The following is a 72089-nucleotide window of genomic DNA, read 5'->3' as shown; positions in this document are numbered from 1 at the left end:
AAAAGATCGTCGCTGCTGTGGGCTGAAAAAAATATTTATTTTACTTCCTTCGTGCTCACCACTTGCGACACCGGCGCTGACATCGATTTCGTGCAGAAAGTTGGGTCCCCTGACATCAGTACACTGCGGGAGAGCAAATATAGCTGGAATCGGCAGTGTATAAAACTGTTTATGCCTTCGTGTCATTGTTCAGAGGACTGACCCCTGTTATCTAGTGCGAATGATATCGGAGCCTTTCATATAGCTGCTTACATTGATGGTCTCAGCGCAGTGCACGAGTCAAGGTTGCTCTCGTCTTGAAATGAGCGATAAGGGGCCAGGGGCATTGTGCCAGCACTAACCTGGCAGAAAATGTTAGTCGACCTCCTCAACTCATTTTGTTACCATTCACACCATTTTTATTTGCGATTCTCGCATTTTGCAAGATCACGCGCATCCAAAACTCGGGCTAATCCGGAATATATGGTGCTTGCTGTTGCGGAGAAAATATATTGTTCTTTTTCTTTCTTCTCAGCAGATCATCGAATCACAGGCTAACGAGGCACTCTATGGGGTACTATCGTACATATAGAAACGTACACGCTATACCACTGAAACATGATTACTTCAAACGTTCCTTTAAGAAAATGTAGGTGAAGGAAAAAGGAAAAAACAAACAAACAAACATGGGGTAGGTCATACCTTGCACGAAGGACATCACAGCGTCGTGCCTTAGGCGTGCGCATCCTACCAGCAAGTCTGTGACATACCTCAGACGCTTCGCGCGCTGCTGTCATTTCTCTGACACTGTAGTGCTGTAAATGGCAGTAATGTACTTGATGCTTGGAAACTCATGAGGGTGTTCTTGGGTCACAGGCTGGCAAACAACGTGTTCCAGTGTTCGCTAATGCACGGCAATTTGGAAATTTTCCTCTGTGCGACCGTATGACACATGGTTGGGTATTTTAGCTGACACAAAATGCGAAGGATGCCGAACCTGTCTCTCCGTACTGCCTCGTTTGTATCTTTCAAATGAGAAAGAACGTAAATCCATCGTCTTCGAGCAGACCCAGTTAATTAATATTTAGTCCTGATTGCACTTGAACCGTAAGTCAGGGAACCCATGACTTTTCCGCACGCCCCGCCATGCGGTCGAGCGGAGTCACCCCGTGGAACCATGGTTAGCGTTGATTGCTCGTCGTGGCACCTGTTAATATCCAATGCGCATCCTTGTACACCACCGAGTATAATACCCAAGAGTGCTGACTAGCCTAATAAGGCCGTCTGTCTAATATCCTGCCAATTCCATCTTTTTGGAGCAACACATAGCGGGAGGTTGAAATGTAGCGCTCTCACTAGCAACCAGACGCAGCGCGCGGCCTCCAGTGCCCTCTCAGAAGCGAACTCACAACCATGGCAAATGGGTCTGTCACGCCTTTTTTCCATTTGCTGATATCAGGTGAAGAACGCATTTCGATGACACGCCTTCCACCTGAATGCCATCACATTTCGCTCTGATCGCATGGCCCGATGGCATCGTTCCTTCTCGCACGCCGGTTGTTATAACTTGTGGTCCTGTCCGCATGGCGGCGTGCACGTCTTAGCGATAATGAAGAAGGTAAGGTAGCACGTTATAAAGGTGCGAGTAAGAAAGCAGACGGGCAGTGGAACAGAACCGTAGTAATTTAAGGTAGTTAGGCAGGACGCTCCGTTGATACATTAGTTGAGGCTATGAGCCGTGCCCCATCCAACAAGACAGAAGAAAGCAGTGCCGATTTTTTTCTTTTGAAAACGTAATAATTATTAGCAGGCTGCACCAAATGCATCGCAAAATAGGTGATTCGGCGGCCTTGTCTTTCTTCCTCAGTGGTGCGCACGTGAGTGTAGGGCATGCATGTCATCTAAAGATATTCGTCCTGGATGTAGCGAACTCGCAATAACAGACGTATTTTCTCTTTTAACGCATGTATTTTGTCATGCTTGAGCGGCAATAATAGATTATGGAGTGTTCATGTCGAGCGCACACTATGTAACTGTCGTACTGCCCGCTGGCCGCAACCATTTTATTAGCCCTCAGTGCCTCAAACACAGTATACGTACGGAGTTTGACGTCTTATTGAACAAACAAATGTATTGCTGCGCTGCGTGAACGCAGCGCTGTAGTGACTCCTTGTCTCAGTGTGCCGCTTGCGCCGCAATCTTTAGATTTCTGTATAACGCGAATGAGGGAGGCTGAAGACCGGTCGTCGTCAGAAAGAAGCAGTCTTAAACGCCCGTGTCCTATTGCGTGATGCATGTGGTCATAAGCTTATAATTATTTACTACGGCTTATAGCAACCGGCTTTAGCTGTGCCCGCCCTTTAGCTCACTCTGGGGAATAAGATTCTGATTCCGTGACAGTTATAGCTTCATTTTGTGTTGGAAGAGTGACGATAGAGAACGTCTGTGTTTTCGGCTGTTCCACTTTTCTGTAGCTTTTTAATATTTTCTGTATACACAGTGATCGCGCCATCCTTCGGCATGGCGGGCACACGTCCCGTGCAGCTTCCCGTCGACGCAGTTGACCCAGCTGCTGCTCGGCCGGTTGATGCCTTCTGTGCTACGGCTGTCACCGACGTGGAGCTTCCAGATTCGGCAGATGACTCCACGGTGACTGAGATGGATTCCGACAGTAGCAGCTTCACGCCTGTGGAATCGCGCCGCCTGAAAAGGCGGCGCGCAAAGTTTCGCCGGACATCAACAGCTGGTGAGTCGACTACAAAGACTGTTGACAAACTTGGCCCGTTACGCCGGACATCAGCAGCGAGGGAGTTGCCTACAGAGAGCCACAACGGAGGCGACTAATTTGAATGCCATCAACAGACAGCGGCTGTCCCAATTTTTCGACCAGCTGATTCCGGGACAAGTCCAAGAGCTAGTCAGAATCAATGCTTGGAAGAATTTCCTTACGGTAGATGTGAAATCTCGGGCGTCCGTGGACAAACTGGAAGAAATTGGAGGGTTAGGCGGTATGCCTGTCCGCCCCTATCTCTCTCACGGAAAACGGACTTCCGCTGGAGTCATTACAGATGTAGACCCTGAAATAACGGACAGCGACCTGCGGACACTCATCAATTCTACGGCCAGGATAGACGACATTCATCGTTTCGGCCGATCACAGTGTGTTAAAGTAGTTTTTGAAGCCGACTCTATCCCATCGCACGTCAAGGTGGGCAATGTACGGCATCCTGTCCGTCTGTATGTTCCCAAGCCTGTTCAATGCCACAAATGCAACAGAATTGGCCATGTGAGTGCTGTTTGCAGAAACGAAATATCCTGCTGTCGATGCGGTGGCTCATACCAGCATGACACTTGCAAGACGGAGACATTCAAGTGCACTAACTGCTTCGGCGTTCATGAGGCGACGGCTAAAGACTGTCCTAGGAGGAAGAACGACAGGCTCATCCTGAAGCAGATGGTAAAAGACAACCTAAGTCACCAAGGAGAGGCCGCGTCTATTCGTCGTCGCAAACGTCGTTCCCGACGCCGACGCCCAGAGTCACACGTCACTAGTCTGTCTCAGCCGCCGTCACAGCAACTCTCAGGTCCAATGCCTCAACCTCTTGAGCCGCAGAATGATAAGACGCCGCCTGCTGCAGCGCCCCATGTTACCACGGTGGTTCAGAAAGATGCGGGTACATTATCCACCCCCTCTGATGTGGAATGGCCTGCTCTGTCATCCAAAGTCGTCGAAGTAACGCGTCCATCATTCCGTGCCGTTCCAGCAGACAATAAGGACAAGCCGGAAGGCCAGCAGGTGAACGTTCTTCTGAAACAACTTTTACATTCCATGCGCACGCTGCTTTCAGGCCTCAATACGCCAACAGCAAGGGTTGTTGTTCAGTTTTTGGACGCAATGGAGCCGCTCTTGGTGGCACTGCAGTAATTCACTATGGCGCTACCACACAACCCCTCCTCTGTGTCGATGCACATACGTCGCAGTGTAGTGATGCAGTGGAATGCCCGAGGCCTGCGTGGTCGCCTAAGTGACTTCCGACAGTGCGTCCAGAAATACCGCTTCCCCGTGATTGTTATATGTGAGCCCAACATGCCTTCTGCTTTCCGCCTTTCTGGATATGTATTGCTGTGGTCTCGAGAAGCTGATGAAACCAGCAAGGTATTAGTGTGCATACGCCGAGATATTCCACACTACCTCCATGTCCTCCAGCCCCATAACACGAACCACTACATTTGCTTGACGTTAACGCTTAAAGGACGGGTCTTCTCGATACTCGGCGGCTACATTCCACCCAGAGATCACATTGATTTCTCGTACGTATCCTCAGCAATCCAGAGTTGCACAGCTCCTCATATTATTGTGGGCGACTTCAATGCTCATCGCCCCCAGTGGGGAAGTACAGTAATGAATAACCGAGGCAAAGCCTTGTCCGACTTTATGCACTCACAGGATTTCGTCAATATTAACGATGGCTCTCCTACGTTTCTGCGTGGCACGTTCTATAGTAGCTGCTTGGACCTGACGTTTGTTTCCTCACGACTACAGTCTTCTATTAGTTGGTTCAGTGATGTGGAAACACATGGCAGTGATCACATACCAATGTATATCTGCGCAAAGTGGTTCGCACCTACCACTTCGTCTCATGTGCGGTGCACGGACTCTCCCACTTTTAAGACATCCGTGGGCAATTCTTGTGCGAATATCGAGTCACCAACCCAAATAGAAGACTTGATCATGTCCGCCCTCTGTGAGGCCACGCGGAGCATATGTGCACCTACACCGGGGTCTCCTATCTACGTGGAATTCGAGAGGTTGCGCGCATTCCGACGGCGCGCTGAAAGGAAATATAGAAGGACGAAATCCACGTACGATCTCGCCCTTTGTCGCCGAGCTCAACGACAAATAAAGCGCCATCTCGAGAAATTAGGAAGGAAGCGCTGGAGAAAGTTCTGCTCATTACTGGATCCTCGCAAGCCGCTGTCACGTATTTGGCATGTAGTCAGGAGCCTACGTTTTCCTCCACAAGAAAGGTACCCTTTCAGTGCTCTGGCCTTTCACCAACGCCGCAATGATGTAGAGGTAGCGGACGACTTCTGCAATATGATTGTGGGCACAACTCAACCAGCCTCAATCCAATTCGAAGTTTTTGCGCCACCTTCCTCAAGTGACCACTCCGACTTGCTCTTTACGATGCCCGAATTAGAGGCTGTTCTTGCGTCGTGTCGGCATTCATCTGCTCCTGGCCCTGACGGGATCTCGTACTCGTCTCTCTCTCACCTTGGCAGGGCTGGTCGCACTGCGCTGCTCAATTATTACAACGACACATGTGTCTCCGGTATTGTTCCGCAGCAGTGGAAGATCAGCCGCCTGGTTGCTCTCTTGAAGCCTGGAAAGACTCCTTATGAGCTTACCTCATACCGGCGAGTTGCATTAGCCAGCTGTGTTGGAAAAGTTATGGAACGAATGCTCCTGGCGAGGCTCGAATGGTTTCTGGAGAGAAATGATCTTTATCCGAACATGATGACCGGTTTTCGGCGGGGTCGTTCTTCAATTGACAGCGTCATTGACCTCGTTACGACAGAAAACGTCAACGCCGACTCGTCGCCGCTCTTTTCTTAGATATCAAAGGGGCCTACAACAACATCCTTCATGAAGCCATTCTCGATGCCCTAGATGACTTGGGTATTCGCGGCCGGCTCTACCTGTGGATTGTGAGCTACCTCAGCGGCCGTTTCGTTTACATGTCCACGCCTGACGGAGAGACTAACCGTAATCAGGTATGCCGTGGAGTTCCTCAGGAAGGAGTTCTCAGCCCAACATAATTTAATGTGGCATTGATTTGCCTGGTGAGCGAACTTCCACCTCACATCCACATCAGTGCATATGCAGATGACATCTGCATCTGGGCTTCTGGTACAACACGCCCACAACTACGTGCGAAATTACAACGGGCTGTGTCATCTACTTCACGATACATACGGCCTCAGGGTTTGCTCTTAGCTGCCGAAAAATGTGCTGTGGTTGCATTCACGCGCAAATCCGTCTGCCGCTACCGGATGTCCAATAACGGTGTCATAATACCTAATGTCTCCCACCACAGATTCTTGGGCATTATCATCGACCGCGGTTTGTCATGGTCGAGGCATGTTAATATGTTGAAGCAAAAACTTAAGCTGTTTTGCCATGTTCTTCGCTTCGCAGCAGGCATGAAATGGGGCCCCACGGAAGGCTTATCACTAAGACTTTATCAGTCTCTTTTCGTAGGCTACATTCGATACAGCCTTCGACTACTCGCACCTGAGCATTGAGCATTTCCTGCTTACGGACATTAGAGAGCGTTCAAGCGCAGTCACTCAAAATATGCGTCGGGTTGCCACGGCGTGCCTCCAACAAAGGCACAATTGAGGAAGCCCGCGTATGCCCGTTATCGATATACCTGTCCCACGAACCACTTCGTGTATATTTACGCTTACTGACACGACACTATTGCCATCCATTGATGTCGGTTCTACATGAGCGGCCGGACAGCAGTTTCACAAGTGCACTCCGCTGCCATCTACCCCGAATAACATCAAGCTATGCCCTTCCATATCACCCCGTCAAACCACCGTGGGTGATGGTTCAACCTTCCGTATGCGTACATGTCCCCGGCATATTAAAGAAATCATTGGTTCTCGTCAGTGGACTGCAACAACTTGCTCTCGCGTACATCTGGTCAGAATACCAGATATATGCTCATGTTTACACAGACGGCTCCGCGTCACCAAAGGCATCAACAGCAGCTGTGGTGATACCAGCCCAACAGATGACTCGAGGTTTCATACTAGACCATAATTCTACATCAACCGCTGCAGAGCTTGTGGCTATTCGGGAAGCGATTCGCCACATCTGCGGGGAAAGACCTCAAGAGTGGTGCATTTTCACGGACTCAAAACCCGCGCTGCAAATTTTGCGATGCTTCCTGCGCCACACCGCATATCAGGTTCTGACACTGCAGATCACCGAGCTACTTTCATGCGCTCAAGAAAAAAATGGCTGTGGCTTGGGTAAGGTTAAGCCCAGGATGCGAAGCATACTAGCCTTTATTTTAGTTGTTTAACCACTGTTTAGCCTGGTGAACTGCTGTTGCTTGGCTATATTTGGTTCGGCTAGACGAAGAAACAACTCATGCATTACTGCTTCGCCTTCAAGAGTGGAACGCGACAGCGTTCCCGTCGACCCGCCAAGGGGTGTAATACAATGGGCTACAGGGCAGCGACTACGCGCCCCGCATTGGACGCGGTGAGCGTCGAGCAAAGCAGCGTTCGGCGCGGCAACGAAATGTGCGCCTGAGCAAGAGACGCACGCCTTAGAAACAGCTCGTTTCTAAGGCAACACCGCATTCACTAGAGGCGCTTTTGTACCGCTTTGAAGCATCGTACTCGTGGCTCAGTGGTAGCGTCTCCGTCCCACACTCCGGAGACCCTGGTTCGATTCCCACCCAGCCCGTCTTGCAAGAGTTGAGCCAAAGCCACTTCTCCTCTGTCGTGACGTCACGGTGTCACGTGGTTTCAAGGCGACACCGCCGCGCCTGAGGAGCTGGGTTGAGCTCTCGTAATATGCTTCGCATAAAACACCACCGCATAGTGTTCCAATGGATCCCAGGACACTGTGGGCTCAAAGGTAATGGGATGGCCGATGCTGCAGCAAGGCGCGCCCTCAGCAATGGCCTGCGAACTGTAGTGCCATTCTCCAGACCGGACATCACATACCTCCTGTCGGAATTAATGAGGAGTGCGAAGAGAAGATACTGGGCCCAGCCAGACGCTCGTCACGTCCGCCTTGAAAGGCTGGATCCCGAAATGAAATTTCCTATTCTGCGTGGAATTCCTCGCCCTCATACATGCCTGATATACAGACTGCGATATAGGCGTCGCCTTCACGCGCAAATATTTGCACATTATTGGACGGACAGACTCCCCGGACTGTTCAGTGTGTGGCGCTGTAGAGACTATAGAACATGTGCTCGTGGTGTGCCCTGAGTATGCGCGCGAAAGACTGACAATGGCAGATACCTTGAGATATTTACACAATGGACCACTGTCGGAGGACCTCTCGCTAGGCGCATGGCCACAGAGTTGGCAGACGACAGAGACAATGCGTGCTCTTTTACGTTTCCTAGGTGACACGGGCCTGGACTCATGCCTGTGATACCAGTTGTGTAATGTGTCCTTCACCTCGTTCCTCCTATTATCATCCCCCATTGTGACACTTTTTCTTCCCCTCTTCCCCTTCCCTTACGTAGAGTAGCAGGCCAGATGCTCCATTATCCGGCCGACCTCTCTACATTTTCCAGTCATTAAAATACTTCTTCTTCTTGTGTTGGAAATTGTAAAACATGATAGCACTTAGCGAGCGTTCTACAAGAACGATGGGTACAAAGCTAAAGGCTAGGTTGTTCTAGGCACTACCTTAAGGAATGTTACGGCGTGTGTAGCGTTGAGAGGTAGAACTGTGTTGAGAGTGCACAAAGAAAGACCTCGTATTAAGCAGGGATCCAGCGATACACTTTATTACCAAAGCCAACCGATTTATGAATATCAAAGCAACCATGAGGTAAACTGGAATACATGTCAGTGGTCATACCTCTTATTATGATGCTTAATGCGCAGCTGGCTCTAAAAATTGGTTTCTAGCTCGTTTATATCACAGTGCGTATCAACATGAAGTGGGAGTTGTTGCAAAACACCAGTTTTATTTCAAAACACAGCCATAACAGCTAGCGCAGAGCGCAGAAACGTCTACAGAGGTGTCGAAGCGCACCTTTGGCCAGGGGTAAGTGATTCTGATAACACAGAGTTCAGATTCTTTATGAGGTAAGCGACTTTGCTTGTTTGAAGCGTTCGATTAAGCTAAAGCGGGTGTCCATACGAAAAAGGCATATCTGTTATCAGCGCAAGTTAACTGCACAATACCCCATACTTCGCTGCCTTTAGAAGCTGGACTTGTAGCCCTCTTAGCTAGGCTAATTGATCATTAATTACAATGTTGTAAGTTTGTACCATATTCATTTGTTAATTTCGTCCGTATAGTCCTCTTTCATGCTTATCTCCTGTATTTTCCTTGCTTGTTTTCTGTAAACATCGGGTCTCATTATTTTTTTACAACTTACCATTGACCGGTTAATTATTTGCCCTTGCTGACGAATAAATGCAAAATATTAGCTCTTTCAGGCCCAAGTAGCAGGTAACACTCGGAAGGTGGTTGCTTCGGATATTTTTACCATCTTGATGACGAAGCCAGTGCCTAAGCTTCTGGCTTTGCGACGCTGGGTGCCTAACGCCGAGGGCGCATTGCTGTTGCTAACATGTTGTTGACACGTACGTTGAGGTAGCCAGTCTTGTAGCCTAAGGCTCATGCTGTACTTCTGCAGCTATTTCACCGATGACGCTGTAGAATGAACACAGCACGCACACAAGTGAGTAGGCCATTGTGCACAAGGATGCATGAAATATTTGGGAAGAAAAGTTTGGCCCAAGACATGTAAAGCGCTTAGCGATTCAAGCGCGATAATTCGACCTGATGATAGCCGAGGCTTCTTGCGCCCCGATGATAGCTGAGCGGCCAAATGCAGTCAGAATGCTTCACAAAGGCTCTCGCTGTCACCGTATACCACAATATATTAGCTCTGTGTCTCCCGCCCCCACTGGTGGCGAAAAAAAAAAACAACCGTCGGCTGCTTTGTGTTCTGATTATTGCATTTTAATCATTTTTAATCGCTGAGCACTGCATACGCTATGCGGCAAATCTCAGGTGCTTCGAGTCACTGCGTAAATTGTAAAGGCGCATTTCTACCGAAGCATGATGTACCTGCCGACGCACGAGCTGCGTATTCATCGCATAGACATCGTATTCCCAGTGCGATGCCTAATGACAACAATATGATTCAATCTATGGGCGAAATGAACAACTAGACTGGAAATTCTAAGCATCTTTACTCCTATTAGGCTGGAACTCACGCAATTTGGTCAGAAGGAAATTAGAAAACAACTAATGCACCGAAATGCCAGGCTGAAAGGCCTACTCAAGCGAGCTCTAATATGCACATTTATTTGCTTTCCCTGTACACATCTGGACAGGGTAGCGAACGCAGCATCCATATAAGCCAGAACACTAATCGCGGAAGGAGGTTGCGTGCAGCGTAGTGGCATGGTTGTTGAGGGCACATGGCAGGGAAGACTAATATTGTCACGTAGTAGCGGCGGTGCGCAAGAAGGTAAAAATTATGTGTCGCAGAGCAATGAACTGATGCAGCTTATTGGGCGAGCTTGTGCCTGCAAAGACAGCAAAAAAAAAAAAAAAACTCGGCGCTGGTAGAAGCAGTCAGCTTGAACGACGGGCGTCGAATTGAGACCGTGCGCTCACTTGTTCGTTACTTACAGCTTGCCCCAAGGACCTCGGAGCATGCACATCGAGCTCATCTGACGAACCTGTCTTCTGAAAGTTTCAGGACGCATCAATAGTCTGATATCGGTGGCGCATCGTTGCGCTACAACATGAAACGCTATAACAAAGCTGCGCCGCACGTGGGCGGTAAAAAAAAAAAAAATTAGGAGAACACGTGACAATATGGTGTCTGGGTGAGCGGACGATGCATTTTACTGATATCAGCCAGTGTAAATTCAAATTCCGTCAGAGCTATAGAGCACAGCCAATACAGCCGCAGTGCCATGCTGCAATGTCTTATAGGCATCTTCCTGAGATGAAAAAAAATTTGTTCTGCAATAGATTGCGTTGTCCTTTCGGACCGTTACGATTGCCGCTTAACATCGTTATACCCTGCATCCCTTTTCGACAATTAATGCTTCACCAGCGAGTGTGGAGCTATGAAAGGCCCTTCACACTGCATCGTAGCTATCTGAGGACCAGGGAGCTGGCGACTAAATCAGCGTAACCAAAGCTAGCAGGCGAGACGAGCGCCCGCCTGAACTAAACAGGACCCGACATAGACCGTGTCATGCAAAAAAAAGGAGCGCACCTGAGGCGACAACTGCCGCCGCCCTTCGTGGAAGTAACAAGTGCCGTGAATACCACTCTAGCGGAACCTGACCATGACAGGCGGGCCGTCACGAATGACCCACTAACTGATAAAAGGGGCCAACGTCGAGGACTTCCGTGGTAGTGACTTCAGCATCAAGTTCCCAGCTGCCACATCATTGCCTCGTATACGGTGGCGTTCGCGCAAAATTGGAGGCGGAGCCGAGAGAGATAGAGATTCTTGGTTTAGGAAGGAAAAAAATGGGGTAAAGTGCAGCGCAGTAACTGTCTCTCAGATGAGGACACCTCAACCACGCTGCACAAGAGGGAGAGGGAATTGAAAGAAGGGTGAAAAAGACGCGGCGGCGGCGGCCAAAACGGCGTGCGCGGGCAAGTTGGTGGCCTTCGCTTATGTGGCGCGGCTATGCGCCTAGTCGGGACGAAGCAGCGCTTCTTGCGCGGCGAGAGCCGCGTCACACATTTGACGAATGTTGCCGTCGATGGCTATGGTTGGGCACTGGACGAGCAGGGCACGGAGTGCAGCAGCGAGAGCGGCTATTAGTGCTCTCTCTGGAGTCGCTGTTTGCAGCGGTTGGAGGGCCGCGTGACGGCTCAGCTGCGGCTGTCTGGGTGCTGCAACCGCGCAGGGCGTCACTGTAAGATCGGCCCTGCGGGGAGCGAGCAGACGTGGACGGAGCGGCTGTACGCGGCTCGGCTGGTGCGGCACCGGCTAGCTCAAGCGCTTTTTTGCGCGAAAGGGGCCGCTGAGACGATGACAGCAACACGGCCGCCTTTCTGTCGCGCTGCCACTCGGGGCAGCTCGGTTCGGTCGATGGGTGACGGCCGCCGCAATTAATGCAGCGGGGCTTCTTTGTGGGGCAGCCTTCTGTGGCATGCGACTCACCACAGCGGAGGCAGCGGGCGTCACGGAAGCAGGTGGCGCCGGCGTGGCCGAAGACGCCGCAGCAGTCGCATTGAAGTGGTCGGGGCAGACGAGCACGCACGGCGCGCAGCTGTTTGAAGAGCCGCACGTTTGTCGGCACGACGCTCCCGACGAAGGTGACGGTGACGCTCGCGCCACTTCGTGAACATGACAGCACCGCGACGGGTGCCTCAAGGTTTTCTCGAATCGTGCGGGCGTCGAAAGAAGTGTCGACCCCATGGATGACACCCACACAGGAGTTGTGTAGTGCCTTGGGGCGCACCGCCACGCCGTCGAGGTCGCACACTTCGAGGAGGGGCGCCAAGTCGGCGCCGCGCATCACGTCAGCAGCTACCACATTCCGGTGGAAGTTCACGCGAACGCGTCTCACGCCTGGCACAGAGGAGAGCTGGGCAGCGACACCGTCCCGTGAGAGTGCGAGGAAAGTCGCTTTGCGCCCGATGGGACGGTAGAGGACCGTGACGGCAGTATCGCGAGCGACGCCGTCGTCAACGGGTGGGGTGTGCGGCTCGAAAGTCGACGAGCCGTCGGTAACGGCGTCTCCTTCTTGCGGCTTGTTTTGGCTGCACCGCTGCCGGCTGGCAGGCTTGGGCGTCCTCGGCGGCCGCGAGCAGCAGCGGAGAGTTTCTCTGTATGAGCTCCCCTGTTCCCTCAGCAGCTGGGGCAGGGGTGGGCGCTCTCGGCCGGCTCTCGTTGTACGTGGGGCCGTCAGCTGGTTTGTCGTCGTCGACGGGAGCAGCCACCGCTGCCGAGCGTGAGCCCTTGCCCGCCGCAGGGGAGTGGGCTCGATGTTGGTGAGCGGGGGCGACGAGCAGGCCGCCGGCGAAACGACGACAGTGATGGGGAGACCGGCCGGACAGGACTTGCCTCGGGCGAGGTGATCGCGTCCGTGCGGGAGGACGTAGTGTCGGCACCAGTCATGCTTGCGGTTGCCAAGAAGAAGGTGCCGTCACTCTCGTCGGTGTCGCCGGTCGGCGGGCAGCTGGCACCGTCCTCGGTGGAGGCAGCCGAAGTGGGGGCCTCTCAGGTGGTATCCGTTGAAGCGGACGGTGCGGCGTGGTGGCCGCTGGGAGCGGTCTTCGGCGCATCAAAGGGAAAAGCGCGGAAGGAAGTATCCAGGGCAACTGGGGCGCGCGCGGATGGCGTCGCACTCACTTGCGGAGGCGGGCATGACGGTGTGGAGCTCGTCGAGTCAGCCGACAGTGCACGTAGCGAACGTGCCTGCAGCCCGCGCTTCCATCGCAAGGCAGGAGTCGATCTGCCGGTGCGTGGTTGCCGTCCACGTGGTTGGTGCTACAGGGCTCGTCGGTACTCCGAGTCATCGGTGAAGTCAGCAACTGACTTCTTCGGCCTCTTCCGATGCTGTTTCTTCGGAGGGTCACCCATGAGATGGGGTCTCCGTGCGGTAGCGTGGCTCAGGATATCGTGCAAGCTGCCTTGCAAGCCCTGAAAAGGGCTGCGCTCATGAGCGCGCGCGAGAGGTGGCGGGCGAGCCGTAGTCGTCGGAGCGAGGGGCGATGCGACCGCTCGCTTCGAGTGTCCGGGAACCAGAGGGGAGCCGAGTGGAACGATGCGACGTTATTGGCGGGATTTTGCGAGCGGTTCAACGATTGGGGTTTGCCGAGAAGAAGCATTGTGGATTTCCCCGACGAGAGAAAGGGGAAAAATTCCATAGAAAATGGATCTTGAGTGGCTTGCGAAGCGCGGCACCGCGGATAAGGCTGCACTAATCGCGGCCGTCGCACCACCTTGCGACGCCCCAGGCACTTCCAGTGGTGATGCAAGCCAGTTGGACTCTCCCACCCTGTCCCTCTCGCAAGTCTTGTCCACCTCGTCCCCCCAGCCAGTGCGGCCTGCTGCTCCCGCTGAGTTTGCCTCCTTGGAGTTCCCCGTGAGCGCAGATGAGGAAGACATGGACTTGTCCACTTCACGGTAGCGCTACCGTCAGAGCGACGATGAGGGCGAGGTGCCAGAGCAGCAGATTGGTCCTAGTGCTCTCCCTGAGTGCAAGAAAAAGTCCGCGATGGTCCCTTCTTGCCCCACGCCTGTGGACCAAGCACCAGCACCTACCACAGCAACGACCAGTGCCACAGGGACTGAACCTGCCATCTCTGATGCAGTCTGCATCCCTAGAGCTGCTGTGATTGGCCGAACATCGACTGCACCTGAAGCCAGTCCTTCTGAGACCACTACAGGGGCCCGTACAATCCCGGAGGCTCTCATCGAGCTCACAGTACAGGCAGTTCCCGGAAAAACTCCTGCGGCGAAGGTGGCATGCGGCAAGCCACAACTAGGCGCTGCTTTCTTCCTGAAGGACGCCCCCCCCCCTTCAAAAAGCCTCGCTTCAAAGAAGAAGAAAGGCAAGGGACAGCATAGAGCTCCAACAGGTACTGCACAGCCCTCGTCTCAGCCCAGCGAGCATTTCCTCGGCCCCTGCAGCAGCACCTCAGCAGCAGGCCCCTCCTGTCAACACCACTCCCAGAGCCATGCTCATGGTAGCTGCGCCATCTGGGAGCAGTGGAGCTACCATCGACGGATTCATGGTGGTCTGCTCTAAGAACGCCCGCCGGCGTGCTAGGGCTCTTGAGCAAACTGCGGCCATCCCCACCGTTCCCGGAATCGTTGGTATGGCCCTGTTCCGGCCAGCTTTTCCTGATGGCACCTATCAGTGAGGGACACGCCTGGTGCTCGCCTCAGCACTCTCCACTCTGCCTGGTGTTTCTGCGGTGCGGGTCAACACCAGGTGGAACATCATGGCAGCGGATGCATCATCGCAAGCTTGCCTAGAGCAGCTCCTTTCAATCACCGAGCTGCGAGGCATTCCAGTCACTGCCCGTGTACCTGCCACTCGCGGGCAGTGCACTGGAATCCTCCATGGCATGGATGGCGAGCCCACAGACGAGGAGCTGCTCAGGGAAATCAGGTCTCTGTGCTGTCTGCATCCCGCTCGGACAACATGGTGACGCCTCGCTTCGCTGGCGCGGCTCCCCTTGAGCACGTAACCCTCCACAAGCTGCAGTTCCGTGTGGGGCCTGCGAGACCACGTACCCTGCAGTGTCAGCAATGCGGACGGTAAGAGCACGTGGCCGCCACCTGCATCAGGCCCACCTGGTGGGCCTGCACTGCAGCAGGTCCCACCAGGAGGGGCAGGGCTGTCCCAACACGGCTCACAGCGTGAACTGTGGCGGCAATCACCCTGCGAACACTTCTGCTTGCCCCAAGTGGCATGAGGAACGCAGGGTAGCAATCATCATGGCATCAGCCCCAGTTCCCCTGTCCCGCCATGTTGTCCGGGCTTCCATACGGGAGGAGACCCAGAAGGCAAGGACTACCCAACCAGCACGTGCCTTCTCGTATGCACAAGCTGTGACCGGACAACGGCACGAGTACCAAGCCATGACTCCCCCTGCTGACCAGCCCCTCCTCCCCCACACCAGCTCCAAGGAATCGTTGCCGGCTTCCTGTTGCTGCCACTCCCCCGGGCCCACCACCGACCCAATCATCGCCCGATCCACGAGACGGTATCATCACCAGCCCGCAGCTCACCCTGAAAGCCATCGGAGAGATGCTGCTGGTTGATAGCCCACTGCGAGTTCTCTGCCTACAAGCAGATGGCATGCCTCCTAGCCACCAAATGGCTAGATCCCCGAGAGCAACAGCCGTCACCGCCCGAGACAGACAGACAGACGGAAAAACTTTATTCCTAGCGAGTGAGTTTGGACTCCTCTGGGACCCTGGACTACTGCACGGTGCCACACTACGTCGAGACGGTCATGTTTGTTTTGTTCTTGACGTCGGCAGCCCGAGCCACCGCAGCAAACTGTAATGTCGGGTCCGTAGAAGAGAGCAGGACCTCCCAGCCCTCCCAGCTTCAGATGGCAGGTTGTCCCTGCGTGGGATGATCAGCAGGGCAGCCAGAAAAGATGTGGGAGAGTGTGGCGTGAGGGTCACCACATAGGGAGCATGTAAGGGATGAACCACTGTAGTGGGATAACAGCTGAGGGGATGGGAGAGAGCGGGTCTGGAGGCGTCTCCAGAGGCGTCTCCAGAGGATCTGTTGGGACTGGGTCAGGGAGGTGTGGGGAGGAGCAGTCTTGGAATTGGTAAAGATGTATTCAGCATCCAAAAGTGCTGAGTGCTAAGGGGCTAAGGCGATGGCGGTATCCTCTGCCTCCTCAGGTATAGAGCCCGAGGGAAGATGGTGAGCTAGGGGTCGGGGTAGGTTTGGGCTGTAAGCAACTGCTACAGCTTCATGCGTTGTACATGCGGCGTCTGCCCAAATGGCTTTCTCGGCTTGTCCATAATACGTGTGGAGGGCATTTGCGCGAGCTACGCGGCGAGAGATGTGATACTGGGGATGAACGTTTAGAGGAAGGGGTTTCACTACAAGGGGGTTATGGATGTGTCGACGAATGGCTATAAGAGTTGTCTGATTACGGGTATATGTTGATGCGAAGGGAGGCGAGGATATGGCGGCCAGTGGCGCTCGCGGCATGTCTGAAGTACTGCGTCGGAAGTGTTTTAAGCGTATGGTCATTACGTCCACAATCCTGCAGGTAGATGGCAAAGATGCGCGCAATGGGAGTGAGTGGGATAGGGGATCCTTGTAAAGTGATTTGGATTGGCGAGTTAGCGGCAGATTTTGGTCTAATTAGGAGGAGCGCGGACTTAGAAGGGGAAAACTCGAGTCCGATAGATGATAAGTGAGCGGTGATAAGTGAAGGGGGTGTGCTGAGCTGATCAATGTGCAAGGAGGCAGTGCGGCCAGACAGGAAGGTGCGAACGTTGTTGTAGGTTTTGGGGCCTACCTTTAGTGCCTGCAGTTCCCGTAAGATGGTAGCGTGTCGAATTATATGAAATGCCTTAGTAAGGTCAACTGCCAGGATAGCTTTAGTGATATGGGGTATAGTATCATCAAGCGCATCGTGCGTAATTTCAAGTAGGGCATCCTGCGCAGATAGATGCGCCCGCAAACCCACCATACTGTGGGAGCAAAGGTGATTCTCTTCCTTGTACGTTGTTAGTCGGGCAAGGATAATGTGCTCAAAGGCCTTGCCGAGACAGGATCTAAGAGGAAGGGGGTGGGTGTTCTCGAGGGTGATGGGCTTGGGGGTTTTGGGATAAGTATGATTTTTCCATGCCTTCAAAAGGCAGGAAGGGTACCTGTTTCGCAGCACTCATTAAAGTAGGTGACTAGGTGAGATATGGAGGCATCATCAAGATTTCGGATGGCAGCATTCGCACTTTGATCTTCCCCGGGTGCGGTATTGCGCAATTTCAATAGGGCTGCGCGAGATTCCGATTCTGTAATAGGGGCGTGAAGCTGTGGTTGGTGTGAGCCCGTGTACTCGGGATGTTTGAAAGGAAGACCTGGGGTGGTATAGGTGCATTTCACCTGCGCGATGAAGGCGTCGGTGTCCTGTCGATAGTTATGAGTGAGGCGGCGAATGCTAAGACGCGTCTGAGTTTTAGATTGCGTGGGATCTAGCATGTGGCATAACAGGTGCCAAGCGCGGGTTGTGGAGAGATTGCCTCGGAGGCCGTCACAAACCTGAGCCCAGTTAGCTTTGCAAAGAGTGGCACTATGATGTTATATTTGGGATTGAAGCTGGGTGAGTTTGAGTTTTAGTTTCCTGTTGTGCTTTTGAGTTTTCCACCTTCCTGATGTGTTGTCTTGAGCTTCAAGAAGGTCGGCGAGCTTAGTATCGATAACCGGGATGTTTGGGGTAGTATCTAGCGTTTGGGTATGTTGGCGGATGTCTTTCTGTAGCTGCGCAGTCCAGGTGTCTAGGTCAAAGGGGGCCTGTGCTGGCTGCGCTTGCCTAAATTTACAGAGCTTATCCCAATTAATGTGCCTAGCGGTAAATTTGCGCTGAGGTCGGCGATAGCTTACTGCTATGCGAATTAGGTGGTGGTTGCTGCCTAATGTGGCTTGCGTTCTTTCCCACTGTAGGTGGGCCAAGTTTCTACCAAGCCTGAGGTTTGGGCTAGTACTGGCAGTAACACTGTTACCAACCCGCGTAGGTTGGCTGAAATCATTAAAGATGGTCAGGTGGAGCACTAGCATTTCATTGTACGAAACTGTGCCTCTGTGGTCGGGGCGCCGACAGCCCCAGTCCACGTGAGTGCACTTAAAGTCGCCGGCAACTAGCAGGGGGTTAGATCCGGCCATTTGGGTTTCAGACTTAAGGAGTGGAGGGAGTTGGTGAATAAGTTGTCGTGGGGGGAAGATAGGAGTTAAAAATGAATAGGGGAGATTGCGCAGGGCTGGAGGGTAAAATTTCGATGAAGGTGTGAGCGATAGGGAAGGTTATGTCCTGCTCCGCGTAATGCAAGGCGTTACAGACGTACGTAACCACCTGAGGAATATCAGTGGAGTCAGAGGGGACAATAGAGTATCCTGGCAGTTGCCTGCAAACATTGGCGTCCTGGCTAGCGATAGTTTCTGGTGGGGACAAAGAAGTGACGATAATCTGCTGCAGAGGGTCGCGCTTTCGCCGAAAGCTCCTGCAATTCTATTGAGTCATTTGTAAAGAATCATGGCCCCCCGGAGGAGCCATGTTAAAGGGTGGCGGGGCGAAGAAGGAGTGTGGAAGGTGGGACTGCGGGAGTAGAGGCTGTTGAGAGTCCAGGAATAAGGTGAGCTAAACGCTCCTCTATCTTGGTCATTATGCTAGATATGACCTTATTAATTTTACCGGTAATGATAGCTAGCTTCAATTATAGTCTGGCACTGTGCAGTGACCTGCACAGTAATGCGCCCTGTAAATTTGGCTCCTAGCCTTTGGGCGTGGTCCTGAAATTTGGCTTCCAGGTCTACACCTTGGGCTTGGCTCTCATTAGGCCTGCTCTTTTTCTGAGGAGGTTGGTCGGACAGGGTAGATTAAGAAGATGGGGGTGGTGGAGTGGGGGCAGAGCAGAGGTGGAGGTATAGAGGGCTGCCTTGAGCTGCCTCACCTCATCCCGCAGAGCCTTCACTTCTGAGTCCTGGGAGGTCATGATGTTCGTCTCGGCAGCCTTGGAAGCCCGTGCAGAGGTAGACTGGAGGGTCGTGCTAAGCGGGGGAAAGTCCTTCTTGGTAGGGCACTGTGTTTTCTGGGGAGGTGGGCCGCGTCATTTGGCAGTGGCATTTCTTACCTTGCACGAGCCGGTGCCAGTGAGGGGCTGCCCCCCACGGAGAATGCAGGTCGGGATGCCGGAGGGAAGATATAGCGGCTCATGCTTGCCCCCGCACCGCGGGCAGAGACCATTCTTGGGGTGGGGGCACACTTCGTATCTGTGGCCCGGTCGACGACAGTTTGTGCACGCGTCTCGACTTCCCTTGTACCGCGTGCATCTATACAGTACACTCACGTAGCGCATGGTGTGAGGGACTAGCCCATGAGCAAATGTGATCAATATGGAGAGGGTCCTACCAGTTTGCGGGTTGCGACTCTGGAGGTCCCGCAGCATTTGTTCAGGTGGTTCCGCCCAGTACGCTTGCGACATCACTCCGCGCGCAGCAGCGGGCGGCGGTGCGAAGTAGGCGGCGACAGGGTAACTGGTCTTTTCGAGGACCACTTTCTTGAGTTGGACGAGGTGAAAGGCCGTTGACTCGTAAGGTGTAGCGACCGTGAAGGTGTTATTCGTAGGGTGGATTCGTAGGTGAAACTCTCCTAGGTCCCGGTCAGCGGCGGTGACTTGCAGAGCTTGCATAAGTGGCTGCGCCATGGCTCCATTCAAAGCGAGGCCTCCTCTTGGTCTAAAAACTACCCTTATAGTGCCGGGAGGGAATGAAACAAGTTGGTTACTGCGCAGTGCGACTGCGCGCGTCACGCGCAGCTGTTGCTGTTGAGCACGGCATGTCGGCTTGAAGGTTGCAGGAGCAGCGTCGGGCGGAGCACCGACGGCGGACGCGGTAGACTTAGCTCGAACAGGGGCTGCATGAGGAGGTACAATCAGCGTTTCCGGGCTTGGTTTGCCACCCTCGTACGTGCAGAGTATCATGGTCCACTCCTTGGGTATGAGCGTTGTCGGGTCGAGGTCTTCACCTTGCGATTACACCTCCATGGCTGTTGAGGATGGGTGCGCTGCCGGTGGCTTAGCCTCTAGCGAGGCAAGACCCAGCGCGGCGGCTGGCGAGGAGCTGACTTTCCGACGTCGATACGGTCCGAAAAATAATTCGGATGCAATAATGGCCATAACGGTTTAAAATAGCTTACCTTTAGGAAGCGTTTAACATATGAGGGTCGCACGAAAAGAAGATTTCGCCCGGAACCGAAGCGTGGCACGTCTTGCTTCTCGAACGCGACGCGCGTCCCAACCACCTGAGGGTGCTCCAATGGAACGCAAGCTCGTTGTGGCGGTGGCATGTAGAAGTGTGCGAGCACGTCCTGCAGTGCGATTTCGACATCCTCGCATTGCAGGAGGTGTACACTGTGACCGAAGACCTGCGGCTGCCCGACTACGTAGGCTACTCCAGCGCCACCACCTGTCCAACACGCAGCTGCACAGCGGAACCCTGTTTGGCTGGTGACAAGACCGGCAAGCCAAGGACGGCAGTCTACGTCCGCAGCAGCCAGGCTCATGGAGTTGTCTCGGTTGCCGACATAATGTGTGGCCCCTTGTAGTCTAGCGCCATCACAGTGCGGCTAGGCAGCCAGGACACAATCGTGGTGAGCGTATACGTCCGTCTAGGGAAGCCGAGGTACCCCTCCAGCCTTCTCCAGCTGCCTGCACGTCTCTGCGGCCATGCAGTCCTGTGTGGCAATTTCAACGCCCACCACACAGACTGGAGAAGCCGCAGCTGCACCCGCCGGGGCAAAAGCCTCGATGCCATCACCAGAGCTGAAATGGTGATCTTCAACAGCGGTAGTCCCACCTACGTCCGCCGAGGGGTGAGCACAGTCATTGACCTCTGCCTCACTACAGAGCAGTGCTCCTACTCCTGGGCCACAACTCCGGAAACATGGGCGTCTGATCACTTCCCCATGGGATTATCCCCTATCGTCTGGGAGGGAGCCCAGGACACGAACATACCCCGTCACGGATTGGTCCCTGTTCAGGAAGCGCTGCAGTGAGGTAGTCGGTGGCTGTGACTTCCTGGGTGCCATCCAGGAGTGCGCCCAGGCGGCCGCCGTCCAGTGCTCTGTCAAACCAGATACCCATTCAGGATCTCCACCTGCTCAAGCTTCGTGCCTCCAGGCGCCGCACGGAGCGCAGAGCAATCCGGACAGGCAAGGCAGAGGACTGGACTGAGCACAGACGAGCTGATGCCTGCTGCAGACGACAGGCCCAGCGCAGGAGGAGCCGGGTGCCACAGGCTGTGATGGCACCACACCGCTTGCCACGCGGACAAGCGGGTATCCCTGGGCCGACCACCACGGCAACTCCCACAGCGTGGCCTCCAGCGCTGGGAAACCTCGCTCTTGCTACGTCTGAGGGTCAGCTGCTACTGGACGGCGGCTCACCGCCACTGCCTTATGGTCATCACCTCCCCAGCATGCGCCTCCTGTGGGGACCCAGAGATGATGGAGCACCTCCTGCTGGCCTGTCCCGCTGAACTCCAGCACCGCAGCCACCTCCTGCAATAGTTCTGTCGCCTGGGGCTCCCTTCTGCACGGCAGGAAGACCTTGTTTTCCCTGGTCGCAACCAGCTACCAGCGCTCCTAAGCCTTGTCGAGTGCCTCGACTCGTCGGGGCTTTCGGCGAGACTCTAGGACTTTCTACAAAGACAGATAGCCACCATACCGGGCTTCCTGATCCACCTCCATCTAGCTCCTGCAGGGCCACCTCCTCTGGCCCGTCACCAGCCCACCCCAACGGCCGAACCCACTAGGCCCTTCCTCCGGTCTGCTCTGTCGCTACCATGGCGTCACCTTCCCTTCCTCCCTCCTATGTCCTTTACTTCCCTGTCACCCCGGGACCCCTGCTGGCGCTGAGCCATGCTCCCGCAAGAGTACAAGATAATGCCAACCTTTCCTCCTTCCCTCAAGAACCACGTCTCTATTGAGTGTTGTGGGGCGTGCTCCCACTCGTACTCGTGCCAGTACCAATGTAAGCCATCATCATGTAAATTTGTAAACAATCCCTTTTCCCATCTCTCGGACGTCACCCCGGACCTCTCCATCACGGCACCTGGCACATCATCAACCACGGAACCGTAACGGCCGCTCAGACACCGAATTGCAACAACTGCATGAAAGCGATGGGATGCGCTGCCCTGGGTCCCAATAGGGCAAGCGGGAAGTCTAGCTTGACGAATACATTACTAGTGCGAAGTAGTTATAGGTGGAGTCGGGGAGGCCGCAGTGCAAATCCTTGCCGTAAACCTGTGTATCACTATTTTCGTTGCCTAAACGTACTAATGACTGCTCCACGTGTGAGCTACATTATTGATGTAAGGATTTATTGCACATCAGTAGTAGTAGCTACGTGCACATCCGTTATTTTCAATACCGCGATAAATAAATCAGTTCAAGAGTGGGATCTGAGGCTCGTTACTGAAAGCTAAAAAGCGTCGATCAAGTTGCGGATAGAGTGAGGAGAAAAGGCACGAGTTTCACTGTGGTGTGTCACATTCCAAGTTCATCAGTTAACATCCATCTTACAGATTTGCTGTTGCCTTCTTGCCATCTGCTAGCATTCTGGTAAGCTCAGCTGCTAGAGTGACTGTGCCTGAAAAGCAGAGGTGCCTGTTTGGATCCTCTAGGCAGAACAATTTTTTCCTCATTTTTGCCCGAGGAACTCACTTTGATTTTCTTTTGGTATGTGCAAGTTTATGTATCTCCACTTTTTTCTTCAACGACACACCGAATATAAAGCAAAAAACAAAACAAAACAAATTAAGGTCGCTCATCAGCATCTACTGAACCATCCAATGTAAAACAGCCATCGCACTACCTTGACGACAACGTACGTCTTTTCTACCCTAGCGGAGTCAACCGCAATTCAACGCATTCTGAAACAAGTAGATTCACTGGCTAACTGAGGAGTGATGATTATTTCAAATCATCCCTAATATAGTTACTCTCGAAAAGTTTGGACACGGCGTCAAATCGCCATCTGACGAGACCGATGCTTTACCATGCAATTTCTATCCCTTTGCACATAAGTGTTTAAGGCAATGAAGGTGCTGGAGTTACTCGACTATGCGGGATTCCTTTGTGATCGCATACTTTGCATCACATGCATTTGGTGCACGTTCAAAAACTCCAGGTAATTAAACTAAATCTGGAGCCCTCAACTACGGATTCCCTCATAACCATGCCACTGTTCAGATTCGTGGCGTTAAAGCCCACAATTTCTTTTTTTACCGGGGAAAGAGGAGGCGATGGCCACAAGCGCCCTCCCGTCTATTCTTGCCGAGTTCGAAAACTGTTTCCTTGGCCCAATTATGTACCAACCAGTGCAATTTAGCACACTCTTACCCTTAAAATTTCTGTGTCTGGCCTCCATGACAGCATGTCTCTGCTTGGGTCCACTTAATTGTTTATTGATAGAAAAAAATTGTGTCACTTTCAAAGGGAGCAAGGACTGATGTGGGAATATTCAGGGTATTTTAATTAAATAAGAGACCCAAACACATCAACATGCAATAATATGTGAAAGTCGCGCAGACGTCACGGACGCAGTAGTTCGCGCGCGAAAAAAAAAAATTAAAGTTTTACGTTTATTTTTCCCGCTAACACTTTGACTCTTTCTGCGAAAAAATTTATATAACCTACCTTAAGAATGTTGTAGTTTACTGATTCTTCTCATTAGCCCCCTTTTAAACATATCATGTGGCTGAACGCGGACTCCTAGTTGCATAATGGTGGAAAAAATGACACTGTCATATGTTAGGAGCTGTTGGAGTTTGATGTCCCAAAGCAACAATCGGGCTGTGAGATACGCCGTAATGGGGAACTGTGGATTGATTGGGATCGCCTGTAAGCAGCGGCCGGGGATTAAGCAGTAGCGTTGTGCACGCGCGTTCGTGTATGTGCGTTCACCGCTGCACAGGACCACGTACGCATCATACAGATGTCTTGTTTACTTTTTGATGTAGAATGTCTTCGTTAACTGACGTGTCAACGCATCTTTGCGTCTGCTGGCTATGCAGGTGTTAGAAACACTTGACCTGCACACGCAGGGAGCGCTGTGCATACGCACACGGACAGAAATGTTAATCTTGATAGAAAACTCTATCATGAGTTTTGCGTGTATTAAGTTTGTATGTCGCGGGTGCTCTTTTACGGGGTCTCGTTATGTTCGGCTTGGCGTTATTACATAAGCAGTGTGTTAGCCTAATAATTTGGCCCTGCGAAAGCAAGTTTGGCTACCTGCGGCGTTATACGTGAAATATTTTGGCATATGATCCTGCGCTTGCCCCACGAACTTGTCGTTCACTACTACAAGTTGATAACGGTGACGAAGAGAAGCCTTGACTAAAGAGCTGCGACTTTTCCCCAGTTTTGGGTCAGATTGGATTCCATCAAAGCAAACTTCCCGAAAAAGAGCAAAGCAAATCAAGAACCGCTGCATGCTGCGACAGCTTGTGGACTCATGCGGCAGTCCAGCGCGGTCAAAGTTTGTCCCCGCAGCCGCTCGATTATTCAGCCATATGATCGAGCCAGCTTGTCGTAGTGACCGTTACCGGAACCTCATCCTTATTTCAAGAAGAAAAGGAACCAAAGGGCCCGATTTTTGTCAATCATATAATAAGAAGCCAACAAACAAAGACACCAAGGACAACATAGGTGCAATTACTTGCATTTACTATTTGAGTAAAGAAATGATAAATTAATGGAAATTAAAGTGGATGAAAAAACAACTGGCTGCAGGTGAGATAAGAAACCACGTCACAGCATTACGCATACCATGCTCTTACTGGAATCACGGTTTTAGGTGAGCGACGAAGCTCATTAGGACGGTACTGTAGCTCGCGAACGTGAAAAAATGATAATTTAGAGTTTAAGAACCGCTCGCATGCGAGTGGGACAACTAGAGTCAGATCAAGTCAACATCGGGAGCTCGGGCATCCCGCAGGGCTCGGTGATCTCGAGATGCTCTTCAACCACATCCTGCTGGGGTTACCCGACCGATTGCTTCAAATCGAAGGATTGCATCACACGCTATACGCGGATGATATTACAACCTGGACGACAACGGGCAGCGACGGAGCGATCGAGCAACGTTTACAGCAGGCCATCCAATGCGTGGAAAACTACCTCGTGGGCACGGGACTCGCCTGCTCGGCCGAAAACTCCGAACTGCTGCTATATAGACCGGTCAGAAAGGGGCACCCACCTAAAGGCTACACGCCCCCCCCCCCCCCCCCCCCCCCGGAAAAGGAAGAGATCCAATTAACGGCATCAAACGGCCTACCCATCCCTATGGTAGACAAGATCCGGGTACTAGGAATGATGATATAACACAAGGGCGGCATTGGTGAAGCACGTCGCAAGATAACGGCAAAGGCCACCAGCACGATGCAGCTCATTCGACGCATCACCAACAAACACCCGGGCATGCGCGAAGGCAGCGTCATATACGACTCATACAAGCCTTCGTCATTTCTCAAATAAAGTATACGGCAGCATTTCACAACTGGATGGTCGCGGAAAGAAACAAGCTCAACGCCATCATACGCAAGGCGTACAAATGTGCGTTGGGACTTGCGGCCGCAGACAGCACCACCAAGCTCTTAGGCTTCCACAGTACGCTCGAGGAACTCGTGGAGGCGCAACAAGCGTCCCAACTCGAGCGTCTATCCAAGAACCACCCGGGCAGACACGTGCTCGAAAAGCTCGGCATCACATACCATACGCAGCATGGCATCAAAGTAGAAATTCCAAGAACCATACGGCGAGCAACTATACGTGCCCCCATTGCCTCACAACATGCACCCCCAACACCACACGGGGAGACGCAAAGCCAGGGCACAATAAATGAACCAAAGTTACTCCAACGACAAGGAGGCGGTATTCACCGACGCAGCCCGTTATCGAGACAGGAAGAATTTCGGGGCGGCAGTTACTAGCCACCGAAGCAACCACCTCACGAGCGTCACCGTGAACACGGCACATGCCGAAACGGCAGAGGAAGCGGCCGTAGCACTGGCCCTAACACAAACCAAAGCTACATACGTGATACGAGAGGCGTATCACATACTCCAGCGACATCCCATACACCAAGGAGAGGCCGACGAAATAACCGAAGGCATTTGCTATGGATCCCGGCGCACACTGGTTCGAGCACGCCCAACGAAGCGGCTCACCGCGTTGCTCGAGGCCTCACTCACCGAGCATCATCGGAGGAAGAGCCCCCGCGGGGTACTGCAAACGTCTGGGCGTGGGAGGATCGTATGACCAGGTTCCACGACATTTCGACCCACTACCAGTTACAAAGACGCGTATACCAATTCCCTCACGCTAGGTTAAACAGGACACAATCAGTACACTACAGACAATTACAAACGGATTCTTACAGAAGCCCCAGACTCATGCACGCCATGCATCCAGACATGTACGCTACAGACAGATGCACATCGTGGGGCGAGGTTGCCACACTTAATCACATGTTATGGGAGTGCCAGGACTTAACAAGCAAGTTGGGCAGTGCCGGCCCTTCCGTCTCTTCCACAGCCAGCCTCCGCTCGCGCTGGAAGACCGCACTGCTCAGCTCGAACCTGACAGCACAACTCTGGACCGTCCAGCAAGCCGAGCAAGCAGCTTCGAGACAAGGTCTCGAAGCCGCGTCCGTGAAGGGTGCTCAGACCCACTAAAGAGACGCCACACTCGAATCATTGATGTGAAAATAAAGTTTACGTTCTTCTTCTAGACTTTAGTGCAATGTACACATTCTTTTAAATATACTGAGTGACTCGTGAATCAAAACTACGGCGCTTAACAGCAACAAGTAGTGCAAACTACGGACGAATGATAGGCATGGGGGCGATGTGGTCGAGTTCAAAGGTGAAGTCGTTTTATTGAACACCATATTGAATTAAGCGCACTTACTTCCCTTACGGCCACAAGTTTACACATTGACACAGCGCTTGTATAGCCACACGTAGCTGTATGTTGACATGTCCTAGTTCCATGAATAAACGTTTGGAAAGCAGCACAAAATATAACAGAACGTGGTGGGGCAGACGATTGGCAAATAGAGCCATGCCGATGTCTTGCGATCACAATGGCGGCCGAAAACCGGCCTCACCTTACCGCAGCGCTTGGTTGTCGGCATTATGCAATTCCCCTATAACGTGGTATAGCGTATTACTTGCGCTTTCGACAACTAACATTTTAACGAAACGGAATGCTTACTACAGTTAGTCATAATAACGCGTTTAGGATTATATTAGTAGCTACTTGAGCATAAATGCCCATTGGATCATCAAAGCTGTTTTGAGAAAGACCGCTATAAGAAGATAACAGCGCTTTTTGGTGTGCTAACACCTCTTTTCTTATTGCTACCGTCTCCACCACCTTCCAGCTTTGTGCGTGCTTGCTAAGCTGCTATATATGCTTGCGGCACAGCTAGCACATGCAAAGCTAACAGGTCACCGAGGTGGTATCACGTCTGGTATGCTAAAACACACTACGGCCATTGGCGGACGTTCGTGTCAGCAATAGCCGTCTGCGAGATGAAATTCTCGAGAGATCACGCTGTAGTGCATGAACTTCTTGCGTTCATGAGTCAGTACCGCATACAGTACAGTATACGAGCGTAAAAGCTGTGTATGCCATAAAGCACGTTGCGCTCCTTAATATACATTATATGCGCCCACCAGCGCAACTAGATCATCGAACCATGCTCTGCACACTTCTTTGGTGCACAGGGTACTTGCGAATACTTACCAAGTAAACGTTCTACGCTTTTACCATGTGTGAAAGAATCGTTGATATCTGGGTGAGGTCCGTCTCATTATTATACCTTTATTTCAAGCGTTGAACGCCTATAGATAGAGCTTCGAACTAATGTATGGGGAGTTTAATGAACGCATGATAATTGTTTCTTCTGACATTGTACCTCACTGGACATTTCCACCATGCACATTGCTGGCGGCTTTCTTAGATCCGATACGTTGAATAATGGGGTATTCAACAAAACACAGGGCGCCTAATTCAACGCATAAAAACATTGGTTTATCGCTGCAACACTGGTTGAAGAATACAGGTCATAAATGTTAAGCTGCGTTAACAGAGCCGCTCGAACTGAGCACATCTTTATATTGACAAAGTTGCCACAACCTTATGAGGCTACAGCCTTTCTAGGCACTGCTCGAGCTAAATGTTAAAGATTGCAAAAGGAATTATCTTCTGTACTGAAGTAAAGTTATTGGCGCCAAAACGCATTGCCATGGCAATTAAAGTTTGCATTATGGGTTTTTCCTGATGTGGGCAGCATAACGCCCTCTAAATAACACAACACTTAGCAGTAGGATGGGGTCTAGAGCACTTTTTGGATATTTTTCTTCTAAATGTTGATTAATTTCAGAAGTTTCCATGGATGCCTAAATGTTATGCCACCTTGTGGCTTATGTATGCACAGAATCATAAGTTGTCATGTAAATTAGACGAGAAGATCCAATTAATGTATGTACAACTTTATTGATACGCAAGTTTTTCCAGATGTCTTCTTGCTTGTGTACTACTTACGTGTTCAGATGAGCTACCCCACAAACGCCCTCATTAAAGTTAAAAAAAATTACCTTTGAATTATTTAGTTTGTTTGTCCACAATAACCCTAAATCTCAAATCATTATGACAGATTCTTCTTCTTTGTCCACAAACAAGAATAATCTGTCATAATGATTTTAGATTTAGGGTTACTGCCACAAACTTAAAGAAACTTCTTCGCCTTGCACAGGCATGACACCCTAAAATCAATTTCATGCTGTGCCTTAGCAATCAAGGCTTTCGAGGACAAGAACACCACGTTTGTTCTCACAGTCTTTTTACTGTGCTAAGAATGTTGTTTTCATAGTCAGCACGCATTCATTCATTCAGACACATAAACGTTTTGGCAATGCACACTAATTACAAGGCGACGCTTTTCCGTTATCCTGCCCGTGAAAAACAGATCACGCTTGGTTGACGGCTCTTTACCAATGGGTTCTCCACGTGGCCGGTCAGATCTTTTGCTTTGTCTTGTTACGTGGTTGGATCTTGATTTCAATACCTTGTATAGCCTTTAGCACAACTTCGATGGAGAGTTGTAGCTGATCCATCCGAAGCTTGGAGGTGACGGTGAAACGCCGCATTATTTGGGTCAGCAAGATCTTTTCTTCCAAGTTAGCAAACCTTTGACCTGGTCAGAAAGAAAGTTGCTGTTTAGGTATGCTCTTTCACCAAAGTCATATTTAAAAGGTTAGAATGAATGGAATTGACACAACCGTATTTCCCTTTTCCAGGAATGTCAGATACACTCACAGTTTGCACATTCCAGAGTAAGTTTAGCAGTAGCATTGAGGCGAACGGTAAGGATTCCGACTAGATACGCCTTCGGGGACAAAAGCATTGTTTCTTCACTAAACCCTCATGTTACGAGGCCGCGATGTCTGAGTTTATTGCTTGAAACAATGGTCTCAAACTCAAGTATGCACAAGGCTCACAGGATCTGTAATGAAGTACAAATTGATGGAATTTGGTATGGTGCTAGAAGAAATTTACGCGATCTTGTTATTACTAATACTGCTATGATGATGGTGTTGCTCCTATTGGCACGCGAATTTAATTATACCTTTTCAGGCCTTTCAAACGCCTATATATTTAAACACTTACCAATGCAGTTTCTAAAACCACCGGAGAATGGAATGTACAAAAAAGGATTCTTTTCCTTGGTGTCGAGAAATCGTTCCGGCAGAAATGTGTCCGGATTTTCGTAGTACTTGGGATGCCTCTGTATGAAGTAGATAGCGGCAACAGCGACGGCTCCTCTCGGCACAGTGTATTCGCCTACAGGGAGATAAATGAAGAGACGAGAACGTAAAATTGAATTCATTGCCGATATTCCTGTTTTGCAAATACAGCACATTACCAAATATAAAATGCAACCACAAAGTAAGGGGATACGTTGTAATTAACCAATTCACGACCACAACATGGGAAATTGGACACCGGTTATTGTTAAGTTTCTATGTGCCGGGAAGTCTTTATGTGGTATTTTTGTGCTTCACATGCTCTTGCACTAAAATACACTCGGCCTTCACACTCTCGCCGCAATGTTTGACTAAAGCGTATAGACAGTCGTGATTAAACGTGCCTTCACTGTGTCATATAGCGTTTTTTCAAAAGCGGTCTCAACACCAAGACACTACGGCTGTCGCCAGCAGAATCTGTTTGTATGAAATAAGACCATTCATGCAGTTTTTGTTGAATTAAAAATGAGAATTAAAATAAAACAAAGCCCAGTATGCATGAACGCCTTCGAGAAAAATAATAACATCCTACAAACAGAAATAAAAAAAAGGTTTTTAAAATAATTTGGCGAGTGTGCTTGTACTATGCCCGTATGAATAAAGTGTTTCACTTGATAAAAAAGCATAATAAGCTTAATTTTATGGCCATTTTAAGCGACATAATTCAGACATGCGCACTACTGCCATTTTGTGCATGTCATAGTTTTAAAGACAAACATTTTTACATTTTATAATTTTTAGGGTTTATGTTAGGCTTGCAAAAAAGAAATACCACTAGAAAAACCTCTTTATGTCCATCCTCTCGAACTTCATGTTGTAAAGTAGATAAGTAAAATTTTCAGTTATCGCCCTGTTTATGGCTAGTAGTTTGTTAATTAAATAAATTAGCATTGCCATCTAAGGTAACAAAAAAACACTGCACTTTCTTGCACTGAGGAAAGATTTGTGTCGAGCAACTCAACAAATCCATTTTTATTTCGTAGAGACAGCAGTGTCGACAACACGCAATTTATGTGTCTATACTTGAAAAATACTAGATGTGTACGAAAACGAACAACGTAAGAGCACTTAGACAAGGCTATTTGCTGAAATATGAAGTCAGCTACCATAAATTTAAATATTGTAGCATTGGCCACGTTCAATATAATGTACATAACATTAGGAGCTAAATGCCTAAAATAATAGAAGCAAACAACTTTCTCACCAACTTGCATGTCCTCGTCGACGTTGCGAGCTATGAGCGGAACTGGGGGATAAATCCTCATCGATTCCTGCAATAACCAACGAAAGTTTCTTGTGAGTAGTAACTTTTGTTGTGGTCTTGTTTTCACAAAATGACGTTATGCGTTCTTTTAACAGTTTGCACCAGTTACTGCTAATATTTTCATGAAATCATATGAACAACACACTAAAGACAAAAAAATATATGCATATCCCTAGCATCGTGAGTATCAATGTTGTGTGAAAATACTTGGAGGTTGCTGGCTATCAAGCTTCCTTTGGGGCTCGGCAATGCGTTACCAGCAGGACCAACGGGTTTGTGCGAGTTGAGCAAATCTGTTTGTATAGCGAGCGTATGTTTGACGACAGCAGGAAGACCACGACGACGGTGATGACGACAATAGGACGGCGAAGTAGATGGCATAATTTCTGCTCTATATGCGTGTTTATGACGTGCCAATTTTTCGGCGCTCGATTTGATGATACGCATGTACTGCATCGGTGTTGGACCGGGAACAGGGTGAGCATTGCGCGCACACAACAGGACGCACAGAAGGACTTTAACTACCGTAGTTGGTCATTGAGCCCGGTGCCCTTCAAAAACTGCAGTAACGCGCCAAATAGCGTCCCAAACAACACACCGGCTAAGAGGGACGCAGTAATAGGGGTCCTCGGATCCATCTCCACCACATGACATTCTTCAACGTGCACATAAATCTAAGCACACGAACGTTTTGCATTCCACGTGCCCTCGAAATGCGGCGTCCGCGGCTGGTTATCGAACCTGTGACTTCATGCTCACTAGAAGAGCGCCATAACCAAGGCGTCACCGTGGCAGACACAATAAAAACAAATGCATCATTAAGAACAACACAACAGATAACGACAAAGCAAGGCTCACGAGTATATGAAGCCGGAATAAAAAAGAAAAAAAAGAAAGAAAAAAAAACCGGAGGCCCGCATGCCTCGTGGTCCAGTCGGAACATGCAAGGGATTTGCGTGTAGTGAGATAAACTGGAACATACCTTGACAACGCATTCCATGTACTTCAGCTGTTTCATGTCTTCTATAGTGACATCCCTCTCCATGTCCCCAGAAAAAATGCTATCAATTTCTTCGTGCACCTTCGCCTGCACTTCGGGGTGATTTCCCAGCAAAAAGAGAGTGTAGGCTATGGAACTGGCTGTTGTTTCAAACCCCTGAAAGTAGATCAAGGGCAATTTTTACGCTGGCAGTAACCACGTTCTTGCTTTCTGTGCAGCACTACGTAGTCGCGTATGGCGCGATATAGGTTCAAGCTAACAGAAAGTGTAGCACCGGGATGGCTGTTTCCTTGCATTTTAAAGCTTGTTCGGTCTGTATAAAATATTAGAAATCAAATCAGCTGGCATTAGATTTAATTACGCTATGAAGAAAAGGACTAAGGCGTGCCTAGAACTGTCCTGGCTATAATTCTACATCAGTCCAGTATTTTCATCCTGGCTGCAGACAACGCAGTGACAAGAGTAAGTCACGGAATTCTGCAGCAGTATGTACAACTAAAACCCCATGTTGACGCTAAGCAGAGTGCGCTTGCTTTCTGTGGTGAAACTAAATGTATTTCCTTTCGAGGAAGGTTCGGTGGAATCTGCCTTGCTGTGTACCAGGTGTCACCAGAATGCACTATATTTTAGTTCAAAGACATGCGGGAAGTTCCTGTCGCAAAAGTGTCATAACCCGAGGACAGCTCAATAAGGAAGGAGGAAAGGACTGCAAAATAGGGGCGCTAGGCATATTTCTCATGGAGACGATCGACAAACCTTGACAGTGTGCGGCACGTACGTGGTGTAATCAAAACACTATCGAGATAATAATGATGATAATAATGCGAAACATCTGTACTTAAGCTACTCGAGTTTGATAATTATAGGTTACTATAAAAAAACTAAACAGTTCATGTAAAATATGCGGGTCTTTTCAAATTCATTTCATAGCTATCACATCCTCCTGCCCATTTTTAAAAAGTGTTTGGCAGAAACGCTGCTGTCGTTTCGTATGTGTCGACTGAATCAAGAATAGCAAACACAGTCCTTAATGTTACATTCTGTGCTTTGCCTTTTGCACGAAGGCTAGATTGTAAGAAAAAACAACACACACACACACGCACAAAAACACAAATAAAAATAAAGCTAACCCCAATGAAGATAGATGTGACCTCATTTCTGACTTCTTCTTCCGTTAGCGTGCCATCCACCATGTGCATATGTAGGAGAATGTCCAGGAAGGACTTCTTTGAATCCGCTTTCACCTTGCCGACCTTGTATTCAGCCAATCGCTGTTTCACAATCTAAAAAAAAAAAGGCAAAGCAATCGACGTGTCGGTGAGATAGAAGTGGCTGCGAGCCTGTGATGCCAGGTGGCACTTCATTCCTCTGTAATAGTTCTAACAGCGCTGTTGCTATTGATAAGATGCAAATTAGCGCCTGTGGGTGGAAATAATAAACATCTGCACAAAGCAACGGAATGGAATGAAAAAAGAGAAAGCGAGGATTGAAAGCGGTCGTGCTCCACAGTATTCTCACCTTTCTGTTGTACTCATGGATGAACTTGATATTTTTTTTGAAGTCTTTAGAAGCCTGGCTCATGCTGTAAATGATGTCGGACCAGTGAACAAGGTTCAGCATCCTCGCTATTACGCTGGCACCAATCCTGTGAACCAGGAAGAGCGAACACTGTGAATTATTCGTGTCCGAGGAAAATATGATCGCTGTTGAACGTGTTTGTTCGTACTCATCGTTTATTTCGAGCAGCCGCATCCTTTGAACCTCTGCTTCATCAATCTGCACACCCAGCGCAGTCTCTAGATGCAAGAGGGAAAAAATACAGAAAAAAAGTTTACATTGAATGCTATTCGTCATTTAATGTACTGCTTCTTTCAAGGCGATTGCCATTAACACGGAGCTGTAGTCTCATCTAATAGTACTGGAAAGTTCGGTTGCACTTGGACGGCCCCATAGTGGAACTTCTAAGTATTATTACTCTAAGATACTATGTTGGTGTGTGACCACCATTATTATTGAGAAATGCACTACACATCAGGGCCCGTATCCACAAAGCTTTTTGATCGTATGCAGTCTTCGCCACATATGGCTAGTCACCTTCGCTTTCTGGCATCAGGTCTGGCTGGAATTCGCTCTTACAAAGTAATTCAGCATAACAACTTTTTGTGAATATTGGCACAGAGGTCGAATTCACGACTCTGTAAGGGCTGTTTGACATTTGTCGGCTGTATTCACGAATGATGTGTCCGTCTTCAGGATATATGCTGATAGTTGCTCTTACAAACAAGTCTAGTGTAAGTTTTTTTTGCTAATGGGCTCTGTGTTTCTGCTAGATTATGAGTAAGGACAGTCCAAGTTTAACACTGTGCTTGGTTTATTTCATGTGGCACTTGTACTTTGCCGGCACTTAATACTAGGCAACAAGCCGCAATACGCATTTTTTTGATGCAGATATATATATATATATATATATATATATATATATATATATATATATATATATATATATATATATATATATATATATATATGTATATATATATATATATATATATATATATATATATTCAACACGTATCCCAGTCACTTAGCGCTGCTTTTAAATTATAGCCGCGTTAGGATGACTGTTAACTCCACTAGCGCATCTTCAAGCCACCAAAATAATTTTAGAAATAAGGCAAAAATAAAGAAAGAAAGCAGTTTCACTGGATGGCAAATAATTGAAAGCGATTAGCGAGGTTTAGGGCTGTTCTCGAGCTTATCGGACGGTGTTCTCACAATAGGCCGGGCACGGCACGTTGGCGCAACGCACCACGCGAGACAGCCATAAAGCACCAGGCGTCGCACCTCGATGGTGCACGAGATGAGAGCGACGGTAAACCATCGGCGGCTGTTATCGCCCTAAGGAAAGGAATAAACAGACAGTTAGCTTGATGACTACTGTCCGTTCCGTTGAGACGAGTGTGTGCAACCAGTGTGTGAGGTATGCGCGCAGCTACGCAGCAGGAGAGCTAGTGTGTGGGCGCGGAAACGCTCGTGCCAACAGCGGAAGGCAGAACGCGCTGCCCCGATTCCACTGCGAAGTCGATTAAGCGGAGCGAGACCACCGCGGCTTTGACGTTTTCGCGGCCAAATGCGCTGCGTGTCTGTGGCGACCTTTAAACCCTCGACGCGCGGTCCGCGCATGCGTCGTCGTTACCGAGACAGCACGACGACGGCAGCTGCTCTAACGGCGCGAACGCGCCTCGAGCGTCCGTATATAATTGCTATCGCAAGGAAATGAAACCTTGAAATGGATTCAACACCATGTCGACAGCATAATCGTAAACCTGCGCTTACAGAAAGTGCAAGAGTGGCACTGAACAGGTGAAATAGGGAAAGCTTGTGTAATAACGCACCAGCAGGTATCCAGCAAATTGTACTAAGTTGCCCTTAATTTTTCTCTTACAGCTTGAAACACTCCTTCATTAGAATACTGTACAGCGAAAGCTGTATACCCAGAATATACAACCCTTTCTTTAGACTATACAGATATAAAGAAAGACAAGGAGGATAGCAAACATCGCGTTTTTTCAGATAAGTTTTTTGTCAAAGCAGGCATACTTTGCCCCCCCCCCCAAAAAAAAAAGTATAGAACATCCGCTATAGTATGCCATGGCAGGCATGCGTGTGACAGAGACACTCAATGTCGTCGGTAGCCATAGTCTATGCCCAGCGAACGGAGCCAACATGCTGCTTAGGAAACACTCGACTGAATTTTAGAAGGCCCGGCGGGCAGAAGCAGAACGCCATAGTTCGATCGCAACTGAATGAAGAAGAGAGGGATACGCTTTGAAAAATACCGCGAAAAGGCGCTTGCCAGCGTTGGGACAGGGTCAGTGCACGCTTCAGGGAAGTTTTGATGAAGAACGCGCTCGGTGCCATTTTCAATATGTGCGGCCGTCTGTGGCTCGAAAACAACGTTCGCACTGCATTTCTGAGAGATACATTTTGCCATAAAGATGAGGCTTTCGCACGAGTGTGTGGCACGAGCAGGCCGATGTTTTCGCGAAAAATGAAAAAAAAAGATTGCCTCTGTTTCCTCAGAATGACTAATACCGATCTCTACCGGTAAAGTCCAATTTAGTAGGTGCGCGCCTTTTTTCTCCTCGCAGGTTGTTTACGTCTATGCGGCGGCTGATGCACGAGGGAGGAAAGTTTGCAATGGGGGGGCTGGCCTTAAACTTTTCTGCGGACCATGGTCATAGCGTTTTCCCAAGATCCTAGAGAGCAATAGTGCATTGAAGGGCTTCCGAAGAGAGCGATGTCTGGCAAGAGCACTTATTTCGCAGGCTTGGCAAGAATATCATGGTGAATAAATGAAGATTTCTGTGAGCAGCAGCTCACTCAAACATGCCACAGTAATTGAGATCTGATTATAAGGGGCTTAAAGATTGAGCCAAGTTTTATTTATTGTCAAAGGGAATGTGTCTTTGTTAAAATTCTTTTGTTAAACCACTTGTTTTAGCAGTGGAAAATTTCTCTACTGTAGCTGGCATTTATAGCTGCGTATTTACGTATTTACAATAAATAAATATAGCTAGAATAGCGGCCAATACGCTAATGTAGCAATATTATGCGGTGAGAGAGACAGATAAAGAGGAAAGGCAGGGAGGTTAACCAGATATCAGTCTCCGGTCTGCTACCCTACACTGGGGATGGGAGATAGGGGTTAGAAAGAGGATAGAGAGGAAAACGTTAAAAAAGAACACGCACACACGAAGGCACACACACACAAGAGGCCTTCCAGTTAAAGACATTCACAGAGGCCGGTAGATCGCAAAAAGCGCAATAGTGCTTGCACGGCCTTCTTCTGTGACGGTAGGTCCTTTCGATGTTGTAGAATTCTTTTTTCGGATAGCGGTTGGTCGTCCAATTGGTCAAGTTCGTGGCGAAGGCATTCCCTCTGTGGACTGTAGTGTGGGCAGGCGCACAAAATATGGTCAGTCGATTCTTCATGGCCGCAGTGGTCACAGGTTGCGGTGTCGGTCATCCTTATACAGAATGCATAGGCTTTGGTAAAGGCTACGCCCAACCACAGTCGATATAGAAGCGTGGCGTCTCCACGGAGGAGTTGTGGTGACGCTCGAAGACTTAATGTGGGATCAAGTGGGTACAGTCGCGTATTTCTTAAATGTGACTCTTCCATTGCGACGCGGTGCACTGCCGAGCAAGTAGGCGGAGCTTCCACGCTGCGTCAGTTCTAAAAAGTGGAATTGGGACGTGGTGCTCCTCAGTATGGGCTGAGCGGGCAGCTTGATCCGCCCGTTCATTGCCGATAATCTCGCAGTGACTTGGAAGCCACTGGAAGGTTATTTCATGGCCTGCATCACTTATATGTTGTAACGTCTCTGTAATATGAAAAAGTAGTTGTTCGTGAGGTCCGTATCGTAAAGGTGACATTAGAGACGGCAGTGCCGCCTTTGAATCGCAGAATACCGTCCACTTGTGTGGCGGTTCATCACCAATGTGATGAAGGGCAGTAAAGAGCGCTGCGAGCTCTGCTGCCGTCGATGTTGTCGCGTGGGTCGTCTTAAATTGATTGTTGTAACTTTTGCTGGTATGACGATTGCCGCCGCGGATCTGTTTGGAACGACGGATCCATCAGTGTAAATATGCGTAGAGTCACGGTACTTCTCGTACAAATATAGTAGTGTGAGCTGCTTAAGGGCTGGTGATGATAGATCAGCTTTTTTTCGAGATGCCAGGTATTGTGAGGTTGATTTTTGGCTGAGCGAGGCACCATGGAGGAATCGAAAGTCTCGCAGCCGGAGTGAAACAAGCTGCCAATGATTCATCATATGCGGTTATCGTTTGGCTGAAGATGTGTGTGGTCTGTCCGCTGGTAGAGAGGCTAAGTGGTGATGAGGACTCCTGTCTAGATGCCTTATATGGGTCCTGAGCACTTCAGTTTCAATGTGGGTCTTCACAAGGTGGCTTCTAGCGATTGCTATCGTAACCACTGTTGAAGCACTCTGAGGCAGGCCTAGACAGATCCGGAGCGCTTGAGCCTGAAGACATTGTATTGTGCGCAGACTCGTTTTACCTGTGTTGGTTATTGCTGGCAAGCTGTATCGCATAAATCCTAGAAAAAGCACCCTGTACAGTTGTATCATCGCACTTGTCGACATTCCCCAGGTCTTGCCAGCGAGAAACTTGAACAGGTGGCAGATGCCTGTCAACCGTTTTTTCCCGTATGATACGTGAGGGCTCCATGAGAAATCTCTGTCGATTATGACACCCAGAAACTTGTGCGATCAAACCCGTCGTATTATTTGGACATTTATCATTACGCTGTAGTTTGCCATGGGTTTGCGCGTAAATGGCACTAGTGCGCATTTCTCGGAGGAAATTTCCAGGCCTCGATTACGGAGGTAGATAGCAGTTTGGGTGGCGGCTCCCTGAATTCTCGCTCGCAGCTGTAGGCGTGTTATTACAGACGTCCATATGCAGATGTCATCCGCGTGCATTGATAGCCTGACTGTGATTAGCACGTGCTCAAGAAGAGCAATAAGTGTTACATTAAATAACACAGGGCTAAGTACACCGCCCTGGGGAACGCCGCGGTAGCTATGATAAAGACAAGTATGGCCTTCCTCGGTGCTTACAAAAAAGGATCGCATGGAGAGATAGCTCCGTATCCATTGAAACATCCGACCACCCGCTCCTACCTCTGCGAAAGCAGAGAGGATGGCTTCATGCGTAACGTTGTCATACGCCCCTTTGACGTCGAGGTGTAAAGAAGCGCAGAGACGCTTAAGGCATTTCTCATGCTGAATGTAGGTGACGAGGTCGACGATTATGCGGTGAAGCTTTATATATTAAAGCGCCCTCACAGAACTTAAGAAGGGCACATCAAGACCTCATGGTGCGTGTCATTTGCAATACTGAGATCAGAGCGGTAGAGTTCGCAGTAATTAAGCTGCGTTGACAAGCTTAAATTACAGCTTAGCTCTAATTTACAGTTGTCACACGATCAAATCAAACCGAAAGTGCCGACAAAGCAGTGCGCTCCACCCATCAACAAGTCTAGCGGGTAACTAGGCTATAGTGTCAAGGCCTGATACAGCGCATCAACTTCGCCCACTTGCTCATTGCAATGAATTATTTCACCGGAATGTGCCGACTCACGATTGCTCTCCCTTGACCGTTCATTGGGTCTTCGACTACTGCCTCGTCTGTCTCAATGCGACGCAACTTTTCTGTGTCGCCTGTGGCTGGGTGCCACATTTACAAATGCTTACTGCTTCCGCATCGGCATGATTGAAGTGGCTCGCGTAACTTTTGTGATTGCGGCGATCATCATCTACGGCACTTTTTTTGATGAAGAAAGGCAGAATTTGCGTGCTGCTCTACGGCGATTGGACAGAGAGAGAGAGATGCACATTTATTATGAGAGAAAAGTTGAGTAGTCGGCCTAACTCAAAGTTCGGACCTGCAGTGGGTAAAAAAGTAAAATAAAGAATTACAAGTGCTGATCACACGTACTGTGGGAAGTCGAAACTTTCAATGGTGCTTGCGAAGAAGCCTGTTTTGTTTAGCGATTATTTGAAAGTATTAAGTCCACGAACGAGATTGACACAATTTCGCCGGGAACCTCCTGGCTCAACATAATCTAGTGGCGCTTGGGCATGTGGATTCCACGCGTGACAACGAAGATGATGTCTTGCACTACCAGGCTTGAGTTTTCGTTCACCCTGTGTGGATGCGAGAAAGCAGAGTTGCTTTAGCTCTGCGAAGTCCTTTAATCACACAAGGTTGCTGTGGTAGAGACCACAGCGGACGAAAGTGACTTAAGATTGCCTGCTTCGTGACTCTTTTTTGCGTCCTGAGCAACGTTTTTGGCCTGAACTGCAATCCTTTGTGCGCAGATCTGTCAGCGGCCTCGGTGCCTGCGACGCCCATATGTGAGAACAACCATTGGAAAACGATTGCAAAATCAATTTTGTAGTTCTTTAACAGCATATAACGTACATTGAATGCGCATATCAAGGATGCAGCACAGCCTTGCTGTCTGAAAAGACAGCAAGGCTCCGGCTAGCAGGACTTTTGTTACGGTAAGGTTGCTTCGATGGCGACACTTTCACATGCCATAGAACAGCCGACGTGGTCATGTCTGGTAGCCTATAAGGTATTGAGAACCAAGGGTCACATAAGCCGCTGCACTAGCTCCTTTCTCGTTCTCAACAGAGCCGTCAGCGTATAACTGGAGATGGCGGTGGTACATTTTGTCAAAGTGTTCGAACACCAGAGCTCTTGCTTCCGCCGCAGGTGTAGGACGCTTGGCGCGAATATGAGGAATATTTAGTTGACATTCAAAGATATTGTATGACCACGGTGGCTCCTGACACTAGTTTTTGCAGTAAATTGCGGGTCAAATACAAAAAGAGCGCCAGAGAGGCTTTTTTTTTATGTTGCCGTTAATACCGCCCTCAAAGTCCCTTACGATATCCCTGAGTCACTCCATCGGAATGGACTCAGGACAGATATCAGAGTGTCCCAAACAGGTGCTAGCAGTAAGGAGGAGGAAAGGAAGGAGAGGCAGGGAGGTATAATTTAATATTTTTCCTGCTTTCACCTCCACCAGTGTAGGGTAGCAAACTTCCCTGCCTTTCATTATCTGACTCTCTAGACGCCACCTTTTCTTTAGGGCTATTTGGTTTTTCTTTCGCTACCCCACATAAATATAGAGCCAACCGAAGAAGATGACTATATCCTAATGCCACGTAGATATGGGTATCTTGCACTTGTCATTGAAAGAATGGCTGATGTCGGTTAAAAGGATTCTTGAAAAAGTCCTATTATTCAGTTCCCGAGCGGAGAACGCTACACATTCTTATTAATGTAACACGCTGGCTTCAACAAATGACGCGAACAACACTGCGCAACTTGCTATGGTACTCAAATGGAACGTACGCACATGCACAACGAATTTTAAGCAACGCTTTCGTTGCGGAGCAATAAGGATCATGAATCTGCGGTGGTTGGTCTGTGAAGCTCAGAACAAAATGCGGAGAGGGGGCGGGGGGGGGGGGGGGGAGTTAGAAGGGTGACTATCGAGAGGAAGCTGTGAGATGGGTATGGTGGAGAAAAGGAGGGCACATCTAGCGCATGGCTTCATTTGATTGGGTGTGTCAGGGATGACGTCACTCCTACCGAGAAAGTTGAACATCTGCGCTCGGTGAACGGTGACGCAGCACGCAGCATGTGGTGAAATCTTTTACTTCAGATTCTTCCTTAGTTCTGAAGAATGTATGAGAAATTTGTTTGTTCATTTATTTACATATTGCCACGTAGACTGCCTTCCAGTAACACACAAATCGCTTTCAACATCGCAAGCGTTGCAACAAAGCGAAACACCAGCAGCGTCCAGCTCCAATGGGAAACGACCGCATGTGGCTTCATCAAGCAAGGCCGCAAGCGGCGTTCGTGGACAGCTGCACGCGGCAGCGGACGTTTTTCGACTATCTGCGCGGCGCAGGCGACAGAGGGATCTTCTTTAGTTACGGGCACAAGTTCGCCCCTTAATATATAGCTTGCTTTTGTAAACCTGTGTTGACTAATGTCGCCACAATATACTGCAGCCCTAATTTAGGATTATAGCAGGAGTGGGAAACGTCGCACAATATCAGTAAAAGACAACAAAGCAAATACAAGAAAATAATTCAACGTAGTGTCATTACTAATATTAACTGAATGCCAGCATGGATTTAGAATAACGTTTCCAACTTGCACGCAGCTTGTGAAACGCTGCATGGTTCTGCCAACTCAATAAATAATGGACACCAGATTGATTCAATTTTAATGGACTTGGAAAAAGCTTTCGACAAGGTTTCGCATAAAAAAGTAGTTTCCAAGCTCGAAAAATTCCTACAGAACAGACAACTTGTAACTTGACTGAACGCTTATCTAGCAATAGGCAGCATATATCTTTTTCGAAGATCACCCGTTAAGCCGACTTCTAGTTGACCCTGGCGTCCCACAAGGCTTTCTGCTTGGACCATCACGTTTCTTAACATTTATTAATGAAATTGTGCGCGATATCCCCCTTATGATAAACCTATTCGCCAATGACTATGAGCTGTACTCCTCTGCCAAAAATTCTGCTGATCAAATAATACTAAACCAGGCCTTTCAGAAAGTTTGTGCATGTGAAGTCTGGCAAATTGCCATTAACATTAACAAAAAAGTCTTCATGAAAATTATTAAAAACAGCCCTGTTGCCTTCGTCTGTTCTGCTAATAATGCGGACCTCTCTGAAGTTACAGAGTATAAGTGTTTAGGGGGGGGGGGTTGATTGGCGATAACCTTAATTGAACTAAACATATCGATCCTGTAACCGGCAATGCATGCCCTAAGCTGCACCTACTCGAAGAGCTCTTAAGCTCTCTATACTACAAGTCTGACTGCTGTCATACAAGATAGTTATACTACCAACACTTGATTATGCTGCAATTATTTGGGGCCCATACACAAGAACAAATATTTACGAACAGGAATGAGTGAAAGAAAAAAAGGCTGTTCATTTTGGTTTTAATAGTTTCGGCCGCACATCGATAACTGATCTATTGTCGAAAGCCAATCTACAAACCATGAGCCAGAGAAACAGCTGTTCACGTTTGAAGGTTCTTTATTAATTAATTAGAGGACATTATAACATAGAAACGACGAAATTGATTAATTTCTCATCTGGATATGCCACTTGGCAACGCCATGATTCATTAATAACTCCATTCACTAATGGAAGTAATTGTACTAAATATTCCGTTTTCCCGAGAACTGTTACCGAGGGGAATATAACCTAACTAATCATTCTATGCTGGTACCAACGCTAACATCGTTTGTATCTAATTTAGAGTGACTGCATTGCATACTTTGTCGCGTTATGAGGTTTACGTGAAACCTGTATTGTTTTACTGTTTTTGCAAAATTTGTTGACTATTTTATAATCTAAACCAACCTGCTAAAATATCACGAGAGGGGATTGCAGTATAAATAAATAAAATAAATAAATAAATAAATAAATAAATAAATAAAAGCAAACACACACACAAAAACAACAATAACGCAGATGGAGGAATTTACATGCTAGCAAGGTTCGCCTGTGGCGAATGGCTTCCTAACTAGAAATAGAAAAAGAAGGAAAAAAAGAATTCGTACCGAACTCATCTACGATGACGATCCAAATATGCGAATTGCCGAAAAGGGTTATATGTATGTATGGCATGTACTGCAGCCATGGTACATTCTGGCACTTCCCTCTGGACACGCTGCGCCATCTAGCGGCGCGTCTGCGAAGTCTGGGCGGGGCCTCCGAGATGTGTAGCATGCTGACGTGTGCTAATGCTGAGGACTAATCACGCCTTACCCGCGACATTCGTGGCGCAGCGCGCTAGAATCGGTCTGCTGTGGTTGAGGAACTAGTGTAACGTGTGTGCAATTGCTTACAACACAGCAGAAATTTTAATGCATTGTTTGTCATTGTACAGCTCCGTGAACGATGTTAACTTCCCATTTTTAGACTGCACTGCCTTCGGGATTGGACCATGTTTTTGGTTAAATAGCCGAAAGGAAAGCTGGTCTGACAATGACAATAATGCTATTAGCAATAACATTCCGGCAGAAGTAATCTCACAGTGATTGACGTTAAGCCGATTAGCATTCAAGCGAAGCAGCGACACACCGTATAGCTGAAGAAAGCATTATATACAATCTGTAGTGGTTCAAGTTCAAGTTCAAGTTTATTGTTGTTATGACATGTACAAAAAACGGGCTTACATATTATATACAGCATCAGGAGGTCCCAGAGTGAGTGAGTGGTCATTCTGAGACTTCCGTCGCTTCGGTTTCGCGGACGTTACAAAGAAGGGTTCAATAAATGCGGCTTCCCGACCGCAACCAGTTTTGTCTCGCTGGCACTGTAGAATTGGGGTTCAACATATCTGACTTCGAATGAACTACGGCACGATAGCACAGGCTTCTTTTTCGGGCGTAAAACTTAAATTTTCATTGTCAGCTAGGAGAGCACGCGTTCTCACTTTTATCAGTAAATTGTTGCCCTGTGAATCGCTACGTATACGTGCCAAGCGTCTCATTGCACTGCCTTGCACGATTGAACCTATTAAGGGTATCATGTGGTATTTCCGGGTCTGATGGCTGGTGCATCCGGCTTGCTGTGCGCAGGGAACCGGGTTTGAAACCAACCGTCGGACATGTCTTTTCCCTTTTGTTTCACTCGTGAGAGGGACTTTTCAAGGGCTAGACAGCAGACAGAAGCAGCACGCCTAAACGGGAAGGAGGCTAAGAATGCAAATCGCATTGAAAGACCTAACTACGATCTTACGCCCATGGAATGCAACGCTTTCAGCCATGTTTCCTAAGAACTACGCCTGCATGCCACACGAGAAGGACTTTCCGCCTTCAGCATCCAGCGTATAAACCAAACGGGCACCTCAGAATTGTGAAGGTGGAAAGGACCCTACGCTCGAAAATAATAAACCACAGCCCCAAAGTCGACAGAGACACTTCACGCTGCTCGTTCTGCATCCGACATGAGAGTAACTGTCTTTGAAAACACACTTAAGACCACTTAATTTTATTTATTCCGCATGATCCCTTCATAACCCTACACACACACACACACACACACACACACACACACACACACACACACACACACACACACACACACACACACACACACACACACACACACACACACACACACATATATATATATATATATATATATATATATATATATATATATATATATATATATATATATACTTCGACAAGGAGAACGTTATAATCATATCATGTAGGGATGGCACATTAAGGATAATGCAAATGTGGGTTGTCCTTCTCCACTATCGTTTTCACTGGTGGCAGAGCGTAACTGGCACGAGATCATACCGTTTTGTTGTCTGCTACGGCTTTTGTTTCATGACAGACAGACACACACAAAACGATACAGCAAGGTGGCATCAATAGGAGACACGTCACGCGTTCAATTGCGACAACGGTACCCTGTGGGGCGTACAGAAAGCAAGCACACTTGCATGCACGCGAAGTGGAGACGCAGTTATTATAACAGACCTTGTGGGAAACAAAGGGGGACCTTCCACGTGGAGGCGTGCCAAGGAAAGTCACGGAAACGCGTTTATGTATTTCGGCCACACGTGCATTCGCGACAGGGAAAACGCACGAAGGTCCTGTACAGTGGAACATACACTAAGATTAAATTCTGCTAGGCTTCGACTTCATACCAATCAGGCTAGGAGGACGTGTTGTTGGAAGAGTTGGTTCGTTATATGAAGACACACATGTACTCAAGGAGGCACTCTTTATGTAATGCTCGTTACCTGCTTCATCCGGTCACATTTTATGATTTTGGGAACCGACCGAGGAGGTTTGCAAGTGATTGAAAAAAAAAAGCTCGAGGGGATTTTAGGTGAGGGATGGGGCTTTTCTGGGGAGATTATTCTCCGGTGTTGAGCAACAATGGGTTCGTTCAGCCAGAATTTTTGTTCACCTAAGATGAAACCGGCAAATTTGAAAAGTTATTTCTGCCCCGTCACTTTGATAGGACTGTGGGTCGGTCTCTATATAGAGGATAAGCGTCGCAAGCATTCTCTCGCTAGCCAGCTTCATAGAAATAGAGCAGAGTGTATAAGAACGAACAAACAAACAAACAAACAGACAAACAAAATACAGGCGTCAACGTTCTTTCTATGTCTCACTTTATACACCTCCAAGTTCGTGTAGTTCATTTGCAGATGTATAACAAGTCATTCCTGTTAATTTATATCTTAATTTAGTTCTTATTAGGCAACTTTTGTTACTGTTACTGCTCTCTAACAAATTAAACAAGAAAGTAAATGGTTTCTTAAGTGCAGGAGACCTCTCTTAAAATTTGTGCACTTTTAAAAATGTAAATTACTCTTATGGGCTGAAGAGGAAGTTTTAGCTAGGGGCCTCCTAAGTACGCGGAAAAGGAGAAATGTTTTTCCTTGGCAACCACTGCATCGAATCAGATGAGATTTGTTCGATTTCAACGACAAAGTGAAAATCTAGTGACGCTTGCAAGTTGTTTTATTTATGTCAACAGTTTTAAATATGGTGAGTATTTCAAAATTTAGAAAAACGAATCTATGAAGTTTACAACTCTGTCGCTTAGAAAGCTATATTAGAGTTCTGAAATGTATCTAATAACACTTATAAAGCCGACAAAATTGATATATGATAAATCCCTGTGAAATATCCTTCTAACTAGGGAATAAGACTTTTGCAGAATTCTTGTAAACACTGCAACAAGTCCGCATAAGCTGTAAATTAATACACTAAATTTGTTCCCTTTAGATGCTCTAACAGATGCAGTTTACAGAACTGCTATATCTGTTTTTGCTGCAACGCTACTAATATGTAAACGTCGTGCTTCTATTTTTTTTAAGCTTACCAATTTCCGGCAATTTTCCCTTAAAAATTAAGTTTCTAAATCAATGTTTCACGTCCTAAAGTTCCTAAAACTTAGCTTTCTCTCCCAAGTTAACCAAATTTTTTAAATTTGTCCCAGGGTTATCTCAGCAAAGCATATGTGGGTTTTACATGTATTTCAATAGGTGGCGTCAGAGTTGGGCCCGAACTAAAGCTTCCTCTTGAAGAAGCAGAACTAGAATTCTTTTTTTTATTCAGTACACTAAAGTCAGAAATTTATGCATAATGAACGTTTACCAGCCCTGTTGAGATTGGGGAAAAATAGAAACAAGACAGACTTGTATGCCTAAACTGAACAGTTTAATACATCTTTATGTATGCGTTCGTCATCGTTTGCAGAAAAAAGTATTTCCAAATATTCAAACATATTTTGAGCAACACAACTATAATTTTTTAGCTTTTTTAGATAAAGGCTCAACTTTTGTTTTCAAATGGAATAATTCAAGATAGCGTGCAGCGACGTGAACGAGACGTTCTTTTTTTAAATTAGGCTTTAAGGCACCAATGTCAGCATATAGCACAATAATTACTCCACAAGCTGGAATTATGTACTGCAATTAATTAATTAATTAATGTGCTCGGCGGAGGTGGTACTTACCGAACAGTATGCCAAACGCGGCGAGGCGTACAATGGGCAGCACGTCGAAGAAATCTGTTCCCACGGCGTCGAGCCTGCGCACCATTTCTCGAGCTCGGCGATTCATGATGGGCGCGTAATCGTCCAACACGCGAAAGTGGAAGGCAGGAGTGATCACCTTGCGTCTGCTTCGCCACTTGTCTTTTTCACTGCCGTCAATGATACACAAACAGCAACGCAAAAGCAAATGTTTTTTTTTTACAGTGACTGTCCGTTTAGATTCGCATAATGCAATAAACGTCTGGAGGGCACCAAGTCAAGTCTCCATCTAAAAGTTTGACAGACGTAGTTGACGTCGAGGTATTGCGGAGAATTCATGATTTGTAGAGAACGGGCGCATGAATAGTGTAACTGTTGTGTAGCGAACCGTCATATAGATATTATATTCTGTAGTGTTTATATTTACAACAGCCAAGACCGAATGTTTCTAATGGCGAGATATAGGATTGTAAGCAAACTAAAACCCGGTGGCACAAACCCGGTCGCCCCTGTGGCACATAATCTGAGACTGCACTATCAATGGCATCGGCCTACGAAGACGGCGAAATAGGCTGCTCTATCACCGGGATCGGCCAGCCAAAAAAAACAGCTAGATACCGCACCCACCAGCCCACCCACCCACAATATAGTGGCTACACTCGCTAAAGAATGCTTCGCATCAGTATACGCAGCGAAATATAAGGCACTCTTTCCCGCACTTGAGACAATATGCCAAAGAAAAGGAAGATATATCAATTTAGGAAGAAAATGGCCAGCTTCTTCTGCCTACGTTGTATCCGCTCCGCGTATTATTGACTTCCAATGTCTGAAAAATAGCGAAATTTATGTAGCCTAACTAAATACTTGTGTTAGCCCATGCAGTAACTGCAATAAAAAAAAAAGCCCATTCCCTTGCACCCATTCCTCATATCATTTAGTCACCCCACCCACATTCAGTATATTAATTTCAAAACATGCTTCCCGAGAATTGCTTGTTTCATAAAAATTAAAGTAATTTTTATAGCAACAGAGAATGTAGGAATGGATGAGAAGGACTGCCTAAAAAAGGATGACAAGGAGGGCAGGGCAAGCAAATTTCTAAATTTTGAACTTTTAGTCAAGGCGTCCATCTATAGACGTCAAATTCGTTCAAATTAATCTGATGCGGCCATAACATAGCTTGAAAAAGTACTGGCCCTTGCTTAGCATTGCCAAAAATAAAAAATGAGAGGTATTAAGGTATTTTCTTGTCTCCTCCTAACTATAGCTTCGTGGCATGAAGCTAGTTAGCCGGAACTCTTGGAATGTTATTGACAAATTACTGCTACCAGCAGGTAACTAGTATTTCAGCCGCGACACTATTCAGCGGCTGGTCAAAATGACCACAGCTATGAAGGTTTTCCTGAGAGAAATTGTACGCTATGAGGAAAATGAGTAAAGTGGATACACTTACATCAACAGTATGCCATGTCCGATCCATGGCTTCATCATGTCGTAGAGAAATGCTTTGTTCAAGTTTTGACTGTTAGTTAGAAGAACCTGAAAAATATAGGCAAGAAGGTGTTCATATTATATTAACGCCGTTATTAATAATAGGACGTAAAAATCGCCTCCTTACTTCGATTGCTTTTGGCGTCGTAGCTATCAGGAAGGGCTGTGGACCGTAGTAAGCAACTGTGACTTCCTGGTCGTATATTGTCTTGAACATGCAGTTGAAATAGTTGAAGATTTCTGCGATTGATTCACAAAAGATAGATGACATCAAAATAGCCACACGCTTTTTGAGCAATCGCGCTCAAAAAAAGAAAGCAGTTTGCACAAACATTTAAAATGTTAAAGACCTGTTTTGGCGGACCATACGCCACTCGGGACCTCTCGGTAAGCGCTGAAAAACTTTTCCCTTTTTTATTTTTACGCATAAGGATTAAGTGCTGTTCAAGTTAAGGGAAAATGTATCGTGTACCTAGGCGCGCTCAAGACCGCGTGCATACGTGAGATTCGGGAAACAAGAGGTTAGGGCCATCGAGAATCGACACTATGTCGTGCAGCCTATGACGCAAAAAGCCGACAAATTAGCGGATATCTAAGGCATGTAAGGCCCTCTGGGCCGTACTTATCGGCGACAAGGTAGCTTTGCTGCCTGCGGGATTATCTTACTGAGCTATGCCGAATGCTCGGTTGCGGTAGTCGGAAGTTCAAATCCCCCCCCCCCCCCCCCCCCCGAGTTTCTTGTTTTACATTCTCCAGCGCACTACACCTGCAGGCTTGGAGTGACGCCTGACACCGACGAAAGATGCCGAGAGCGAGTGGGGCTATACTAATCCAGGTACAACCAAATTAGGAAGGCCCACCAAGCTTCAACAAAGACACTCGCTCACCAGAACAGGAATTGGCCTCCTTCGTGCAGAATTCGGCCACAATCTCGCTAAAGGTATCTTTAATTAACCAATGGCCCTCAGTCCCCAGCGGCTGCGGAGCACCTGACCAAGGCGGCGGTCAGACATGCGACGCAGCAGAGGGTACCAAGAATCTCTGGGTCCGGACAGGCCCAAACTGACTCTTGCAACGTTTAACACCCGAACTCTCTCGAGTGAGGCTAGCTTAGCAGCACTCTTAGAAGAACTATCAGACATTGTTAGGGATATCATCGGCATTACTGAGATTAGAAGAACTGGTGCGGCGCACACATTGCTGAATAACGGCCGCGTCCTCTGCTATAGAGGTCTCCCGGATAAGAAGCAATATGGGATAGGATTCCTAATCCACAAGGACATAGCGAGCAACATTGACGAATTCTTCAGCATCAACGACAGGGTAGCAGTAGTCGTAATCAAACTCAATAAGAGGTGTAGATTAAAGGTAGTACAAACCTACGCTCCAACGTCCAGTCACGAAGATGAAGAAATAGATCAGTTTTATGAAGATGTTGAATTAGCGACGAGAAAAGTGCAAACGCGGTATATAGTAGTAATGGTTGACTTCAATGCGAAAGTAGGGAAAATGCAGGTGGGTGAACAGGCACTTGGCAACTACGGTGTCGATTCTAGAAACGCTAGAGGAGAGAGGCTGGTAGACTTCGCAGAAAGGAATAAGCTGAGAATAATGAACACCTTTTTTCAAGAAACGTAGCAAAATGAAATTGACCTGGGAAAGCCCTAAAGGTGAAACAAGTAATGAAATTAATTTCATACTTTCTGCCGATCCCAGCATAGTGCAGGATGTAGAAGTGATAGGTAGGGTAAAGTGCAGTGATCATAGGTTAGTGTGGGCCAGGATTCACCTAAATTTGAACAGAGAAAGAGTTGCTATTCACTGCGTGCTTGGAAGAAGTATTCAAGCTATTAAACTGAGAAGGTTTAGGAGCAAGGATCGACGGCGAATACCTCAGCAACCTTCGGTTTGCCGATGTCATTGTTCTATTCAACAACACTGCGGGCGATTGACAACAAACGATTGAGGACCTTAACGGGGAGAGTGTAGGAGTTGGGCTGAAGAATAATATACAGAAGACAAAGAGAATGTTGAATAAATGGGCAAGGGAAAAAGAGGTCAAGATCGCAAGTCAGCCTCTAGAGTCTGTGAAGGCGTACATTTACCTAGGTCAACTAATCACAGGGAACCCTGACCATGAGAAGGAAATTCACAGAATAATAAAAATGGGTTGGATCGCATACGGCAGACATCGTAAGCTCCTGACTGGGAGCGTACCATTATCATTGAAAAGGAAAGTATACAACCAGTGCATTTTACTGGTGCTGACATATGGCGCAGCGAGTGACTGGAGACTGACAAAGAAGCTTGACAGAAAGCTAAGGACCACGCAAAGAGCGATGGAACGAAGAATGCTAGGCATAACTTTAAGAGACAGAGAGAGAGAGAGTGGTTTGGATCAGAGAGAAAACGGGTACAGACGATATTCTAATAGACATTAAGGGAAAAAAATGGCGTTGGGCAGGTGACATGTAATGCGCAGATTAGATAACCGTTGGACCAGTAGGGTGACAGAACCAAGAGAATGGGAACCAAGAGAAGGGAAGTGCAGTAGAGGATGGCAGAAGACTAGGTGGTGCGACGAAATTAGGAAATTTGCGGGTGCTAATTGGAATCGGTTGGCGCAGGACAAGGATAATTGGAGACCGCAGGGAGAGGCCTTCCTCCTGCAGTGGACATAAATAGGATGATGATGATTATGATGAGACCTGCTCTATGACCCCGTTTAAAGAAATTGTATTATTAAGACTGCTGAACGGAACGACTTTCGATGAATGTTTGGCTTTTGTCACACATTTCATTTATTCATCAGCTTCTCAGGAAAGGAAGATGTCATGTCAGGCTAATGACCTCATGATAACCACTGTTTCTTTCGGACACCTTTGATACGGCCTTTTTTTGGTATAGAGGCAGGAACGAGGCTGTGGATTTCGGAGTCGTTTGAGACATTGTTTTGATGACTGCGTTATCGTTAACAGCACTCATACTTGATGATGACTTCTTCTTGGGCGAGTTGGTGTTTACTTAACATGATGCTTTTTAGCACATAAATTCGAAAAAAAAGAGAACAGAAAAAGAGGCAATAGGAAAGGCCAACGGTGCTCGTCTTTTCTTTCCTTCTGCCTCTGTGTGTTTCTTTTTTGAGTTTTTGCGCTAAAAGCACGATGGTAAGCAGCACTTATAATTTACGACAAAACCTCGGACTGGGATTGCGCTCACGAACGTTCGGTGTGCTTATGAACTATATAATAAATTGAACTTGCCCCGTATTCACAAAGAGCTCTTACGCTAGAATATTTCATAAGAGCAAATGCCAGCCAATTCTGATGTAAGACATATCATTAGGCTGTCCAACGTCGAAGAGCAACAGTCCAGAAAAAGCTTTGTGAATTCCACCCCGGTACTGTATTACCGCTGCTCAAGATAAAATACACTGGCAGGTTTCAAGGGGAAAAGTTACTGGCAAGTCCTACAATCAGCATCGTCATCATCATCAGCAGCAGCTTATTTTATGTCCACTGCAGGACGAAGGCATCTGCGATCCCCAATTAGTCCTGTCCTGCGCCAACTGATTCCAACTTGCGCCTGCGGAATTTCCTAATTTCATCACCCCACCTTGTCTTCTGCCGTCCTCGACTGTGCTTCCCTTCTTTGGCACCCATTCTGCAACCATAAGGGTCCACCGGTTATCTAGCCTATGCATTACATGATCTGCCCATCTCCATTTTTTTCTAATATTGCCAATTAGAATAACGGATATCCCCGTTTTCTCTCTGATCTACACCACTCTCTTCCTCTCTCTTAACGTTACGCCTAACGTTCTTCATTCTATCGCTCTTTGTGCGGTCCTAAATTTGTTCTCGAGCTTCTTTGTTAACCTGCAAGTTTCTGCCCCATATATTAGCACTTGCATAATTCAATGATTGTACACTTTCTTTTTCAATGACAGTGGTAAGCTCCCAGTCGGAATTTGGTAATGCCTGCCGTATGTCCTCAAACCCATTTTTATTCTGTAAATTTACTTCTCATGATTAGGGTCCCCCGTGAGTAATTAACCTAGGAAAACATACTCCTTCACAGACTCCAGAGGCTGATTGGCGATCCGGAACTCTTGTTCTGTTGCCAGGCTATTGAAGATTGTCTTTGTATTCCGCATATTAATCTTTAACCTCACTCTTACACTTTCGCTGTTAAGGTCCTGAATCATTTCTAACAATTCATCCCCAGTGTTGCTGAACAGGACAATGTAATCTACAAACCTAAGGTTGCTTAGATATTCGCCATTGATCCCCACTTTTAATCCTTCGCAGTGTAATAGCTTGAATACGTCTTCCAAGCATGCAGTCAATCGTATTGGAGAGATTGTGTCGCCTTGCCTGAACGCTGTCTTCATAGGTAACTTTCTACATTTCTTGTGGAGAACTAATGTAGCTGTGAAATATTTGTAGATATTTTCCAAGATATTCACGTACATACCTGCAAATGTCACGTGAGAACGCAGTAGAATTCCCCGCAACTCCAAATAATCTATGAAATATACAAACAGCTGGTAACGAAAAAAAAAATCTGAGGTCACCTATGCACTACTTATTAGTTTTGAATGTGAAAGCGTTAGTGTCTAATTGAACGCCGCTGAGCGGTCCTTCGAATTATGAACTCCTCGCGGGCAAGCGAGCGCCTTGAGACGCTTGGCCAATGTCTCCTAGGTAGCCCAAGGCCGGCGCCCTTCGATCAGTGCGTCATGCTACCTTGCCCGACTGCCATACAACCTAAAGAGGATGCTTCCAAGTAAGCCGCGGTGATGTGTTACCGCTTCCGTCACGCCAGGCTTGGCAATGCAAAATTTCGGTCCAAGTAGCATGATGTCATAAAGCAGAGTGCACGGGCCTGCTATCCAGGAGGCGCTGGTTTAGTCCAGTGGGTAAGACACTCGTCTTTTGAGCATGGGGTCTTACGTTCGAAACTCACTGCCACCAACGTGTTTCCTTTTTGAATTTGTTCTCTTTTCTATTACATTAATTTCTTTACAGTGGTTTCCGAGGCGAAGTTAGAACGCGGGCGAGAGCTTGCACGGACAAGGGAGGCGCGGATAATACCGGCTTGTGAAAATGAGGGTGACGTCGCGTCGCGGCGATGCCCTCTCCCATCACGCAACACCTGGCGCGCCAGCGCAGCAGTAAGTGTACCCTTTCACCAACTCTGCTCCCTCGAGGCGTGCACATAACGTGGCATCTCAGCCGATGGGAATTTAGGTGCCCTTTCGCTGCTGCATACGCCGCCTTTTTTTGCTCAATGGGCAATTTGATGCTTTCGCATGAAAATACAATAGAAAATATTAGAACATTCGTGATCTGTCAACACAAAACATAAAATAACGGTGGCGAAAGCAAACAATGTTTTTAGCAATTTCAAGAATAGAAAAAATAAATAAGACAGTTAGAATACAGTCACGGAAATTCGGTTTGAGTAAAGCAAACGGAAAGCACATTAAGGTATGAAATGCGAATGCCAGTACAAGGCCTCAGAAAAAACCAATGCGTGTCGCCATATTAGAAGTAGTTCTAACGTTATACTTCAGTTCATGTCTTTAGGGGAATGTAAGTAGCTAGCGGGAAAATTAGAACACAGACAGGGCTTGTAATTATATTTTGCAGCTTCATGTCTTAACAATTTTACTTGTTTATCTAAAATTATTATTACCTGTTGTTTATGAGGTAATAGATGAAAAATAAGCTAGCTTTAGGAGCCTGCTGTCCTCCTTACATCAACACAATTCACTATGAAAGACTGAAATTCTGTGTTCGTATTGTTTAACTTACAATTGTCTTACCTTACCTGACGGTGAAAAACTTTGACATTTCTCGATTACGGCATAAGTAGGCAATTAACTAATCGTCAAAACAAATTTCCCAATGTTTTTTAGGCTGAAATTATTCTCGACAGGCAGGTTACCGCAGGATCATAAGCTAGTAAGGGTGTTGGAATACTGTTTTTTGCAGCGATATAAATCATAATAGGTTACTTATCGAGAGATCTATGTATATTACATTTACTTTTGAAGGCGTATATACTACGATGAGGGCGCTTATGTTACATTGCGAAGACTTATACTCAAGCCAAGATGTTTCGATTTGTCAGTGCAATGAAGGAGGAGGAAACAATTTTATTGAAAATTTCAGGTAGAATGAACATGGTTATAACAGCGCCTTTTGAGGGCAGAACACAGAAAAAATGCACGGGGGACAGACGCCGACGTCTGTCCTCTGTGCATTCTTTCTGTGTCGTGTCCTCAAAGCACGCCGTTATAACCATGTTCCACCAAGCCAGCAACCAACTAGCCTATCTAATTCTCCTGATGCAGTTAGAATGGCCTGAGAAGCTTAGGCTTCTAATTGGCCTCGGTTGAGCCGACCTGCAGAGCCCAGGTCGTGAGATCTTCTTGGATGGTCTTGTCTTCTGTCCTTAAGAGGGCCCCCCAGGCTTCCTCCAAGGGAGCTGGCAATAGGCTTTTCGGGGAGGGGGGGAGGGGGGGGCTTGCCAGGGCATCTCCATAAGATGTGATTTTAGGTGGCCAATTGGTTCTGGCCACAGTTTAGGCAAATTGGGTCAACCTGTTCGCACATAATATACGCCAATTTGTGTGGGCGGGGCAAAGAGTCAGTTTGATGTAAATCGTGGCCTATTCCATGGATAGCTCGTTATGAAGAATTGAATAGATTTTCCTAACCTCATTGAAAAATCTGGTAAGTTCATTAAATGAGTTTGCTGGCTCCCTCCAGGAGTCCACCGAGTCTTAGGAGCACCCCGCACAGTTGGTTAAGCCTTGGGCTGTTTCGTGCACTGCCTCCTTCACAGCATTTCCCGAGTAAGCAGGGACCCACACTAATTTGGTGGTTCGGTCGGTTTGGAGATAATTGATAATACTATCCGAAGGTTTGCTCACGTATCCCTTAGTGTAATTTGTGACAGCACGCTTGGAATCGCTTAGATTTTTTTCTGTTTGAGAGTGAGTGCTAGCGCTATGGTCGCCTCTTCTGCTTTAAGGGTGGACAGTGATTTTACGGATGCCGCAGTTCAGACGGTCCCGTTTCTAGTCACCGTACAGATGATGTAATGTTGAGGGCCCTGCTTGGCGGCATCTACATAGACCACTTCTGTGTCATGTTTCAATTTTTCATCAAGTGTCTCGAGCCTTGTATACGGTCACGTCTACCTGCCAGCATGTGTCTGGGCAGGGGGCGCCCATATAAGTGTCCTCTTATCTCGTCTGATAATCTTTTTTGGCTCACTGAAGTTGTAACTAGGTCAACTCCCAGCCATTCTAGGATGTATCGACCCGTCTCCGACCTGGACAGACGTTCCCTTTGCGATATTTTGGTGCTTCTATAAGCTTGTCTAGCGTCTTGCAGACTCCTAGTTTGAGCATTTTCTCAGTGCTTACATAACGTGGAAGGCCTATGGCTGCCTTTTATATCATGCGAATTGCGTTGTCAATTTTTGTCTTGTCGCAGAGGCGGAGATGGTAGTGCGGAAAGGCCAGAGTTAGGCTGCATACGCCAGCTTCCCTCATACCTCTGCGTTTTCCAGTGATCCCTTTAATGAGGCAGTAATAAGCTGGGCCGTGTTTTTTAACCTGGCATTGGCCTCCGTGTCCTGCGTTTTTTGTTGGGCTAGCATGCCGAGCAAACGAATCGTTAAGACTGATTGTACTGGCTTGCACTTCATGCTCCCTGTTATGTGGCCATCAGTCCTGTCGTCACGAAGCTTCTTAGACTAGTCTCTGATAATTGGTAGCTCAGATTTCTGCACCGAGCAAGTTTATTTTAATTATTTATTTATTTGTACATAAGGCAGCGTCAGTGAGGCTATTGCAGGAGTGGGATGTACAACAAACGTACAAATATTTATAAACAAGCTTGCATGAATTGTTTCAGTGGTAGTGAAGGGATGTTGCCCGGTAATGAATTGCAGACTGATTGTTGATGGAAAAAATATTTAAAAGGAATCAGTGCCGGCAAAAAAGATTGACATATTTAGAGCATGGTGACTCCTCGTACATGAGGGTTTGGAAAAAGCCAAGTAGTTAACTAGAGAGGAGAGGCGAGGAGAATTGATTAACGTGCGAAGGAATTTTAGGCATTCAAGTTTGCGATGCTCTGCAAGAGGAGTGAGACCAAGTAGGGGAAGAGAGTTAGATGACGAAAATTCCTTTTCATATCTCCTACAAACAAAAGCACTGTATTTTTTTTTGCTCTGATTCTAGTTTTTTGACATCACAGTGTTTGTATGGATTCCATACAGCGCAGCCATATTCGAGGATGGGGCGAATGAGAGTTTTATCTGTAAGAAGTTTAGTCCTCTTTCGCCTTTTTTGATCCCCTACATCTGACCTCCGTGGAGATGACGTAGTGGTCGCTACGTACATTCAGCTCCATCTTTTCCCATTTCCGAAAGTCAGTGTTCTTAAAGAAAGCTAGGTCAGGTGATGTATTCCTAGAGATGCTATTACCCGCAAGCGGGGGTCTGTCCGGATCTTTGAAAACGGGGAAACAGCTCCTCTGCTGTTTCCCAAATTTTCATGCTCTTCTTTGTACATTTAGAGTAGCCTCATGCCGAGTGTTGGGCGGTGAAGGCGCCCAGGAATAGTAACGGTGCCTTTTAGGGACTCCTTCACGCCATGGCCTGACTCTTTAGGATGGTTATAAATATTTAGTACGAATAGTGGGTGAGCAGATCGGTTTTTCGGGTAACATTTGTTCCATAGTATGTTAACATTCTCGAGTTCTAACTGATTGGCCGTGAGATTCGTATGTACCATCAGAGCAGTCATCGGGGAGGTTTCTGCCGTGGTAATTCGTTATAGGCTGTATAGCACGAAGTTTTGTCTGCCACCCAAGTCCCCTGGAAAGCAATTGCGTCCGGTCGTATTTGGGAATTTCGAATGGTGTACTTTAGGGATTGGCGTTTTCAGCCAAAGCTTCTACAGTTTCATTTCCAAATCACAGTCACGTCTGACATGATGGGAGGTCCCACTCGTGCCGAACTAGCACTCTGTGATCTTATTGGGCCCCCTCCCGATGGTTGGTGGGTACTGCTACGTGGCCGTGGACTCTCAGCTGGTTGGGGTGGCAGCAAGGGGTCACTTGGAATGCCGTCTGCCTCCAACATGCCTATCTTTTTGATGATTCTGAGAATAAAAATACTGTGATGATGAGTTTTTTCCTCTATCTCTTTAAGCATTTTGGTCTATTCTTCCGCAGCCCTAGCCTGTTCCTGTGTTAGCATTTCCATGCCTGCTTCAATTCTAGCGAGGCGATCTTCTGGCACTGCAGCCTCCTTTTCAGGGGCGGCTGCTTGGTTCTCCGCTTTAGGCTTAGAGGCGCGTCCGTTATCCACCTCCATGTTGTCACTCTGTTCATTATCGTGTCTAACATTAGCCACGTTTTCACGTGCATTTTTGGGTCAAAGGGACCTTTGAATTACGCTTACTTTCCAATCGTCGAATTTTGCTGTTGGCTTTAGCCAATTACTGCTGCAGGCTCTTAACCTGCTCTGCCAGCTCCCTAATCTGGGGGTTTTTCTGTTTTGTCGTCTTGGCCTGGTAACCTAGTTTGTTGCCATTCCGAGTCATTCCCGTGCTCTTTGCGCTCTGTTGGGCACCTCTGGGTCTGTATGACGATCTGTCCCGGCTCTGACTCTGGCCTCGTAGAAGTGGGAAAGATTTCTAGCTATCCCTGAGAGTCTCCTGGGTTCTTTGCCTGGAGCGGGATGGTCTGGTCACTGCCGTGGTTGTTTTGTGCCCACTCTTAGAGTTGGTAGCCGAGCCTTTGTTGGTCTGTTTGGTTCGGGTGAACCGATATTTACAGCTGCGGCTGCCCGTCTGGTGTTTCCCTCGACAGACGATGCACGACGGGTGCAGGTCAGCTTCTACCCCTCCGGTGGCTGCAGGTGCTCATCTCCGCACCCTGTGCACCTGGGATCTTGTGGTCCGGGTTGGGGGCATACGTCGGCACGCTGCCCCAACTTGCGACAGTTGAAGCACGCGCCTCCACCCGCTCCCTGAAGGGGTAGACGTGCAAAGTGAAGTAATGGTACCGGATTAGTGTTGGCAAGTCTTTTGCAGTGAAAATGACCACGAAGCGCCTGGAGTTGTCGAGTTTTCATGCGTTCACGATCGGTAGCTGTGGATTTTTTCTCACCATTTCACTTTCGATCGTTTGGTTTGTCTCATTGGTGTAGGCTCTGTAAACCACCCCTCGAATGGAGTCGTCAGCAGCGGGCACATACGCCGCCACCGGCATGTTGGTGTTTCATTTCTCGTTCTGAAGTTGCGTGATCGTCCTGTACGCGTTAGCCCGCTATCGGTCTGGTGTGCTGATAGCGATCGTATGTTCTTCATAGGGTGAACTCTCACCCGGTCGGCTTGCTCGGATTGTTTCACGTGGATGTTGATGGTTGAGTGGATTGCATCCAAGAGTGTGACGAGGCCAGTATTGGCTAAATCCACAGCACACTTAGCTCGAAGCACCACTTTATAGTCGCCTTCGGGTAGGCAAGGCATGGGTTTGCGTCGCGGTAGCCGCGGCGGGAGTGCATTGCACTTGGCGGTGATGGGAGCGCCTTCCGCAGGCTTGGAGGGTCGGCTTTTTTGCGGCCGAAACGTTTTGGCTTGTCGAGCGGCTGGGACGAGCCTCATGGGTGTTGCCACGTTCCATCGTTCAACTCCGCAAGGGCAATATTTTCTTGCCTGGAATGGTGTATTCCATGTTTGGCTGCTCGGGCTGGGTAGGTTAAGCCTAACGGTCACCTCCGGGCAGCTGCAGGATACGTAGTTGAGTTAGGCTTAAATAGGCCTAGCAGCCGAGCAGCAATGCCAAGAAAATCCTGGCTTGCCGGTTCGTCTGATGGTGCGTGCCAGTGCAGGGTGACCTGTCGAAGGCCCATAGCATAATCGGGATTTCTACATGGGCCGTTTGCCGAAAGCTTTTTCGAAAAGGTACAGAACGCATGTGAGATGTGTCCGTGCACCCTGCGAGAGCACACCAGGAAGCCAGCGCATTGAAACTACAACTGAGTATCATATGAGCATGGTTTTCGTGGTTGGATAAGAAACTTGCATGCTACAAAACCCGTTGGCCCTATAATTAAGAAACATTCTAGTTAAAATATTGGACAGAAAAATGACAGGCTAACGTAAAAATATCCGGATCGCACGAGTTGGGAGAATCGGTTTAAGGGAAGCTTTCATTGGTGCTTACGGACAAGGTTATTCTTGTTTAACCACCATTGGCAAGTATAGAGCGCACGACCAAGTTGGACACATTTTCACTGGGAAACGCCTCGCTCAACATAAACTTGTGTCGATGTAACATGCGGATACCTCGCATGGCGACGACAGCATAACGACGATGGCGTGACAATCACGGCGTGACGTCGTCATGACGTCATGACGACGTCACGACGTCATGACGATGGGATGACGATGTTCGGATGACGACGGCGGTATGACGACGAGGGTGTGACGACGTCATGGCGATAATGGTATGACGACGATGACATTACGACGATGAAAGGATCACTGTGCGTTAAGACGACGTCATGGTGACATTGGCATGACGACACTGGAAAGAAGCCCTCTTAATACACGCAAAGTGCCTCGAGCGGCCAGTCGCGCGACAATTTTGCGTGTATTGGCCGGCTTTTTCTTTTATTCAGCACGTATTGAGCAACAAAAAGCTGTATCGGGAGTTTATCTTGTTTCTCTACAATTTTTTCACTGACACTTTTCATCTAACCGTAATATTTGAGTTCATTAATTAATGAAAACTGATTACCTAATTAGGTGGCACGCAAAGCATAATCTGAGCATCTTCAAGCGACGGCAAACAACATCACCTTGGTTCTATCCAGCTACGTGACATTTGCATATTTTTACATCTTGGTGCATGATAGTTGGGGCACCCTGTATATTGGTAAACCTTCGCCATCGCTAGATAATAGCTGACTTTTAGATGAATTCATTGCATCACTTTCACGAAGGGACCAGAGCGTCCGTTCGTGAAGAATTGTGTGTTTGTTGTTATTAAAGGAAAGAAAAAGGAACCAATAACTACGTGGAAATATGTGTCATGACAGCATGGCGTCATCAGGAATTTTTCTTTCTTTCCACCGCGAAACCATTTTCGTGGAGCAGCCTTTGATCGTGTAGAAACAAACTGCCATTCTCTTTTTCATTCTCCAGACTTCTCGGTGGGCGCTGACGCTTCTAGTTGGAAGTATCAATTGCTTTGCTGCCGAACCAAAGTGTGACCTCTTTTCGTATCCGCCACGAGCACCGAGCACCGAGCTGGATGGATGGATGTAGTTTATGAGCATCTTATGAGTAGTTTATGAGCATCGTGGTAGCTGGGGACAACAAGCTCGCAAATTTCAGCAGTTTCTGGATTTATTCACGGCTTAAAGATCCCTCGTCTGCATTAACAACCACCGAATTGAAATACTTCCTTTGCCTTGAAAATTTTCTTTTTTTTAATTTTTCACTTTGTCAGCTCGATACCTTTCACCGTAAGATTTTCCAGCCTACTCTTACTATTCGTCATTGCTATTCACTTGTCTTTCCATTATATACTATCGTTACAATCCAACGTTTCCGTCAGGAAGACTACCTCTGCATTAGCCTCTTGATGTATAATGTGGCAGGCTAACAAAATATGTTCCAGGATTTCTGCGCTATTTTCGCGCATAAGCCACAGACAAACGTTTCCCCGCAACTCCGCGTTTTCAGGCATCATTATATGGCTTCGATCAGCAGCCTGCAGCCTTTTGAGATATCACAAACGCTTATTTTCATTAGTTTATATTCGATATAGCTCCCTAGCCTGTTTTCCACTGCGCCTATCGTGCGTACTGTTTCTGCGCCTTTGATGTTCCATTCAACACCGTTTCCTCTGCCGCTGTCTATCCCCGTTAGATTAATGCTCACACGCGAACTTGATGGTTAATTTCCACCCTGAGTCAACCTCATTTTTTCCCTATATAGATGCCCAAGATACCTTAGCTGCCCACCTAGTCTCCTTTATATTTCGCAATTGATTTCAAAGTAGAATTTTGTCTGAGCCTCCCGCACTGAAGTACCCAAGTGCATGTGGCTTTGAACTGCCTCGATTGTAGTTTTTATGTGCGATTCTAGCCTTATTCTTGCAATAGCCCTTTAGTTAATCTTTGGGCACGATCACACCTATAATTGTCCCAATCGTACTTCAGCGCCAACTTGGTAGCCCGCACCGCGGCAGGTACATGGCCTTCGAGATGGCACGCGCAATTCTAATATACGAGGCTAAGCCGCACAGAGGCCGCTTCCTTGCCTCCCTCATGGAGGAAGTCTGAGGAAGCTGGACTCATTGCTACTAAATTACCGTAGCCTTGGCCTAGTGGTAGGGCACCCACCTAGTCTGCTGGAGGTCTTAGGTTCTATTCCCACCACCACCGGGCACCCACTGCTTCTTTGAAAATGGGTAGAAGCGTATCCTGAACTGGTGTTCGCCTTTCTTCAAGGGTGATACGCCGGGGGAAAAAGACTGGGCCCTTAAAATCCCGTCTCAGCCTTGTTACCCCTCGGAAAACACGGCCCCTGAACGTAGCTTGCAGTTTGTACTCGGCCAATCTAGAGCATGCGCCACCACATTGCAGTCAACGAAAAGATTTCGAGAGGTCAAGTGCCCTGAGATCGGCGCTCACCGGTAAAATATCGCCGCGCTAGCTGTCTCACCACAGACAACATTGGGTGTGTTTCAATCCTGGCCAGCATTGGAAGCAGTCTATCTTGACTGGTAATAAGACTGCTCCGAGCCCAAGTAATGGAACGCCTCTGAAAAACTTCTCTGCGACATTACGCCACCTCGCGTCGGCACGAAAAAGATACGGAAAGCAAATGTCATTGCGGTATTTTAATACTTTTCGTGTGCGAACCTAGGAAATACACAATGTACCTTACATAAAGAAAAAAATTGTTATTACGTTTTTTTTGTGCACAGGCGATGTCACCATGTTTCAACGCATTTTGCTGAGCTGCCATTCTGTTTGAAAGTAGCCTGCACCATTTTGGACTTCGACGCTGTCTTCGAGAAGCTGTATTTCTTTCCGGCTTAAGATGTTCGTTTTCGGCTTAGCTGTCTGTTCAGCCGTCTACAGCGAGTATCGGAACACATCCAGAGAGTATAGTAACAATAGTGTATGCGGCTTCATTCCTGAGACGGCCGCGTGGCGGCGCGTGCAACGGACTATGCCCGGCCGGCGTGGCAGGCAAATGGAATGGGTCGCACGCGTTAAGGCGGTTAAAGGGACATTAAATAGGAATCTTAAGTTGTGCTGCATTAGTGCATTACGCTTTTGCAGTGGCAGAGTGGCCACTCTTACCGTCAAAGGAAGCCTGTTAAGAAATACAACAGGTGTAAGCGAAAGCTGAGACGCGGTGCTGCTCTGACGTTTCCACCGCGGCACCTACGTTTCTTGACGTTTACAGCTTGCCATGACGTCATATATTTCAATAGCGTCTGTAGAGTCTGCTTAACTGATTATCGTTTAAGAAGGGCTACATTGCATTCAAAAGTAAACTACAGGATTGAAATGGCAAGTTTCATATAATTTACATGTGACAGAAGGACCCGAATAAGAGAGCAAACTTTAGTATTCCTGACGTCACACTAGCGTAACGACGCTGAGGATTTGCGTCCGTAATTATGAAAATTTTCTCGCTAAATGAATGAATACTTAGTTTCTAAATAATACTTTACCGATCTAAGCTGATTTAGAGTGGCTCGGCAGTGTCTCTTTGAACTGCCAACACAGCCAATTAGAAGTGCCAGTTTGACCGGCAGGTGGCAACCTCGGATTTTAAGCCACGTGCGACCTCTCCTCGCCTGCCATGTGGCAGTTTGCGTAACAGATGTTTCCCTGGCGGGGGCAGCAGACGAAAGAAGGGGGTCGTGTTTTTGCGGAATCCTCGTTTCAGTTTGAGAACTCACTGTAATTTACCAGCGCTCGTTGGCACCCTATCTTGTGCCTCACGACGCGTTGTACGTAGCGATTCAACTAAGACATAGTTTGACACGAAGATAAAGACTTGACGTTGCCAGCAGTAATTAAACAAGGATGAATATGTACTAACAACTTTATAGGCAGATGTGCAGTAAGATTACCTCGCGCTTGGTTTTTCTGCATTGTTCATGTTGCTATAGAACAATCAGTGTACAAACTTCCTGGATGTGAAATGCCCATGGGCATTTACACTGCTACAATAAATAATTGCACCTTGAATAAGGATACTGAGTGTTAGTTTCGGTTAAAGTAAATAACTTTGATTTTGGCGGGTTTACAGTATTGGCGGGAATATCAGAACTCGACATTACGCGGATTGAAGAAGGAAAAAGAAAATAAATATAGTCAAGAAACGTGCAGGCAAGCATTGCTGTTTTATATGGTTTTTGTCCTAACGTCGCATTACTCATGAAGAATAAAAGAAAAGCGATTTGGAGAGCCAGATAAAACGGGTCACTGATGCTTTGCTTATTTTTGCTGTAGCTTATTCTAGGCGTTGCTATATTCTCGCTGACTAGGTCACCTGTTCTTCGTGCATTGCCGTCTCGAAACGTGAACTTACTCATGATGGAACTATTTTAAGCACAAACAATTCATTGGAATTTTTAAAATGACTTGTAAGTAAGGTGTTGAATTTCAGCGTTCATGAACGAAATGACAAGTGGAACACTCGTGAGATGTCACATCGTACCTTATACGCCTGGGGCGGACTACTAGAAAGCGCGCCAAATAGCTTCGTGCTCTGCAACTTGGCGCGTTTTCTAACCGATTTTCGTTTCTTACTTGCTGTGACTTTCAGGTTGGGATCCATTTTGGCCAGGCTCTGCCACATGTCGAAGGCGAGGGAGAACGGCCACCGTTGCTCGGGATGGGGCGCGTTGCGCAGGCACCAGTACATACGCAGCCACCTGGCCACGCCCACGATGATCTTAGCGAGGAGAGCGGCGCCCAGTACGGCCATCACCGCTGTCACTGCCGGGTTGGAACCCGACGTGGGGCTCATCTTCTCGTCTGCCGACATGGCGGATGCACCGTCCGTAGTTGCTGCTCCTGTGGGGACCGAAGCAGTTTGCTGCGTCGCGATGTGTGCGTAGGCGTAAAACTGTCGTTTTTGTGCCGCGCATACGGCGCTTGGCGCTACTGGCTTTCGTTCAGCGAAACACCTTCTCCCCGGAACAAACAATGAACGCCACACCGGGCAATGGTGGAGGCGAGGGTAGGGGACAATGGTGGCGGTGCGGTTGCCCCATAGGTGTGAAGAGGAAGGTGCCTTAAAAATGTATGTACATGTACGTATGACTCGTGGAGGCAACGTTTCAGGCGTCTGTAGTCTTGTGTCGATCCGTCCGAACCACGGTTCCTGCCGAGAACAGGCTCGCGCAGGTACGCTCCACTGAGCACAGATAAAGGGGACTCGTGACTCACGTGCGTCACTTTACCTCACAATGCATGTTCTTAAGATTTCGGCTGCTGCATCTATCTGGCTCATCACAGGCCGTACTACGACATTCACTGCAAGGGCATGCTTTTTATCGAATCACGGACGTTCGTACACGGTCGATGGAAGGCTTCAAATGGATTGTACAATTGTTCTCCCTCTGTCTCGACAGGTTTCCTTTGATGACTCCGTTAAAGGTTGCTAGTGTTGCATTGCTGATAGACGTTTTAGCAGAATTATTAGTAATGATTTTTAACTTTTCAGTGATGTTATACATCGTTGTCCAGAACATGCGGTGTGATCGAAACGATCATTTCGATCGTTTCCACACGGCTATCGACAAACTGTCGCCTGATAATGTGTAGATACTCACTAGCTATAAGATATGATCGGACTATACATTATTGCCCACAAAGGTAAAAAGAAAGAAAATAGAGCCATATAATTTTCCGACATAATATATTATAGACAGAAAACAATAATGTGTCTCTAACAACGTTCTTGTACATAAGTAGTACAAGCACAAAAAGTAGGTAACCAAAAACGAATTTATTATAGAAATCTGGCTGCCAGCCTCCAGTGAATACCAGAGTTACGAAGTGGAGCCCTACCTTCCATTCCCGCTCCATTCCGTAAAATATAGATCTCCGCAATTGCACTCCTTTTTAGCACCTCGGATTTTTGAGAGTTAGACCAATCCAGCTCTTGGAATGGCTGACCTGGCCCATTCGATTCCCCCTATTTTTGTAGCAAATGAAACGTGTTCTCTATATTTGTTTACTACTTGCGTTTCTGTGCCTAGCGACAAAAGAAATTGTTGAAGGCCTTAACAACGTGACAAATGATGTTGCTTACTATTTGCGTCGCAAAAGAAAAAAAAAACACACGCTTTGTGGCCTCTTGTTTCCTCAGGGCGTTGTTGCCGCTAATCTTTCTATATATTAATCATTCGTGCGACGCAAAGTACAAAATAATCTTACATCATGTCCCACGTGGTGGGTGACCGCAATTATTTGAGAAAAAAAATTGCGGCAGATCCTACGCAATTTGTTGGAATCTACACACAGCGAAGCTTTGTTTAAATGTAGACTAATGCTGGAACCAGTGTTATTTCTATGTTATTGCAGTGTCTGTGCGAGGTCATACCGAAAGCCCTCGCCCAAGCCACATCTTCCCCGTTGCAAGAAGTCCGAACGTGCAACGTGCAACCAACGTGCAACATGTCCGAACGTGCAAGTCAGTGTGCGCGCGTGCGCTGTCGCGTAGCTATAGCTGTACGCAATGTGACACACTCGGCGTTCTCAGAGGGGTAGTTGGCGTTGGCACAATGAGCGTATACGTGTGATTGTCGCCTAAAGGTTATAGAACATCGTGCTGCATTTCTGGGGGACCGAGGTTTGATCCCGCCATCAAGCACGTAACTGATTTTTTTTAAGTTAAGTTAGACCTATTCGGCAAGACATAGCGGAAGCAGCCATTAGCGATGGTCAGGAAAAGTCAGTAATGACCGGGAGGGCTCGCGAAGAAAGCTTCGCTTCAAAAAGCAACGAAGAAAATTGAGGGGGTCATTAAGGAGGAGGATGCTGTCAGAGTAAATTACTTCGGAACCATTGGAATCGCTGAAGTCTGCTGCCATTTCTTGTTTCACATTTTACTCACCCTGGTTTTTTATAGTAGCTTTGGCGTTGCGATTCTTAGCCCGAGGGAGCGGGATCAAATCCCGGCCGTGGTGGCCGCATTTTGATGGAGGCAAAATGCAAAAATATTTGGGTCTTGGGCGCACATTAAAGAATCCCGAGTGGTCAAATTAATCCGGAGTCCCCCACTCAGGCGTGCCTCATAATCATATCGTAGTGTTGGCACGGAAAACGGCAGAATTTCTTTTTTTTTTCACATTTGCTGGCATATTACTGGACGGACCATTTTCAACACACATCTATCATCACCTGTTACCACACTTTCTGTACACACGACAGCTGGCGAAATTACACGTAGGGCTTTCCAAATAACCGTGAGCTTGCGCAGGGTGCAACCGTTTGCGACGTGGCTATTTTTTGACTGGCATCCTTTTGATGCATGTCTATCATGTTGCGTCTAAATCGAATAAATCTTGGTAACTTGACTCCATAAATAAATTTTAAGGGGGTCGCTAAAAATAATGAGTTAATTCTAACTAAAGGTTTGTTTAAATGCACTTCACCGGGGTTACGAAGAAACGTTTCCGGGTCATCAGAAGTGTAACTACCATGTTGTTTATAATGATCATGGCAGAGGTAATACTTACAGATAGGTACTGAAAAAGCTGCATTGAGTAAATATTGAGCAATGGTAATGAATTGGCCAAGCGTAGTTTAGTCTAAATTACAAATTTACCAGTTTTGTAACCTCGCTTAATATAAGATTTAGTGCTTCAGGACTATGGGCCCATTCCACTCCAACTCTCACTGCAGAACCTAGAGCTTCCACTCTATTCCCATTCCATCTACCAGACCGGTGCCATCGTTCCATTCCCATTCCATTCCGGGCGCTTGAAAATGTGAAATTATTTCGGAATAATCCCAATTGCGGAGTTGCCACTCTGTAACTCTGGTGAGTAGACAATAAAGGAATGTACACCTTTAAGGGTATTTTCTTGTGTCTATGGGCTCATGACACTGCCCAGGTGGCGCGTCGGAGCAAGAACTATCAGCGCCTCGCGCGGGAATTTGAATCAACACTGCCACGGAGGGACCGTTGTGCTAGCGTCGGAACTGCATGCGCGCTCATGCTTAGAGCAACAGATATGGCGCCAATTTTGCTTTGATACTGCAAGCCGATAGCGAACTTATTCGTTCCAATCTATGACAAATGTTATAGGCGGCCGGACCCGTTCTCGGCGTGAAAGAACATGTCCCTTTCTTTTTTTTGTGTGTGTGCTGGAGTAGCGACATCCTAAGAGAGGGAAGCACACAAAGCCTTTCTTCGGACGTCGCCCCGCCGTATATGAAGTTATGCTTTGACACAGCAGTTCAACAGCGTTTGCGAACACGACTCGTCTCGGTATTGGAGTCGTTGGCTCTTGCGTGATACTGCTTTGACGCTCATGCAAGCCCTCAATTTACGCCCGCTTCCGCGTGCTCAAACTGATTAGTCGCTTCTCGAGATAATGCACAGAGGTAATGATGAAGTGTGCCCATTATATTTACGCATCTGAAAGGTAAATGCATTCCACTGGATCACTGCTACTGCGGTCACACTTCGAAGATAGCGAAATAGAAAACTAAGATTTTGGGACGCGCTAAAGCAGTGGACCGCCTCACGCTGGGTTTCTGATGTGCATTATTATTAAACCAAAGGTAATTGAAAAATATGAATGTAATTAACTTGGGTCGAGTTGCAAATCAGAGTGGATTGGTCCGATTAAAGAAAGAGATAGAGAGAGTAAACCTTTTATCACACACACACACACACACACACACACACACACACACACACACACACACACACACACACACACACGCACACACGCACACACACGCACACACGCGCACGCGCACACGCACACGCACACACGCGCACACGCGCACACACACGCGCACACACACGCACACACACACGCGCACACACACGCGCGCACACACGCGCACACACACACACGTACGCACACGCGCGCACGCACACGCACACGCGCGCACACACACGCACACGCACGCACGCACACGCGCACACGCGCACGCGCGCACACGCGCACACGCACACACGCACACGCACACACGCACACGCACACACGCACACGCACACGCACACACGCACACGCACACACACACGCACACGCACACGCACACACGCACACGCACACGCACACGCACGCACACACGCACACACACTTCAGACATGGCGAGGAGGGGAGTCCAGATCAGGTGGGCCCCCCAGTCACATACAGAGACATATTAAAATGTTACACAAGAGCAAGACACACCATGGAACCGCCGCCACTGTCATTCTCGCGAGAGGAAGAGGTGGCACTCCGCCAACTCTAAACACACACATTTCCCAATTTGATTTCCCTATATACATTTTACTTTTTCTGAAATATAAACCAGTCAAAAGGCGAAAATCAGACGAGAGACGTGGCCCACGCAACGACGCACAACGATAAATCTTACCCTGACCGCTACGAAGACTCTTGCGCGGGCTGTGGCAGCTCCCTCGCGGCGCTCCATGTCCCGGTGGAGTGCGCAGCAAAATTATTCGTTACCCTACCAGTCATTCTGCACCCATTCCGCACCAAAGAGCTGTGGCAGGATGCCCTCTGCGACGGGCCTCCCGAGGTCCTCCAGGCTCTATGTTTCAGCACCCGTGCTACTAGCGCCAACGTGGGTGAAAATGTAAACATTTCATTCTTGCGTCTTTGGCGTAAAGGAAGTTTGCGCGCGCGCATGTGTTACCGCGCACCCGGGCTACGCAATATGACACACGCTATAGTTGGCGTTGGCTCAGGGAAGTCCGAGGCAGTCCGGGAAGGTTTGCAAAGAAAGCTTCGCGTTAAAATAGCCGCGCAAGCTACGAAATTGCCGCATAAGGTAAACCCGAACATGGGCATCAATGTAGCAGCCATATCAAAGAAGTTGCAGATGTCATATTTATGACTTCAAATGGTCCACTACATGGGCGGAATTAGTGAGCTCTGTGGCGCGCAAGCGATAAGCCGGGTTGGCTTTTTTTGTTTGTTTGTTTCACGACCTTTATATTGCGAGGAAACCAACAACCACACGAGAGATAGAGCGCCGCAAACAATCTTCATTGACGTTTTCGAATCGTTCTAAAACACAGTGTTGACCAATCTGTAATGTGGATAATAATTGAAAAAGGTAATTTATTAGTAATTACAGCCTTATTAAATAGGAGATATAAAAAGAAATGGACGCTTCTTGAGGTTGCTGCTCAGGTTGCTCTTTGCACCCGCAAGAAGGCTTCGCTTTTTTAAGATAAAACTTGGTACATGACAGCTGGGACTTCCTGTATACACAGTAATTCTATACCCACACAGACGTTCGCAGTGCGTCGAGGCCAACTCACCTGTATGCGAACACAACGTCTTTGCCACGACGATTTCTTCGGATATGTAGCCCATCTTTCGTTGCTCTTGTATCCTCGGGTCTCAGGGCGCCTGTGGTCGCGCACATGGCAGCAGAGCAAGCGCGACGCCGATTCTCGCTTACCACCACGCGCCGGTGCTGCTGCCTGGCGCTCTGCGGGCGTCGGATGAGTTGACAGGTGTCTTTCCGCTGATTGCCTTTCAGTCACACGGTACATCACTTTTGGTCGACAATCGAGGATATCTCTCGCTTCTGCTTTCAGAGGTTCATTATATAGGTTTTAATGAAAACGCGCCCCACTGCCATGGCAGGCAGCGTTAGCACATGGTTGACTTCGCTTTGAGGTTTAGCACCTGCACGTATACGTGTTGCTTAATCATCAGTGAGTATAGGGTCGGGTGCCGAACTTGGTGATTTGTCATCGGCCTGTCAGAGAAGCGGCGTACCTTATGACGGCCCTGCTGCCGCTGCGTGCGTCAACCCGCTTCTCGATCGCCACATATGTCCTTGGAACTTGTAGCGGACTGGGCGGGCTCCCTTTGTGCATATGTATTTACACGTGTGTTGTATTATGATAGCATGACATAATTTTTGGCAGCAGAACCAAAGTACTTTCTTCGCAAGGAGATGCTGTGCCTTTAACGTGTATGGCAACTTTGTTGAACACTCATCGCATGTTGGCTATTTTCTTTTGAACACGCAGCGTTTTCCACGAAGGAAGTGATTCTGCCAATGGATATAGTTTTTTGGTCTCAGCAGTCCTTGGTCACATGGCAGCTGCCTTACCGTAATTCATGGTCCGTGTCTTATTAGAGCTTTGCGTTGTGTTCTACAGATTAGGAGACCCGTACTTAGCAAAAAAATGGACAGGAAAGAAGAGAAGAAAATACAGAGACAGTACGCAACAGTGATATGTTGTCTAAAACAGAAACAATAAAGAGATACAATATCAACATTTTAGCCGGCTAATTCTTTATAAGTACTGTTTCTCTAAAAGAGAAGGAGTAACGGGCATCATCCTTGGTGGCAACCTCTCCTGAACATACCTTCATTAATAATAATAATAAAAAAATTATGGACATTTCTCCGCTTTACCAGCAGCAGTCTACGTGCGTGGTCTTAGCGCGATAGAAACTAGTGGCGAATTTCACTGAGGCCGAATTCGTATTCCGCAGGTTCATCTGGAGGAAGTTTGCGTGTTCCACTTCCTCATTTTCGATAGGCTCGTTCCAAGCGAGCGGTTTGTCTTATTGCACCATCGGCGCTGGCGCTTCAGTTTCACAGTCTGCTGAGAGGAGAGTGTGCCTGGTTTTATACCTTCCTGAGGGAAGGGAGGGAAGTAAGTATCTCCACATAAAACTCTGCTTTCTTGCTCATGGCCATATCTTCCAGCGACGTGATGCTCGATAAGCATTTGAGTCATGAGAAACTGCAGAAGTAGCGACAGTAAAATCATCGGGATGTCTTGAGGATCATCATAATCCTCCTCCTCCTCGAGCGTCTACGTAACTCTGATGCGACGCCGATGCTGCTGCCGCTACAGGGCCCCCCTCCCCCCCCCCCCCCCCCTTATAGAGAGGAGTAGAATTCGACGAACGATTGAAAGTCCACGTGACGCGACGTGTCTTGGCGTTGGTCTTGGGTGTCACGTACGGAGGCGGCGTCGAAGGATGCAGCGGGGTTGCATCGCACATTGATGGGGCCGATGGCGCGGGTGCTTCAATGTAGGTGGGTTTGAGACGTTCTAGGGCAGT

The 72089-nt window shown here is 47.9% G+C and overlaps 1 protein-coding gene across 1 annotated transcript; it reads right to left on the bottom strand.

The window, feature by feature from the left end:
• Positions 1–28490: 28490 nt before the first annotated feature.
• On the bottom strand, positions 28491–70454 carry LOC135912479 (cytochrome P450 4V2-like). The gene is made up of 12 exons (XM_065444918.1): positions 70316–70454; positions 64603–64869; positions 48851–48963; positions 48686–48771; positions 47215–47402; positions 33811–33880; positions 33603–33729; positions 33215–33367; positions 32067–32240; positions 31025–31091; positions 29684–29857; positions 28491–29210 (listed from the first exon to the last, which is right to left on the bottom strand). The coding sequence occupies exons 1-12, from the start codon at positions 70368–70370 to the stop codon at positions 29032–29034; spliced, it is 1653 nt and encodes a 550-aa protein (XP_065300990.1). The 5' UTR covers positions 70371–70454; the 3' UTR covers positions 28491–29031.
• Positions 70455–72089: the final 1635 nt, after the last annotated feature.

Source organism: Dermacentor albipictus, chromosome 1, assembly GCF_038994185.2.
Source record: "Dermacentor albipictus isolate Rhodes 1998 colony chromosome 1, USDA_Dalb.pri_finalv2, whole genome shotgun sequence".
NCBI classification, from domain to species: domain Eukaryota; kingdom Metazoa; phylum Arthropoda; class Arachnida; order Ixodida; family Ixodidae; genus Dermacentor; species Dermacentor albipictus.
Note: the sequence above shows the minus strand (reverse complement) of the source record. Positions and strands in the feature narration are given on the sequence as shown.

Excerpts from the sequence above, each read along its gene's own strand:
- LOC135912479 (XM_065444918.1), bottom strand. The coding sequence starts at position 70,370 with ATGGGCTACATATCCGAAGAAATCGTCGTGGCAAAGACGTTGTGTTCG. Across the intron at positions 64,870-70,315 it reads GACGTTGTGTTCGCATACAG|GAGCAGCAACTACGGACGGT; the intron begins GTGAGTTGGCCT and ends CGGTCCCCACAG. Across the intron at positions 33,368-33,602 it reads TCCATGAGTACAACAGAAAG|ATTGTGAAACAGCGATTGGC; the intron begins GTGAGAATACTG and ends TTTTTTTTTTAG.